The sequence below is a fragment of the Benincasa hispida genome, chromosome 9 (genome assembly GCF_027475165.1).
Source record: "Benincasa hispida cultivar pf3 chromosome 9, pf3_genome.v1.1, whole genome shotgun sequence".
Classification (NCBI taxonomy): Eukaryota; Viridiplantae; Streptophyta; class Magnoliopsida; order Cucurbitales; family Cucurbitaceae; genus Benincasa; species Benincasa hispida.
The window spans coordinates 30,098,839-30,170,927 of NC_143486.1; the positions used below are offsets into that span (position 1 = coordinate 30,098,839).

Genomic DNA, 72,089 nt, shown 5'->3' on the forward strand with positions numbered 1-72,089 from the left:
TGATTTAACCATAATTAGTAAGTCGACCATTCACAGGTCGTTTGTAATAACGGCTGGGTCAAATGTTGTTTTACCCTCGAAATTACGTCTTGCTCCTTAAGTTCCACCGATCCTATAATGAACAATCAGTTTGTGATCAATTACTAAACTAGATCCCTCTCGGGCCAATGAAAGGGTGGGGCCCCTTGTTCAAGACCTGGATTCAACACTTAAGAGAACAACCTTCCTCCTATCCCTAAATCGGGTAGGCGTGAATTCCATCCTACACCCTATATCCCCAGCTATCTACCCAATCTTACCCCTGAAATGGGAGGCTTATTGAGCTGACGCTGTTGAGCTAACCCTCACCTATGCAAATCTAAGGACAATCCCTAATAAACAAGAGTTCATAGTTAGCTCAGGATTAAGATCGAGCTACCTAGGTCATCTAAGTAAAATAATCAATCTTAAACAGTAAACAACGTTATAAAGTAAGAGTGACTTATTTCTTGGTCCGATCTTATGCAAACTAATTGCATAGGACGCCTCTTCTCCTCACGTCAATACATGAACGAATTAGGATCACTTCATTTGTAGCACCTTACAACAAATTATAACAACTACAGAGGGCCGCATCCTATAGTGTTACCAGAATAAGGCACCCAACCTTATTCGTATACTATAGATCATTTTGACTATTTACTCGAATCTGATGTACTTTTATGTCGCCACATAAAGATCAAGTATTCATATAACAACCATAGATCTTAATTTATTGGATTTAGTCTTTACAAGTGCAATTTAATAATTCAATAATAACTTTATTGAGGAAATGTTGAATAACATCTTTATTGATAATAGAAAATGTTTAACTCTACAAACTGCAAGTTTTAGGACATACAATGTCCAACAGTTATATAATGAGACTAATCATTTCGTGGTCCGATCTTATATAAACTCTTTGTATAGGATACCCCCGCTCACATGTCTCTACATGAATGATCAGAATCAGATTATTTGTAGCACTTTACAACACTTGTAACATCTATAAAACGGGTCGTATCTTTAGCATCACCAGGATAAGGTACCCAACTTTATCCATCTACTACAGACAGTTTAGGTTATCATTTAAACATGATTCACCCATATGTCTCTATTTATATGTTTAAATTACATAAAATAACATAGGATCTTAGTTTATTGAATTAGGTGTATGCTCATAAAATAACAATTATTTTATTAATAACAATCTATTTATATAATGTTTACAAACTACGGGAAAACAATAGAGATTTAGGACACCAATTTTAACAATTACTACAAACAAAATTTCTACAAAAAATAAAAGAGAAAAAAATTAGGGAGTGAGCTAAAAAAAATTAAAAAAGAAAAAGGAAAAGAAGAAGAAAATCGTGAGGAGTTATCGCATTAAAAGAGGTTTAATTTAGCTATTTATAGAAAAATTTATATTTCAAATCTTATTTTCATTAAAAAAATGTATTTACAAATTATAAAATTATTGGAAATGATATTTTTAGATAAAATGATATCAATTTGTTTTTCTTTAGCTTTTGTTTAGATAAATGAGATTTTCATCCATGATTTTTTTTTTTTTTAGATACATAAGATTATATATAATAGATAAAGTCTAATTCTAGATTTTGTAAAAAAGAAAAAAAAAACTTTTTTCACGTAAATTATTCTTAGATAAAATAAAAAATTTTTAATAAAAAATCTATTATCGCTCCAACTTTCTCACTTCAATATGAATGCCAAAAAAAGAGAACATTTTTAATTGATAATTTAATGTGTAATTACTAATACATACATATATTTATATATATGTGGATTTTCATAGCCCATTTTGGATTTTTAGATTTGATTTAGATAGTGAATAGATTTTTTTAAGCGTGACTTAAGTGATTTTTTTCCTTTAACGTGATGATATCATAGGATGTTTTCATGGTTGACATGTGGCAATTGTAGAAAATGATGATCCATGAGATAGAGAATTATGTAAATGATGAATATGTTGGGGAAGAAGGAAGTTAAGTTTAATATGGGATATGTGGAAAATGATGAAATTAAGTTTTGGGAAATCTAAATATAATAGAGAAACATTGATTTTCTTAAAAAAAAAAAAAAAAAAAAAATTAGATGTTGAAAATATAAAAATCACTATGGAACTTCCTTGAATTTTGTAATTAGGAGTTGGAATAATAAGGTAGTATGTGGAGAAATGAAGAACTTTTATTAAATTTTTTGACAAAATACAAATTCTCTTTTCTTTCTCAAGGCAAGACCTTCAAAAGACTAGAAAAAGACTTCTACCTCTCGATCCATACTAAGCTTCTTTTATATACAAATGGGAAGCTATTTGTGCATTACATTAATAGGACACATTATAATTTATAATGATACGTTATTCCTAACATTGTGTGTTGTAGGACACATTTTTACAAAGATGACACTTAAAAGTTTTAAAATTACAACTGTACAATACTTTGTAAGATGACACTTAAAGTTTTAAAATTACAACTGTACAATACTTTGACTCGATAAAATCTAAATTGACACACATACAACACTTTGTCTTCATTTGCAATTCGAGACTTTTGTCTTCTATTGATTTGGATCGATGGATTGTGTTTTGGTGTAAATGTGATGCATAAAATTTGTAAATTAATCCAATTAAACTAATTAATACATTTTTGTTAGATCGATATGGCAACCCTAGAGCGGGTGAATAGGGTTTAATTAAACTTTTTTTTTTCTAAATTAATCCAATTAAACTAATTAATACATTTTTTTTATAAATAATAAGAAAAATTCAATTTATGCAACAAATAAGATCACAAAAATGTGATAATTTAATTCTATCAAATTTTAGCAAATAAATAAGAACAAACTAAAACATACATTAAATTGCTTAAATTAATTGCAAAAATAAAAAGGAAAGAGTTAGAGAAGAAGACACCGTAATTTTTATAGTGGTTCAGTCAAACTTGACCTACTTCACTCCGAAGCACCTCTTGGGAATCTAAATAAAATCTTTCCGACTCTTTCTACGGATTAAAGCCCAACCATTACACCACTAGTTCAAGAGCAAACTCGATCCTTTCCACGGTTTAGGATCAAACCGTTACAAATGTTGGAATTTTTGAAGAACACAATACAACTCTCACTAGGGTGGATTTACAAGTTTAAGCACTCAACAAGTTTATCCTCACAATACAATAACACTCTCTCAAGAATAAGATGAGAAGAAAAAAAAATTGGGAACTTAGAGAAAGCAACAATGAAACTTTTGAGTTTTGGAGGATTATGAAATGTAAAATTTGTTAGCTTAAAATTTGGAGAGGAAGATGGTTTATATAGAGATGAAATTTTTTTTAGAAACCACAATTAATTTGGACCATTGGATTTTGGAAAAGAAAAATCAATGGTAGAGATTTTAAACTAAACTAGTCGTTAGATACAAACAAAATATAATATTAAATTCCTTTTCTTTTGAAATTAAATAAAAAACATACCATGTGTCAAAAACTAGACGTTAGACACAAACATAAAATAATATTAAATTCATTTTCCTTTTAATTCATTTTCTTTTTAAATTCATTCCCTTTAAAGTCAATCCAAAAATAAAAAAAAAACATATCATCTGTAAAAGACTAGCCGTTAGATACAAACATAAAATAATATTAAATTTATTTTCCTTTTAAATTTCTTTTTATTTTCAATTTTCTTTTTATTTTAAATCAATCCAAAAATCAAAAGTCATCTCTTAATGATCCACCGTTCAACCAATATGCTGCCACATATCTACATGCAAATGGTCTGGTTATGCCACGTCATCCACTACGGTATTTTCTCTATAAACTTGTTTTGGTCATATCGTCTTCGTTTTAGCTCCGATTTGAGTGATTCAAGAGGTGTTGGAATCGTTGTTCCGAGCTCTACGCTATGGACATATTAAAACACTAAGATTTTTAGTAATTAAAAATTGAGTTTGTTATCATCAAAACATTGATTAATTAATTAATTAAAATTAATTAATTTGAGATTAAGGGTAAAAAAGCCAACAGTTTTCATCCCCTTCTTCTTGAATATTGGGTGTGTTTTCTTCTTAGCTATAGTGGATTGAGATGAAATTTGTTGAAGGATAACATTGAGTTCTTCTTCATTTGATGCTTGTGCCATTGCAACCATCAGTCTTGATTTTTTAGTCAAGAGTTGTTGATTTTTTTTGTAGGTTCGGCTTAATGTTGTGGGGATAGATGGAAAACCATTTTTTTTTACCACATTTCTTGAAGCAACAATGGTGTTGAATTTGTCCCACCACTTGATTCTATATGTTCAAAAAAGACGGGAGATTCTATGTGATTCTGTGATTGAGTAATTCTAGCAAAAGAACCATGCCAAATGAAAATAATTTGAAAAACATAGGGTTAAGTCAAAAGAATTTGAGAAAATATTATTTGAAATGTATTACAAACTTTCAACAATTTGGTATGGTCGGATAGCCTCATTGAGGCCAAATATATCCCACCAATCATTAAACCATAATGGAAAATTTTAAATCTATGTTTTGTCAAAAATTATGAACCAGGAATGATTAAAATTGTTTACCAAAACATATTGTACCAAACATTTTGATAATCGATATATGAATAAGTTTATGGAAGAAATTGATGAGAAAATATTTTTTCGATATAAATACTTTGATTACATTTGGTAGGAGTTAGAACATGAAGAATCCTAACTTTTGAAAAGACAATTCTGTTGGGGCCGTCTTTGTTTTTGTTATGAGTGATTTCAATTGAGTCGATATCAACAAGGATAAATTCATAGAATAAAAGATTTTTTTGTGGTGATTTGAAATAAAATGAAAATTTGACGGAAATGTTTTTTGGAATGTTTCAGGAATAGAGTTACCTAAGTGTTTAGGTTCAAGAGTTGTAATATGTGAAGTTTGAGTTTTATTATGGTAAGAGGTAGATGAAGATGGTCGATAATTAAATGTTTTATTTGAAGGTATTGCTTCTGTATTTTGAGAGTTTGAGTTTGTAATGGCTTGGACATAAGTGGTTGGAGGAGTGGATGACTCCTAAGTTTTGATAGGAGAAGAGTTGATTGTTAAGGCAGAAGGCCTTGAAGGGATTGATGATCCCAAAATTTGAAATTTAGTTGATAACGATATTGTTTGAGGATTTTTCCCTTTTGGATCCTCCATTGCTCGAGAATCTATTGCTTGTGATGATTCTCCTTTGAGAAGTTGAAACTATCATATCAACTTCATTTCTAATTGATTGAGAATTATGTAATGAGGTTGTATTAGAGCCTAGCATTACTATTAGAGCGTATCAGTTCAATTAAATTAGCAATAAAGATTTATTAGCCTTTGTCTTAATATTATTCTAAGTATCCTTTTTTATAATAATCAAGTTTTGCTACTTAATTCTATTGAATAATACTTTTGTAAATCTTATGTTCTCGGTTGTAGAATCGTAAGCCCGCTTGTAAGTTTGGTGTTCCAGTGTTGTAGAATTTTAGCATCATATTATTCGTCAAAATAGATAATTAGAATCTTAATAAAGATTTAAATTTTTAATGTCTAAGTTAATTGAAAAAAAAAACTCTCTAAAGCCCATATTACAAAAGACTCAAATATAATAGAAGATTATACAAATGAGTCTCAACTCTCCATAGTCAATCGTCAAGAGCTTCAGATAACAAAAATAGAAAAAAAAAATATCCATAATTGAAATATACCAAAAGTAGATATTAAAACTATTTATCAAATAACTAAATTTGATTTTATTCAAGATTATAGAATAAAGACCACAGAACAATTAGTCTCAGTTAATAAACTTTCAATTGTTTATTCTCAAGACTATTAATTCTTCAACACCAAGAAAAATATAAATTTCTTCATATATGATTAGTTCAAATTGCTATAAAATCTCTTTATAGGATAGGATTAGATACTCCAGTTCTATTACTATTACGTGATAAAAGATATAGAAACTTTTCAAATTCAGTACTATGTATAGTTGAACCAAATTTAGAGAGAGGGCCAGTTTACTTCAATTGTTATCCAAACTTTTCAGTTTCATTAAGTGATCTAAATATACTTCAATCTTTCATGCTTGATATTAAAATTCTAAATATGGATTGAAAACCACAAACTGAATCCATTGTAAGAATATTTCGAATACATTACAAATTGATGTATACAAATTTATCCCCTAAAGCTCTGAGGACTTCTCCTAAAGATCAAACCCTTTTAATGGAAGCTAATACTAAATACTCAAAGCTCTAAGGAATTTAGAAGACGGCTTTAAACCACTAATTGAAAATCCATAATTAACCAAAATTATTGAAAATGAAGATAGAAGTGTAGAAATACAGTTTCAATCTTCATAAATGGAACTTATTAGATTTTCTAATACATATGAACCCCCTCAACCAAGTACTTACATAAATCTTCAAGGAGTCCGGTTTGACAATACAATACCACAACATTTTTATACAAAAGATAAAGATCCAACTTTATCTCAAACCCATTATGATATACAAAATATTAATCAATTAACTGTTATTTCCAAATCCTTTATAATTAACAAAATAGAACTAGATAAAGAATTTTGGTCTGATAAAAATAAACTCTTAAGAGATATTTTTGAATCCTTAAATAAAAATGAACAAAGTGAGATTCGTGATGAATATTATAATACAATGGAAAAACTAAAAATAAATATATATTAATACAATGGAAAAACTAAAAATAAATATATATTTCTTCCGTTGGATGAAATTTAGGACATATTATCAAAGCATTACATCTACTTCATATCAAACTATTAACACAAATACCTCTTCTCCCACATGGGAGACTACAAATCCTAAAAAGTATATAACTTCTACATATCCTCCTCTAGAAGAAATTAAATTTTTTAAAAAAAATGATAAAAAAAAGTAATAGCTTTTCCTTTCAAAATGATTGAGTATCTGAAAGCAAAACAAAAGGATAGAATCTAAACTCGAACCCCAACATTATTCTATAAAATCACAACCTCAACCAATTGATAAGACGAAACCTTTATTTAGACCTTTTGAAATTTTGGATAAAGATTTAAAATTAATTAATTTTTCAAGTAAAGAATCCAATAATATTTTAGACAAAGTTAACCTTCAATTACAAAACTTAAACCTAAATTCATAAAAAACATTAAATACATCAAGATCAAAAGTTAATATCATAAATTAAATACACTAAGAAATTATTTTTGAAGCCATTAGTCGATCTAGAAATAAAAAAGGAATATTTTGAAAAACATAAAGAACTTGTTATACAAGAACCTAAACAACAAAGTTTCCAACATTACAATCTTAAAGATATATTTTTTCGCTTTGAACCTAAAACAAAAATGATACTGTATTATTAACCTTTTCATAAATAAGGATACCATTTAGCTTCTAATGTTTTAACCGACTCAGAAGCTGATCAAAACTGTATACGAGAAGGTTTAATACCTACCAAATACTTTTTAAAAAACCTCAGAAAAATTACATGGTGCCAATGGTCAAAGATTAAAAATTCGCCGCGAACTCTCAAATGCACATATTGCAATCAAGGATATTGTTTAAAAAATACTCTTATATTAGTTAAGGACTTAGATGAAGAAATAATATTAGGAACTCTATTCCTATCCCAAATTTATCAATTCTCGGTAAATGAGAAAGGAATAATTTTTAAAAAAAATTAGATCAAAATACTACCTTTAAATTTGTAAATCTCATATCTACTAAACAATACATTCTATTCAACATTCCTCTATATTTAAAACTGTTAATTTTATTAAACAAAAGACACAATAAATACAATTTCTAAAAAGAGAAACAAATCATAAAATAATTGAAAAACAATTAGATGATCCTTATATTAAAAAAATAAATAATTAATCAATTCAAGGAATTAATTAAAAAAGAATTATGTGCTTCTATTCCTAATGCCTTATGGAAAAGAAAGCAGCATTTTTAGTCTACCATATATTAAAAGTTTTCATGAATAAAAAATTCCTACCAAAGCAAAACCTATATAGATGAATCTTGAAGTATTAAAACACTGTCATAAAGAAATTTAAAAACTTTTAGAAAAAAGACTCATGCAACCTAGTAAATCACCTTGGAGTTGTGTAGCTTTTTATGTCAATAATCAAACAGAAATTGAACGAGGAATGTCTTGTCTTGTAATCAATTACAAACCTTTAAATTCTGTTTTAGAATGGATACGTTATCCTATACCAAACAAAAATGACAATCAATCGAATATAAAATGTCTTAGTCTTCTCAAAATTCGATATGAAATCTAGATTTTGAAAAATTCAATTTGCTGAAAAAGATAAGTATAAAACAACATTCAGTGTTCCATTTGGACAATACAAATAGAATGTAATGTCATTCAGACTAAAAAAATGCCCTTTTGAATTTCAAAATATTATGAATGACATTTTTAACCCATATCAAGAATTCACAATTGTTTATATCCATCATGTTTTAATTTCTCAATCCAACATTTTAAACAATTAAACGAAATGGTTTAGTCGTTTCTCTACTTAAAATAAAATTATTTCAACAAAAAATAAGGTTATTAGGATACGATATTTTTCAAGGAAAAATAAAACCAATCCAAAGATCAATAGAGTTAGCTAACAAATTTCCAGATGAAATCACTAATAAAAATCAATTACAAAGATTTTTAGGTTGTTTAAATTATAATCGGACTTTATTCCAAATTTGATACAAACATGTGAACCTTTATATCAAAGACTTGGGAAAACTCCCCCTCCATGAACTCATCAACCTAGTGCATCATTAAAACCATCAAAGAACTAGTCAAGAGTCTTCCATGTTTATCCATCATATTAAACTTAACTTCCTCCTTTCCCAACATATTCATCATTTACATAATTCTCTATCCCATGCATCCATGGCTCATTATTTTCTACACTTGCCATGTGTCAAGCATGCAAATATCCTACGATGCCACTTCATGCTACATGCATCCACCTTGCACTGTCCACACGTCCACGTCAAAGATGGTATCAGAGCCTAGCATTACTAGTAGAGTGTATTAGTTAAATTAAATTAACATTAAAGATTTATTAGCCTTTGTCTTAATATTATTCTACTACAAGAATTTGGGTTTATCCCGACGCTAGGGATCGTCGACAGAAGCTAAGAACACCGTCGGGATAACCTTTCTCGATGGTTTAAACGTCATCGGTCGAACTGTTGAGGAAGCTTCGTCGGGAAAACCTTTCCTGACGGTTTGGAAGCCCTGATGTAGGGGAAAAGAATTATCTCGACAGAGAAGGATGGGACCTTTCCCCCGACCCTAAAGAAAGTCATTGGGAAAAAGACATAATCCCCGACGGTATACTGTCGGGATTGTACTATTAGCCCAACGTCCTGACGGTCTTTGAACTGTCGAGATGAGGTAATTTATCTCGACGGTAAGGGTGTCGTCGGGTATTTTAATTTCGCCTAACGGTGATATGGACCGCCGGGATATGTCTATCGCCCAACGGTTGAGAATCGTTGGGCTATATCCTTAACCCCGACAGTCTCTAGCCACGTCGGGATATCTTTAAAGCTCGATGGTGTCTAGTCACCATCAGGAGTTCTTTGCCTGACCCCTCTACCGTCGGGAGACCGTCGGGATTTCTTTAAATAAATAAATAAGTTTAAATATCTATTTAAATTTGTTTATTTATTTTCTCTTTTTATATCTGTGTTTTTTTTCCAAATATCATACCTGTTTGAATATTACATATATCAATCAAACCAAAATAAGATTGTCAAAATGAAGTAAATGTCCATAATAGATTAATAATATATAGAAAACACGTTTGAATCTACAATCTTAATCTAAGAGTTTCTATAACATCCACTTCTTAATCGAAAAAAAACATTACATGATAACAAAGTACATATTGGGAGATGCATAATTCCTAAATCCAAAATAACATTAACAAAAATCTACAACCTAAATCCGCTTGCCGAGATACGCTTGCCGAGAGATGCATCTTCAACAAAAATCTCCAGATACCTACAAAACACAAATTTAAATAAGTTTAATGCTTAATATACTATATACCAATCTCAACTAAACAAACCAACTTACCTCAATCATAAACAAACCAAAAAACCAAGAAACCAACCAAGAACATTAATGAATTGAACTCAATCATAAACAAACCAACTTACCTCAATCATAAACAAACCAAGAAACCAACTTACCTCAATCATAAACAAACCTAAAAACCAATTTACCTAAATCATAAAGAAACCAACTTACCTCAATCATAAATCCAACAAACCAACTCAATCATACTTACACAATCAAACTAACTAACTTACACAATCAACTGAAACACCCCCTCCCCCACACCCAAAAATTATTCTCAATCTTAATAAACAAACTAACTTAAATAATCAACTGAAACAAACTAACTTACACACTCAACTGAAACATCCCCTCTCCCCACCTCCAAAATTATTCTCAATCGTAATATACAAACTAACTGAAACACGTATCTATATGTTTATGTTGTTACCATAACTGCAGGATAATAATATATACAATCATTTAATTTAGCATAAAATGAAATTCAAACTCAACTTTAGAACATTAACTATACTTTACATAACTATACATTTATGTTGTTATATCCTCCATCTCAGATTGTCTTCTGGCATCCTGTTCATCCAATCTAGCCAATCTAGTCTTTAAGGATTCTATCTCTTATTATTGCTCCTGTGCCCAACACCTGCTCGCATATTTCTTCCTCCGATATTCGTTCAAACCCTTCTTGGGTAGAGGATTCTCTCAACTCAACCATTTGAATCTACATCAATAATTAAGACTAATTATTGTATGACAATTGTATATGAATAAAGTTACATTGAGGAATAAAAACTTACATATGCATTATTCGCAGCCTGATTAACAAATGTGTTATCACTCCTACAATGTGTTTGTTTAAATAAGTCCACTAGGTCCATTGTTTGACCGTCGAGTCCTTTCTGTAAAATAATTCTGAGTATCCTTTGTGATAATAATCAAATTTTGCTATTTAATTCTACTTGCAGATAGTAAATGTTATTAATGTGAGTTAGAGTTTGCTTTTATTTATTTTCTTAACATGATTTCTGCTATGTTTTTGTTTTTTTTTTTCTCTTAAACTCGATTTAAAATTTTTCTTAAATTTTATTCTTTTTCTTTCAATGTGATTTAGAGTTTGTTGTATTTTAATTTTTTTTTCAAATCCCCTTTTAAATTTTACATTTAGATAGTATATAGATTTTTGTCTTATTTTTGAAAATTTCTTTGAGGTCAATAATTATTATTATTTTTAGATGAAATGAATTTTCAAACATTATCTTTTTTAGATAACATGAAATTATATATATAATATAAATCTAGAGTTTTATAAAAAAAAAATTATTTTTTTTTATGTGAATGTTCATAGTATATAGATAGATATTTTATTCATAGCTCTTTTTAGATTATAGAAGATTAGATTTAGATAATAAATAGATTTTCTTAACGTGATTTATTTATTTTTTTTCCCTTTAAACGTGATTTAAATTTTGTTGTGTTTTGTTAATTTTTGTTCATATCTTCTTTTAGATTTTAGATTTAGATAATATATAGATTTAATTTTTTATGTTTATTTTCTTAAAATGATTTTTGTGATGTTTTTATTTTTTTCTTTTTAACTGGATTTAAAGTTTTTCTTAAGTTTTATTTTTTCCATTTTAACATGATTTAGAGTTTTATTGTGTGTTTTTTTTTAATTTTTTTCATATCCCCATTTTATTTTGATATAGTATGTAAATTTTTTTTTTGAAAATTTCTTTAATGTCAATTGTTATTATTTTTATATAGAATGATATTTTCATTCATATAATTTTTTAGATGATATATATATATATATATATTTATATGTTAATGTGATTTTTCATATAGATTTTTTTTCACAGCCCTTTTTAGATTTTAGAAGATTAGATTTAGATAGTAAATAGATTTTTATTTTTTATTTTACTTTTTTAACGTGATTTATGTGATTTTTTTTTCTTTTGATGTGATTAGTGTTTTATTGTGTTTTTAAATTTTGTTTTCATATCCTTTTAGATTTTAAATTTAGATAGTAAATATACTTTTTATTTTTTATATTTATTTTTAACGTGACTTGTGTGATTTTTTGTCACATCCCCTCCTAGATTCCCTTTCTAATTTAGGAGAAGATGTGAAGACAGTAGTGTTGGGTTTTATGTTCTAAAACTCATGGTTTGTAAACATTAGAACTTATTTTGAGAATTTGATAAAGTTGTTGAATATATTGTTTTTTTAAAAATCCAATAAACTTAAGTCCTTGACTATTATATGAGTACTTGAATTTTATGTGGAGACATACAAATAGATCAGGTTCGAGTAAATAGTCAAAATGATTTATATATGAATAAGGTTGGGTACCTTATTCTAGTAACACTATTGGATGCAGTCTGTAGTTATTACAAAGAGTTGTAAAGTGCTACATACGAAGTGATCCTAATTCGTGCATGTTGAGACATGAGGAGTGGAGGTGTCCATTATGTGCAAACATGCAAAACAAATTTCCATTTTCTTTTTAAAATACAAAATGAATTTTAAATCATTTTATTTAAAAATTGATTTTCTTAAATTAATTTCATAAATTAATTTAATATCAAATATTAAATTAATTTTTGCATAATAATCATCTTTATATATTTAAATCATATTTAAATATTTATTCTCTTGTTCCATTTAATTTGAACGTTTCAAATTAATTTCTCAAGCTACCCTAAAGCGTACCCATTTACGAGCTAGTAGGGGACCTCAGGGACCTACAGATCATAGGCTCCAACGATCCGAGATTAATTGGCTAAACTCATTAGACCGATCTAACCCCACGAATGGGTGATTCCACTAAAGCCCATAACTGAACTCCCCTCATTGTAGATATATTATGTCCACTCGATATAATCATGATTAATAAGTTAACTCTTCACAGGTTGCTCGTAATAACGGCTGGGTCGAATCTCTGTTTTACCCCCGTAATTACCTCTTGTTCCTTAAGTTCCACTGATCTTCTAATGAACAATTGATTTGTGATCCAATCAACAAATCGAATCCCTCTCAGGCCAATGAAAGGGTGAGGCCTCTTATTCAAGACCCAGAATCAATACTTGAAGGGAACAACCTCTCTACTAACCCTAATCGGTTAAGAGTGAATTCCCTCTTGCACCCTATGTTCCCAGCTATTCATCAAGTCGTATCCCCAAAATGGTAAGCTTATTGAGTATAGGCAATTGGTCTACTCTCACTGTTTGCAGATAAAAGGATAATCCTGAACAAACAGGAGTTCATAGTTAGCTTAGGATTAAGGTTAAGTTACCTAGGTCATCGCTTCGAAATAGTCAGTCTTAAACAGTAAACAGCGTTATAAAGTAAGAGTGACAGGTTTCGTGGTTCGATCTTGCACAAAACTCATTTGTATAGGACACCCCCACTCCTCATGTCTCAACATGCACGAATTAGGATCACTTCATATGTAGCACTTTACAACTCTTTGTAATAACTACAGAGTAGGCCGCATCCAATAGTATTACCAGACTAAGGTACCCAACCTTATTCATATACTATAGATCATTTTGACTATTTACTCGAACCTGATCCACTTGTATGTCTCCACATAAAGTTCAAGTACTCATATAATAGTCAAAGGAATTAGGTTTATTAGATTTCTAAAAAAACAATATATTCAACAACAACTTTATCAAATTCTCAGAATAAGTTCTAATGTTTACAAACCACGAGTCTTAGGACATAAAACCCAACAAACTCCCACTTGACTAAAACTCCAGTGGTAACTTATATATCTGATATAAGACTGAGTTTCTAAGTTTTATAGAGAAATACAATAAACTAGGGCATCCCATACCCATGATTTTTGCCATTTGGTATCTTATACCTGATATTTACGTTTCAAATTAAATGGAACAAGAGAATAAATGTTTAAATATGATTTAAATATATAAAGATGATTATTGTGCAAAAATTAATTTAATATTTGATATTAAATTAATTGTGTTTTTAAAATTAATTTATGAAATTAATTTAAGAAAAATAATTTTTAAATAAAATGATTTAAAAGTCATTTTGTATTTTAAAAAGAAAATGAAAATTCGTTTTGCATGTTTGCACATAATGGAAAAAGTTTTTTTCCATTATCATCATCTTTATGCTCACACACAAACCATGATCTTCTCTACTTTGATTCTCCAAGCATGAGTTACAAGTCATGCACTCCATCTCTTTGCATGTTCATCTTAATATATAAAAAAGATTGGAGTTGTTGGAGAAGAAGAAAGGAGAAAGAAGAATACAAAATTTTGAGAGAAGGTGAAGAAGAGACTGTCTTCTTCAACTTGTTGCTACTGTGAGCTTTTCTTATTTCTCTACATCTTCAAACTATTCTTGAATCCCACAACTCTGCCTAAAGCTCCAAGAGTATAGTAGGGAAGGCTTTGAGGTGGTTCACGTTGATATCAAGTGAAGACAGCAGCTGAACAGACGATTTTCTTGAAGAGTTCTTCAAAGGTATGTTCTGAAAATCCATTTTTATGAATAGCATGCTTTAGTTTTTGCCAAAATTAGTGAATTAGAATGCTTATGGATCTTTGATACTTCTGCTGCATGTTGTTTAACTATAACAAGTAGATGCCAACCCTCTTATGACATCTACTGTGTCACACCCCCTCCTATAAGTTGGTATCAAAGCATAAGGTTTTGAGAATTAGAATCATGCATTAGAGTATAAGCATGCAAATGATGTAATGTCTGTAATATTTGTATACTATTGTAGGAAGGATGCCTAGAAGAAGTGGTAGACTGAATAAACAAACGGCAAACAGGGATCGTGACCCTACCAAACATCCCATAGCACGAGGGGATCGAGATCCTATTAGAGTCCCTGTTAGAGAGCTTGAAGAAGGTAGAGACTGTAACCCAAACAGGGATCCAATAGTACATGAGACTACATCAGAGGGAGAGTCTAGTACCCATCGAGATAGATTTGATCCTCATATGGAGGATAGATCTTTTGACAGGATAACATAGAGATTAACAGCAAGTGTGGGATTTGTACAGGTGGATCCAGAGAAGAAATATGGAATAGAGAAGCTGAAGGCACTAAGTGCCACAAAGTTTGAGGATACGACAGACCCAGCAAATGCTAGGGTTTGGCTTGATCTGATAGAGAAATGTTTCAATGTGATAAGATGTCCTGGTGACCGGAAGGTCGGATTAGCTGTATTTCTACTCTAGAAGATAGCCGAGAAATGGTGGAAAGTCATAGATTCCAGGCGAAGCAGAACTGAGGCAATGATCCGGGAAGAGGTCAGGAAGGGTTTTGAGGATAAGTATTATCCTAGTTCATTCAGAGAGGTGAATAGGGATGAGTTTCTGAAGCTAGTTCAAGGCTCGATGATTGGCTGAGTATGAACAAAAATATACTGAGCTATCTTAGTATGCCACCACTATTATCGTTGAGGAGAAAGATAGGTACCAGAGATTTGAGAACGACCTAAGGAAAGAGATTCGTACACCATAGACCTCCATAGCTAACTTGTTGGATTTTTCCTAGTTAGTTGAGAGTAAAGAATTATAATATTAATAGAATAGCCATTAACCAATTTTCCCTCTTTTGCAATCAGTTTCGCTACAGCACCAGCTGCTTACTATTTTTTTATCATGTGGGAGTTAGAAATAATTCCTGTTTATCTACTTCTCCTGTTTATCTACTTCTATTGATGTGGAGTGGAAAGAAACGGTTGTGTCGTTTCTTCTTGAAACTGATTAGAAATTTTCAAGTGATATATCTCCTAAGGAGTCTATCAATAGGTGTCATATTATCAACGTCAACGCTCTTGGACAGAAAATCTTGGAAGCAAGTCTAGACATTCTTGATATTTTTGATGTTTGCAAAGCATGTCTACCATGGTGCAAGTGCAAGCATCTGGCGACACATCCTTCTGAATCATCCTATGGAGAAGTTGAATCACCTCATCTAATTTATTACTCTCGCATAAACCACGTAGAAGGGTATTATTAAGTAATTATGTTGGGAGTACAACCATTTCTTCCATCTTTTAAAACAAAATATTTGTCTTATCTACTTGCCCCTTTTTAGAAAACCCATAGATTATAATGGAATAAGTAACAACATTTGGTTGAAGCCCTTCTTCGGACAGTTTTTCCAAAAAGTTCGAAGCAGTTTCAAGTTTTCCTGATTTCACAATTTTTACGGAAAAATCAAACTCAATCTTTGTAAAAACTTTTAATTTCTTTTACAATAACTTAAGTATTCTTATCTCAATTATTTGTTGAAATTCAAAGTACCCATCAAGTGAACGAAAAGAAAACGTTTTTTGCCCACTGCGACCACTTTATACTGAATTTTCAAGAAATGTTAAAAAAAAAAAAAAAAATAGGGATTTTATGAGACAACATTACACACTTGAGAATAAAGTGTAGTAAGAAAATAAATTATTGCCAAGAGGTGCATTTTTAAGTGTTTAATTTAAACAGAAAAATAAAATAAAAGTCATTTTGAAAGAAATTTGAGTGTTTAACAACCACTCAAAATAGCTTAAGTATATTTAATCCGTTTTTATCATAAGTGTTTAAATAAAAATGAGTTTTTTGAAAAACATTTTCTTCCTAAGTCAATTCAAGAACTCCATTGTCCACGATGAACACTCTTGTAGTATCACTTTCATACAAATTAATATGCTAGTTTACTTTACAAGCACCCAAACAGTCGAGAAATTATGGAAGAAGTTAAGCAGTGATATTTGATTTCAGGATCTTTTAGAAGAAATTGACAAGGTTTTTTTTTAAGACCGGAGATAGGATTAAAACAAAACAACAAACAACAGTCAAAAAGAGAATAGTGCTAGCATATTGTATGTGTTAGTTCTATCTCCTATGTTCAATTCTTCATTCTCTATTATTTTGCTTTTTGAAAATGGCGAACCAATTCAAATTTCTCGATTTTTTTTTCTTTAATCCCTCTACAAAATACATGAATCTTGGACGTAGTTGGTAATTTTTTTGATCTAATGTAGATGCTTGGTAGTTGACATTCTTTTTATCATTAAGTTACGAAAACTTGTGCATTAATAAAACCCAAATCGTAATGCTGAAAGTTTTTCCTCTAAATTTTTTTTAGATAGTATAGATATAAATATATACATATATATGTATCATTTTAATTTTAAACTCTTAATGTATGTAGAACAATATTGTATGAATAATTTCTTGATATCTTTAAACCATGGATAATTAAATTTTATTTTATTTTAATTCATTTAGGAAGTAAAAGAATTTTTCACGAGGAATTAATCATTTAAAAGAGGATTCATAAGAAATTAATCATATAAATGAAAATATTCATAGTGAAAATTTTATTATTTAGTCGATTTTTTTAATTATTTAAATGATCTAAAAAATAAAAGGGAAATAATTCCTCCATAAAACTGATCCCCACAAAATTAAATGTAGAAATTTGGAGGATATGGAATGAAATTAGAGGTGAAAATGGAGACGAGGTTCCTATTCTCGTCCTACGTCTGAACATCTTATTCATAATCTTTTTTTTCACCAATAGATCAATAATAATGGGGGGAATAAGACTTCCAATTAAATATATATATATATATATATTAATTTTGGATGAAAATTGTTAATATTTTCTTTTCGAAAATACTCCTGAACTTTCAAAAATTTTAAAAATATCCTTAAACTTAAAATAAAATTAAAAAAAAAAACTTTGAAACTTAAGGGAAAAAAGAAACTTAAAAAATGTCCTAACTATTAGTATATGAACGCAACCCATTAATACTTGTTTAAAAAGTAAAGTTCAATAATACTTTTAGCCTTACAAAATAAAAGTTTAAAAGTGCCTACTGTTAGTTACTATAGTGATCAATTTATTTGAAGCTTTCTTGAGTTCGAAAATTACCAATTTTAAAACAGATTATATATAGATATCATCTTACATTTCATATAGAGCTCTCATTTTTCTCTTATTTGTCCAATTTCACCAATTTTCTCACAAAAAAAATATAAACCAAAACTTCAAGTTGAAGCATAAAATCAAACAAAATTTCAAAATCAAAATCTCCCTTTAAAACTTACCAAAACGATAAATAGCCAAACATAAAAAGAACTTATTTTTTATATTTAATACCTATATGGCTTTTCAAACACAAGAAAGCTTCAAACAAACTGATCATTACACTAATGGTATGAGCATTTCTAAACTTTTTTTGGTAAGGCTACGAGTATAATGTTGTTAGATGCAGATGTCGAAAAGTTACTGCATCGTGGAATAGTCAATGCCATGAAAGCAATTTCAGCGTGACCTCGATATCAATCGCTACTGTCGGTTGCTCCCTAAGGTTAATACAGCTTTCAATTTTAGGCATACATGGTACACTCGCTGAAAAATGGATTGGAATCAAGAAAAATAATACTCATAACAAATAAAGTGAAGATTGGAAATCAGAATATAGATGAATAGATTACAGATCGATACTTTTAGACCTGTTGCACGGCTAGAGTTGAACCAAAAGAAAAATGGGCATAAAACGAGAACGTTTAATTTTTTTTAATAAAATCGGTTTAAAAAATTAAAAGTATAAGAAATAAAAAAAAAAATTGTTTCTTTTTCGCACAGTTATCCGAACCAGTTCGTCCGACTAGATAGACGGCGGCGACGACGTGCATATATGGTGAAAAAAGAGTTATACTTCTACCACCACCACACTTTTGAATCACCTCTAACATGCTATGATATTTATACCTTTTAGGCATTGTTTAATTCTCTAATATGGAACATCATTCTCCTAACTTTTGCTATGGATCTAAACCCAAAAGTCATTTCCAACAATCCCCTCAAAAATCATTGCTTACTTCCTTTTGGAAGATCTACCAAGTCCCAAGTTTGGTTCATGGTTAGAAAATTCAGTCCACTCTTATACTACAAGAAATGAGGCTTTTCGCGAGGCACAATTTCGTCCAAAAAAAAAGTCTAAAATGCGTCGAGAGAGGTTTTCCCAATGCCGAAATGAGCATCGGAACTTATGTTGGGAGAGGCTCTACCGATGCTAAACTAAAAATGCGTCAGCAAATGCCCTCTTTTCCTGACGCTCAAAATTAGGGCATGAGGTTGCCTCTTTTTCCCGACGCTATCTATATAGCGTCGGTAGAAGTAAGGATTAGTGAACAATTTAAATGAAAAAAATGGTTTGATAACCCACAATAAATTCTCATTTTGAACCTATGGATCCGAAACCTTTTTAATAGAGTCCATTGTATTTGAGATCCATCCAAAATTTACATAATTGCATTTTCAACCTTGGAGGGAGGTAAGATGTCCAAAAAGTACAAAACTATCACATATTTACATCTCTTAACTGAAAATTTCAATCATAAAAAACAAAATGTTATAAAACTATTTCCGCTAGATAGGTGTAATGTTCCTCTCGTCCAAGATTGCACCAACCATCAATGGAAATAAACAAACACATCGTATCAAGTTTAGCACCCTTCGTTTCCTAGCATCTCATCCAGCTGCAGTTAGGAAAATGAGTGAGCACCAAAAAATTCAAGAAGCACTTGCATGCAAATACTATGAAGGGACAAAAATATGTAAAGCATGTTATACCAAACTATAAATTCATTTCAACTTTGTATTTGTATTTATGCCCATCAATATTTACAATAGACATCTTAATGTTGTCTTACTTTATAGAAATGGTGATTAAAAATAATCAATTATAGTTTAATTAATCCACAATCAAAGTCTGATTAATTAATTATAACAATTCCATCAATTTTCATAAAGTTTCCAAAAATTTCCATTAACAGCAATACTTTCATATAATCGGGAGTTTTCGATATTTCAAACCTTAGGTCTACCAAACTGACCTTTCAAATCATATCCCAGTTGGTGTACTTGTCAAAGGATGGTAATCCTAGGTGGTGATTGGAAAATTGTCATAAATAGCCTTCTCAAATTTTCATCTTTCAAAACTAGCAACTTTTTTTAAAACCCGTAACAATAGTTTTTCTCAATCCATTGTGCCTGAGATCGACCACTGAGATTTATATAAGATTTTAACTTTTTCTAACTTATTGATTGTTTTGAGCTTTCTCAGTGAAATCCCGAGCATTTAACACCAAGATTCTATCAATTTTTCTAAATATTATATAATCTTTCCAAATTTTATATCAAAATTTACCTAATTTTTGAAATTTTTCAGCCCAAAGATCAAATTTTGCCAAAAATGAACTAAGATTTGGGAGATATAAAGAATCTCGGTGTATCTCGGACAAAATTTACACCGAGTTTCTATATATTTGGGTTTTCTCCGTGAAATCTCGGGCAGATTAACACTGAGATTCTTTATATTTTCCCAAATCTTAATTTTTATTTGCAAAATTTGATTTTTTACAAAATTTAAAAATCATAGTGTACTTGATATTTGTTGAATGAGGTGGACCAACCACAAATTGCAACATCATTTACTAAATTAATGACGAAATTCCAAATAATTGAATTTGAGACTAATTAGAACTTGACATGTGTCCCCAATTGAAGTTGAAGACATAAGTTGACGAATTCCGATGATGCCACATGTTTCCTTCATGACCGTTAGATTGAATAAAATTTATTTGGTCCAATTTCATGTTATTATTTAGACTAAAAGTCCAATTGAGCCCAAAAATAGGATTAATTTGACCCAAAAGTCAAATAAGACCCAAATTCAATTAGTTGGGTCCAAGGATCAGGTCCATGGACCAACCAAGCCCAAACCCACAAAGCACAGAACTCTATAAATAGAGGAGTTCTCGAGCCTAGAGAGAATTCTCTACAATTAGAAGACTCCTTGACTCCTAAAGTTGACCACACTTGAATGAAGTCCTTTGAAGATACAAGCATTCTTCCAAGACTCCAACTTCAAGAACATCCACATACTCCGCTTCCATATATCAAGCGTACGCATTCAACCGATAGAGAATAAGAGGATCAAGTACTAGAGAACAAATTACATCCGCATCAAATCTACATTAACACAAGTTTAACTCCACGAAACACATTTCTCAGGAAGCCTCATGCGAACATTGATCATCCAAGAAGATCATCAAGCCCAAAGATCGATCATCTAAGAAGATCAACAAGCCCAAAGGCCGATCATGCAAGAAGATCATCAAGCCCAAAGCTCGATCATCTAAGAAGGTCAACAAGCCCAAAGACCAATCATCAGAGAAAATCAACCAGTTCAAATATTAAAGTTTATTTTGAACGCATTATAAAATTATGGATTAGAGATTGTACTTGTTATACTGAATTTAATACAAATATAAAGTTCAAACACCACGAAACAAGTTTCTTCGGAAACCTCGTGTGAACAAATTGGCATACCCGGTGAGACCTCTCTACCTCTTATCTCTTTCTCATCATCTAAATCAATAAATCAACAAATGGCACCAAAGAAAGTCACATCCAAAGCTACCATCACAAGTGACGCTTACACAAGACCTGTCACTCGAAGACACTCAAAGGGGATCTTGCATAAGCAAGAATAAGACTCTAACATCACAAAGAAAATCTGGAAACATCTGCCGGAATCTTCTAAAGGCGGGATCTTCATTAGAGAAAATCCCTTGTTCAACAATTATACTTCTATTTTCGATCAATCAAAGAAAGAATCACACTTTTATCTAGTGTTTGTCATGATAGCTGACATAAGGACTGAGTCGGTCATGGAAGAAATGGAGAGGAAGATAAATCTCTTAATGAAAGCTGTTGAGGAGCGAAACCATAAAATCGCTGCCTTAAGAGATCAAATACAGGCTCGAGAAACTGTAGAAACAAGTCAAACTCCAACTACCAAAGCCAATGACAAAGGAAAGACTATTTTATAGGAAAGTCAATCGCAACAATCCACCTCGGTTGTCTCTCTATCAGTTCAACAGTTGTAGAATATGATTATAAACTCCATAAAGACTCAATATGGAAGACCGTCACGGTCTTCTTTTATGTACTCAAAGTCGTACACCAAGTGAATCAATAACTTAAGAATGTCAACTAGGCATTAACCTCTAATAAACTTAAGAATGTCAGAAGGGTTAACTTACTGATTATATCGAGTGGACACAATTATATCTACAGTGAGGGGAGTGCAACAAATAGGCTTTAGTGAAGTGACTCGATAGTTAACAAATGTTTATTAGTTTGGTTTAAAGAGTTTAGCCGATTAATTCGGATTAGAGCCCATGATTTGTAGGTCCATTAGGTCCCCTACTAGCTCACTAATAAACCTTAGAATAAAGTGATGAGTTTAATTTGAAACGTTCAAATTCGAATTAACAAAATTGGTAATTATATGCAATAAAATTATGTTGGGGTTGATGCCTTAAATCTCGTAGGGTCCTATAATTTGTAAACATTGTATGAACAAACTCTTATGTGATTAATAATATATGATATTTTATTCACTTTGTCCATAAAATATGTGATATTTTAGGTGCATTAACCACAAACCAATAAACTAACATCTAAGTTTATCATTGTAACTTAAACATGTATGTACATATGGGTGGATCATGTTTAAGTGATAACCTAAATGGTCTATAGTATATGGATAAGGTTGGGTACCTTATCTTGGTGACACTATGAGTATGGTCTGCTTTGTAGTTATTACAAATGTTGTAAAGTGCTACAAATGATCTGATCCTGATCATTCATGTATTAGACATACGAGCGGGGATATTCTATACAAAGGAGTTTGTATAAGACCAGACCACGAAATGTTTAGTCTCATTATATAGCACCGTTCATAATAGAGACTTACATTTCACTAGGATGACCATAGGTAACATGACCTGAATCCTGAGTGAGTTGTGAACTCCTGCCTATGAAGGCAGTCTTCTAATTTGTATGGGTGAGAGTGACCAGATCGCCGACTTAACAAGTCTACCATTTTGGGGATTCGTCTGATTGGGGAGCTGAGAACACAACTACACATGATGGAATTCTCTCATTCCCCGAAGCAGGGGTAAGTAGATAAATTGCTCCCTTAAGGGCTGATTCCGGGTCTTGAACAATGTGGCGCCACACCCTTTTCCTGGCTTGAGAGGGATTTAGTCATAGTGGGACTATAATCTATTGTTCATTAGAGGGATCAATGGTATTTAAGGAGTTAGATGTAACTAGAGGGGCAAAACGGTAATTTGGCCTAGCTGTACTTACAAGCAATTTGTGAAGGATCATCGTACTGTTGATTGGTTATATCCAATGGATATAAAAATATATTTGTAATGCGAAAAGTACAGCTATCAGTCTTTAATAGAGTGCCTGACAGTTAGCGGATGGTGAATAATGTAATTAAAGAGTTTAATTAATTCTTCATGTACCATTGGAGCTACAAGCTACAGGTTCTTAAGGTCCCTTTGGTAGCTCAAAAGGATTTAGTTGAGAATCAGTTTTTGGGTTAATTTGAATTGTTCAAATTAATAAGAGGGATTTAATTATATACGATATAATTAAATAATTTCAATTATATATGATATAATTGTCATAATGTATTTGATACATTATAGTATATTGGGAGGAAATAAATATTTGAATGAGATTCAAATATATTTTCTATATATGTGATTCATAGTTGTTAAATTTAATATAAATGAGATTTATATTAAATACCATAAAATAGAGAAAAGAAACTATAGTTTATATTGTATGTGATACAATATTAAAACTATAGGTTATATATTATATTTGATATAACATATAATTTAATATAAATATAATACGATAAGTTAGTTATCATATTTATTTATATTATTTTATCATTATTTGAATAATAACTTCTCCATCTTTTCTTTCCAACTAGTTGGTGGTTATTAATTTTATGGCCAGAGGAATAAAAGAAAAATGGTTTTCTCTTCTTCCTCTACAATTTGCTATTGTTGTTGAACGATTAAGAAAACTTACAAAATTGGTCTGTGTTCTTGTATTCTAAAGAACTTTCTCAATCTTCTTCTTCCTCCACCAAATCTTATCCCTCCTAACCAAGATAGTCAGAGCCCACCATTCCTGGGTTCTCACCCCGATAATACAAAGAACTCTTTATGATTATGTCCAATTTTTTGTTCGAGAGAATATTGAAGAAGGTCTTCAAGAAGTTGTTGGTTTGTGACTATTCGATGATGGTTTCGTGAAGAAAAAGGTCTTCAAAGGTAATGTATCTTGAACCCTTTTTCTTGTAAAAGCATGTTGTAATTTATTTTGAATGCATATCTATTGTATATTTACTATAAACTTTATATTCGATAATTAATGGAATTGGACAATCTGCTTCCACTCAATGTTCTCCTCACAAGAGTTCCTTCAAATTACACATTTAATTATTGAATTAAACGAGATTGGAGAATCGGATAATATTTAAATATGATTTAAATATTAATTACATGAATGGAGATTCATGGTTATGATTGGTGTTTAATTAATTTAATATTTGATATTAAATTAATAGAATTAATGAAATTCATTAATTAATTAATTTTATTAATTTTATTTAAAAATTGAATGAATTTTATGAAAATTCAAATTTAGAAAATCAATCTTTTTGTTTTAGTTTAATTTTTGGAAAATTAAATTAAAATTTATTTTTAATGGAAAATTCAATTAACTGATTTTAAATCAATTTAAAAAATTTGGTTTTAAATTTGAAAATTAGTTTTCTCAAATAAGTGGGTTTATCCGACTTTCGACACCTAATTCCATTTCAAATTCTAAGTAGGTGTTATCACCTTTTGATGCAATTAGATTGCATGAGAATGGTGATTAAAACCAAAGCTAATTGCTGAGGCAATGCAGCCATGCATTCTGAAATCTTGGGAGAAAACCAGAAAAAATCTCTCTAAATTCCCTCAATTCAGCTCATTTTGATTCCCATAAATCAATCTAAGGTCCAAGAGAATTGTAGGAAAGATCAATTGGTGGTCCACTACGAATTGCTGAGGAGAATCAAGCTGGAATTTGAAGAATTTTTGAAGTCTTCAAAGGTAATTTCTGAAACCCTCTTTTTCTTATATGAACATGCTTACTTTGATGCTAAAATTGATGAATTAGAGTACTTAATGATTGATTTATTCCACTAATTATATGTTAATTCCATCAAATATCTGCTTTTGATTGTCTCAAAATGACAAGCGAACGACATGAAAGAAAGATGAAAATCTCGAAGACAATTATTTCATGAAGAAACCAACGACGAGAAGATTCACAGTCGTGTCCTTTCATGCATGGAGATGAAGTTGTTTGTTGATATAAATATAGAAGGTTCATTGATTGTGAAGCCAAAACTCATCATATTGGCGAATCCTACAAATGAAGAGGATGATGAAAGCCATGATGAAATAGGGGCTTCTGAAATTTAAATGTAGAAACTCTTCATCGCAAGAGCTTAACTGCATGTTATTCCTTGTCCGCATGAGCTTAAAAGGTGAACAGCCCCAAAAACAAAACAAAAAATGCGAATTACGTTATGACTTAATCCCTATTCATTATAAAGGGTACGTAGGCAGCTTGAAGGAAACTTTAAGTTCAGTCCAAAAAAAAAAAAAACATTTGAACTACATTATAACTTGATCTCTTTCTTCAAGGATACGTAGGCAACTTCAATAAACTTAAGTTCAGTCTATCAAACACTTTCACAAAAGAAGGAGTGACACAATCACTCTGTGTGGTACTACAAAATTGATGTTGTTCATCTCTACTGGAAGCAGTACAACAAATTGAAGGTGTTCATCCCTACTAGAGAAACACGACAAATTGAAGACGTTCATCCTTAGTAAAAATGTGATACAACAAATTGAAGAGGCGTGTATTTTGCCTGATACTACATAGATTTGATGTGTACAATAAGGTGGTAAGCTCGATGTTTACTGCTGCTCGTAAACCCTTGCTACACAATTAATATTTATAAATCACTGAACAAACTACTTATACTGACTAGTAATACAAGCGACAAACCAAGGGTTCAACCTCAGGGAAGCGCGGAAGATTAGTTCATCGAAGTGCATTCTCAGTTAGAGTGATAAATGGAGGGGGGATTGGTGTGGATTGATAATTGAAAGTGCATGAAAATAAAATGCGAGAAAATAAAATATAGAAATTTAATTAAAGGAAACGACCTACTTTAAAGGAATTGGAATTGGCCAACGCAATTTTTGTTCATCAAGTTATTAAAATGCAATTTTAGCTTGACTATGCCTAGCCCAAGTGATTGGAATCCCAATCAATAGTCCTAATTACCTAATTGATCAGCATGCATAGAAAACGAATCTGCTCCATACAAATTAACAAATCGCATTAAGTTCAAGGGATAACGCTAGGATGAGTGTTCGACTTTCAAAGTCTAATCAAACATTCAATACGATTAGGAGCCAATTGGGGGTTGATCCCCCTGTCCTAAATCGAAGACAAATATTTATACTGTAGTGTCACAGTATCGCAACATTGCTCTACCTCACGCGCACATCCGTCATCATGTATGTAATGTTGAAATGCTGCCCTATTTTGCACAAAATAGGCAGCTTCTACCTTGTAATGTTGTGCAACGCTCGTTTGGACGTTGCAATGCTCCGACCAGGGGCATTTTTATCCGTTCACGTCCTTTTAAAACCTGATTGCTCAAATTAGCTTCTAATTGCTCCAAATTAACCCCGAATAGCTCATAATGACAGGTTCTACCTTCCAGATGCTCGATACCTATAAAATCACTAAATAAACACATTAAACATAATAACGACCAAGAATTAAGAAGAGCAAGATAACACATTTTTGGTGCTATCATAAGGTCTTTGCTAGAAAATTCAATCTTCTTTCCGCTCACTTAAATAAAGAAGCAGTGTTGGACGTTGCTTGCTTCAAGTTTGAGGCATCATTCGTCTAAAGTTCAACTCTTCATCTTCAATTATAAATGTTCTTCAAAATCAAGTTAAGAGGTTTTGTCATGCTTCTTAAAATTAAGGATCGGAAGCTTCGTTGATGCTTCACCAAATTCAAGATTTGTCTATGCTTCATCAAATTTAAGCTCATAGGCTTTATTGTTGCTCTTTCATCTTCAAATTTAGGGCATCACTTTATATTCAATATTGGGGCTTCGCTCATATGAAGTGGCATTCCAATCTCAACATTTGATTTAGGTCATTTCACTTCACTTTCTAAAGATCAAAGGCTTCGACAATGCAATTTTAAAATCAAGTGTGAAAGATTCATCGATTTTCATTCAAATTCAACTACGGAAGATTCACTAGTGCTTCAGTTTTTATGTGTTTCCACACCCCTTCGAGACCCCGAAAAATGTCGAGCTTAAGTTTGGATGATTCGTCAATGCTTCATCTTCATGCTCAAGTTTAGAGGCTTTGCGATGTCATCATCATGCTTAAGTCGCAAAGTCAAGCTTAATGCGAAAGACAAAAAGTCAGGTCCGATGCGGAGGGTGGAAAATCAAGTCCAATACAGCTGGTGAAAAGACAAATCTTTGCTTCATCAAGTCTAGTTTACATGGTTTTACCTCATACGCGAGATCAAGTCCCGTCCGCCTGGCTTCACCTCATCTCCAAGGTTGATTCTGGTTTGTCTGCCTCCGTCTCATATGCGAGATCAAGTTTGGTCTGTCTGGCTCCGCCTCATACGCGAGATCAACTTCGATCTGCTTCGCTTCACCTCATACGCGAGATCAACTTTGATTCGTCTGGCTCCGCCTTATATGCGAGATCAAGTTCGGTTTTCCTGGCTCTGCCTCATACGGTCTGCCTAGCTCCACCTCATATGCGAAATTGCATCAAGTCTGCTTGGCTCTGACTCATATGCAGGATCAAGTCCGGTCCACCTGGCTCCACCTCATATGCAAGTCAATTTCGGTCCTCCTACCTTCACCTCATATGCGAGATCAAGTTCGGCCCTCCTGGCTCTGTCTCATATGTGAGATCAAGTTTGGTCCTCCTAGTTCTCCCCCATCAGTGAGATTGAGTATTTTCTGCCTGACTCTACCTCAATTGCATAATCAGGTCTGATATGCCTTGCTTTGCTTCATCTGCGCGATCAAGTTAAATCTACTAGGCCTCGCGCTTAGTCTGCCATGCTTTTCCTTATAAGCTAGATCATGTCTAATTTGCTTTGTTTCATCACATTTACAAGATTAGAGTTAATGAACACTAAGATCGAAGCAACCAGATCACCAAAATTAGGGCCAACAAAACAATAAGATCAAAGTCGATAAAGCATTAAGCTTGAAACCGTTGGAATGCTCAAGTCAAGGACTCAAGCTAACTCCAATGGAATCCTCAGGTCGCACACTAAAATCGAAGCCAACGGAACACAAACATCAAAGTTGGTAGAATACTGAGCTTGAAACTGGCACTTGAAACTGGCAAAACGCTCAAGTCAAGGACTCAAGCCAACTCCAACGGAATGCTCAAGTCGCACACTAAGATCAAAGCCAATGGAACATTGAGATCAAAGTCGATAAAGCACTGAGTTTGAAACTGACAAAAAGCTCAAGTCAAAGACTCAAGCCAAAACCGACAAAATCCTCATATTGTGGACTAAGATCATGCTTACAAGAGGAATGCTAAAATCGAAGCCCAGAACTACTGCCCCTTCTATTCTTTTTTGCAAAAAAGGAAAAAAAAAAAAAAAAAAAAAAAAAAAAGGTCACTTGCCATGTTAAAAAAAAAAAAGAAGGAAAGTAATAAATTGCTTAAGTGAATAAATATATAATAAACGTGGTAGAGCTGGCGACCACACCTGCAGGCTACACAGCCACCCACATAGTGGTTGTGTCTAGCAGGATTTAGATCGTTGTTGGTAGAGCTGGCAACCACCCCTGCAAGCAACATAATCACCCACATAGGAGTTGTGTCTAATAGGAGTCAGATTGTTGTTGGTGGAGCTGGCGACCACCCCTACAGGCTACACAGTCACCCACATAAAGGGTTGTGTCTAACAGGAATCAAATCGTTGTTGGCAAAATTGGCCACATAATCACCTACATAAGGGATATGTCTAGAGTCAAATTGATTGTGAGCAACTTTGGTGACGATCTCTTTGCAAGGGGAGGCAAACATGTCAAACATTCAAGGATATATCCACCAAGGGTATACAAAAAGTATGGTTATAAAAAAGTAATAATAAATAAATAAAATATGAGATGAAAGAAGAAAGAAAAGAGGAAAAGGGGAAAAGAAAGGAAAAGAAAAAGGGAAAATGTAGAAAAAAGGAAAAGAAAAAGAGGAGAGAAAAAATGTTTAAAAAAACAAAAAAGATGAAAACTTGGAAAGAGAAAAAAAATAATGGGTTTTTTTTTTTTTTTTTTTTTTGCCCAACATATAAAAATTAAAGAAAATTCGTCTTTTTCCTCCACATATCACTGCGGCTTGAAATATTTGAAAAAAAAAAACAGATTTCTTTTTCCACTCGGCAGCATTTTCTCCTGCTTCCTTCATGTTGCAAGATGTCTACATCACATCTTCGTCGACCCAAGATTTGACGGTGTGGACAAGAAACGTCGACGGCCCGACCTGACGTCAACACATGGTGGCGAGCTCCCGCTGTGATTCTGTGACAGCATGCCTAAATTTCAATTAGAAGACTTTTTCAGCGACAAAGCTTCTGATGGTTGAATCGACTATCCAACCAACCGCAACTCACCGACAAAAGAACAGAAGCAAAAAAAAAAACACTATTTGGAGTATCTTGCTCTCGGCATAGACTCACGCGGATGTTTTCTCAAGACATTTCAACTTTATATTTTTCGAGTTCATTCTTCCATAGGTCATATATATGCATAAATTTCGAAAGAGACATCTTTTAAATGAAAAATTTTGGACCAATCACAAATTGCAACGAAATTACAAATAATTGAATTTGATACTAATTAGAAGTTGACATGTGTCTCAAATTGAAGTTGAAGATATAAATTGGCAAATTCTGATGATGCCACATGTTTCCTTCGTGACCGTTATTGAATAAAATTAGTTCGGTCCAATTGATATTAATATTTGGATTAAAAGTCCAATTGAGCCCAAAAATAGATTTAATTTGACCCAAATGTGAAATGAGACCCAAATCCAATTAGTTGGGCCCCAAGGGCCAGGTCCATGAACCAACCAAGTCCAAGCGCACGAACCCCTGAGAACTTTATAAATAGAGGAGTTATCTTCGTTTATGGGGTCAATAATTCTACCCTCTAGAGGGCCTAGTGGAAATTCTCTACAATTAGAAGACTCCTTGACTCCTGAAGCTTACCACACTTGAAGATTGAAGTCAAGTATTCTTCCAAGACTCCAACTTCAAGAACATCCACACGTTCAGCTTCAATACATCAAGCGTACGCATTCAACCAAGAGAGAATCAGAGAATCGAGTACTAGAGATCGAACCACATTCGCATAAAATCTACATCAATACAAGTTCAACTCCCTGAAACACATTTCTCCGGAAGCCTCGTGCGAACACTAATTATCCAAGACTATCCAAGAAGATTAACATGAAGGAAATTTTCGAAAAAGATCATTTGAGCAGAAGCAAAGATCGATCTAAATTCCATTTTTCATTGAATATAAGTTTTATAGTAAAACAATAACAAGATATGCATTCACATGATTATAGCATGCTTTAAGTAAATGAAAATACTTAGGGTTTCAGAAACTCTAATCTTTGAAGAACCCTTTCTTCAAGAACTCCCTCGAACAGATCACGAACTAATCACCTTCTCCACGCGGAACACCACCACATGAGAAACCTCTGTATTCTCTTGGGATAAAGGATTCAAGCAAAGTTATGGACTTTGCTTGAATTCTTGGAAGAGGGAAGGAGATGGAGAGGAGGAGAGGGAAGAGAATAACTTTTCTTTTCTGTAAACTTTTCTTACAGAGAACTCTTCTCTCCAAGCAAATTGAGGAAGAAGATCAAATATTCAACCATCTTAATATCAACCCACCTTAAACATTAAGAGAATAAGGGGAGTTGTAACTTCTTTCCTTTAATTAATTTCAATTAAATTAATATTAATAATATATATATATATATATATAATAACCACTTTATTATATATACACACTATATGTTATAACAAATATAATATATAACCTATAGTTTTATATTGAATCAAATACAATATAACCTATAAATTTTATTTTTCCTCAACAATACATGGCATTTAATATAAATCGTATTTATATTAAATTCACTTATATGAATCTCATCCATATAAATGATATTTGGATTATATCCAAATATTTAATTCCTCTTAATATAAATCATATTTATATTTAAATTACATGAATCTCATTCATATAATTAGTATTTGAATCATATTCAAATTAATCCAAGATTAATTCTCAATTAAATCTCTGTTGAGCTACAGAGGGGATCTTATAGACCTATAGATTGAAACTCCAACGATACTTGGATAATTAATTAAACTCTTTAATTAAATTACCCAACATTCATTAACTGTTAGTCACTCCACTAAAGATCAACAGTTGCACTCTTCGCACTACAGATAAATTCTTTATCCATTGGATATAACCAATCAACAGTGCGATGACCCTTCACAAATTGCTCGTAAGTACAGCTGGGCCAAAATTGTCATTTTGACCATGTAGTTACATCTAACTCCTTAAGTATCATTAATTCATCTAATGAACAATAAGTCATAGTCCAACTATGACCAAGTCTTTCTCGGGCCAGGAGAGGGTGTGGCCACTATGTTCAAAACCCGGAATCAACCCTTAAGGGAGCAATTTATTTAGTTGTCTCTGCATCAGGGAATGAGTGAATTTCGTCTTGTGTAGCTGTGTTCCCAACTCTCCAGTCAAATGAATCCCCAAAATGGTAGGCTTGTTGAGTTGGCAATCTGGCCACTCTCACCCATACAAATCAAAGGACCGCCTTCATGAGCGGGAGTTCACAACTCATTTAGGATTCAGGTCATGTCACCAATGGTCATCCTAGTGAAATGTAAGTCTCTATTATTAACGGCTTATATAAAGAGACTAACAATTTTGTGGTCCGGTCTTATACAAACTCTTTGTATAGGATACCCCTGCTCACATGTCCCCATATGAATGATCAGGATCAAATCATTTGTAGTACTTTACAACATTATTAGCTCTAAAAAATAGCTATTATTCTTAGCTTAATTTAAGCTCGTTAATGAATTTTATGTGTTTATTTTCCTTATTTTGTAGGTATCATGCGCTGAGGAGGTAGAACCAAGAAATTGGAGGCAAACGAGACTGAATTGAAGCAATTTGGAGGTGATGTGAGATGTCAGGCTTCAAAACAGTATAAATTACGAAACTGCCACTGTCACATAAGAGCATTGCAACGCTGCCCACAACATCGCAACGCTCCGAATGATCAACAATGCTACCGTCACAATGCTCGATCCTGACGTTGGAGGATAGAAGCCTCAACGTTGTAACGCTCCTTTAGAGTGTTGCGACACTGCGAACTTTGACGGACGAACACGGGTAGTGCGTGCGCAAGTGAGCATTGCAACATTGTTTTTAGTGTCGTGATGCTGCCTCGAATTGTATAAATAACCTCTTCGGCCCTAGGTCAAAATATGCCAAATTTAGGAGGCTAAATTGATGGAGGTCGAAGTAAAACTCGTTCCTTCGTCCATTGCCTTCAATTTTCGATATCTTTAGGTTAGTTTTTCTTTTTATTTTGGGTTGTAATCGAATGGATGGATGTGTATTTCAGATTTGTCAATGAATTGAGAGGTAAATTCTATCTAGTTTCTTTGAGCAAGAGCCCTATGTTTAATTTCTTGAAGGTTTCTTAATTAATTTAACTGCAATCTTGTGAATTCTTTGGTTGGATTTGTTTTAATCTTGATGGAGTTTTGATAAATTCTTCTGACAAATTAATTTGTTGAAATTCTTGTTTGCAAAATCATTCTAGCCTATGCATCATTGATTGATTTAGTTTCAAGTATTAGGATCGCATGTTTAGGGTCTAGATTTTTTCTGGCCAAACTCATGTATGCCCTAGTATAATATTTCCAAATAAATCATGCTACAAGATATGGCTTTCCGGCTTGTAGTATGTCTCAACAATTGAACCATTTCTTAATGCTTTTCAGTTTTAACTTGTATGTTGCTAAGAAGAGAAAGTTTTGAATTGAATTAGTGTTGGTTTGGATTTTTAATCAAAATTGGCTAATTGGGCTATTAGAATTTCTAATAGGTTGAGGGATTGATAGATTCAGCGTAATTAATTAGTGCCTAATGAAACAAATTGCATAGGAACTCTTTCTTGCTCTAGAAATTAGATAGACTCTTATTCTAGATTACAATTACCCATTTTATTTTAATTTCACACATTTATCTCTTCCACATCAAAACCCTCCATTTATCACTCTGGTTAGAAAATTAATTGAATGAAACCAATCGCGCTTCCCTACGGATCGACTTGGACTTACCACTGTTGCTACGTTTTAGTAGTGATAGGAATAGTTCGGTATTTACAAATTTCTTTTTATCAAACTCAAAGCTTATTAACGACGTGAGTTTAGGCCTGTCAAACACTTGTAACACCTACAAAGCGGGCCGTATCCATAGTGTCACCAGGATAAGGTACCCAACCTTATCCATTTACTACTGTTTAGGTTATTATTTAAACAAGATCCACTTGTATGTTTCTACATACTTGTTTAAATTACATAAAATAACCTCGGATATATGTTCCTACAGAGTTTACAAACTACAAGATTACAAAGAGATTCAGGACACCATTCCCAAGTCCAAAGGCCGACCATACAAGATCAACAAGCTCATCCAACAAAATTAACAAGCCCAAAGGTCGATCATCTAAGAAGATCAATAAACCCAAACGTCAATCATCCAAGACAATCAACAAGCCCAAAGGTCGAGAAGATTAACCATTTTAAATATTAAAGTTTATTTTGAATGCGTCAAAGAATTATATATTAGACATTGTAAAATTAATACAAATACAAAGTTCAAACTCCACGAAACAAGTTTCCCTGGAAACCTCGTACGAACAATATTCATATGAAAAATCATAATTGGTAAATTCATTGGGAATTTTGGGAATTTTGGGAATTTATATAATTGTGGAAACAAAAACTAGGGTAAAGATTTGAAAAATTATGTAAAATTTTGATATAAGATTTGGTAAAAGTAATTGAATTTAAAAAAAAAATTAAATATAAGATTTGGTATAAGATTTGGAAAGATTATATAATCTTTGAAAAAATTGGTAGTACAACTATTACTAAAAACATTGGGAGAAGATCTTGAAAACAAATTCTATGAATCTGAGTTCGGTAATTGCCATGGCTATCTAAGGATAAACAGCTATACTCTTCAAGACTTGAACGACGAAGAAGAAGTCGTAGGATTCAAGAAGCACACCGACCTTAGCTACGTGACGATCCTGTTCCAAGACGACGTTGGGGGGCTACAAATGAGATCGAAAGGAGGCGAGTGGTTCGATGTAAAGCCGAGCAAGGACGGGAATCTTTTGGTGAACATTGGGGATTTTATGGAGGCTTGGAGCAATGGGAAGGTGAGATCAGCTGAGCATAGAGTTGTTTTGAGGAAAAAAATTAATGTGAAGAAGAGATTTTCTGTGGCTTTCTTTTTGACATATGAAGATGGTGATAGGGAAATATATGCTCCAACTGAGGTTGTTGGAGAAGGCAAATCAAGGCTTTATCTCCCATTTTCAACCCAAGAATATAGGCTCTTTAGGGAAAAAAATTATGAGAAAATTGATGCCACACTCAAAGATTTTGCTGGAATATAATGGCTCTTGAATCATCCATCTTTCAGATTGTAATACCTATCTTATAATAATCTACGGATAATATCTATGTAATAAAAGAAACATATCAATTCCCACATAAATTGTTGAATTAATTAAATTAATGTCTTTGATTAATTAAATTTCTATCTTTTTTTTTCTATTTTGTAAACTAGGGAAGGTTTTCTTTTTTTAGATATTGATTTTTATCCTATGTTGCCTTCTAGTTAGAATTTAAACGTATATTTTAGATCAATATTTTGCACTTATCTTTGTGTATCACACTTTAATCACATGAAAAGAAAATAAAAAATATTTTTAAAAAGAAACAAGAAGAGCTTGTCACGTGGCAAATTATAATTGGACAATTAGATGAGATGCACAAAAATAGGTATAGTTTATGATAAATCTATGAAACTATTTTCTAAATATTGAGAACTAAATAGTCCATTTTGAAACCTCTGGAATCAAATACGTACTTTACCCCAAATTTTAATATATTTTATTAAAAATAATAAGATTAAACTATCTAAATAAAACCAATATGTGGTTTGATGTTAAGTAATTTATTCTTGTAATGTACTGCCCATGTACTAATCAATGGTTTTTCTTTTCTTTTTTCTTCCTTTAGTTTACTGAAGTACCAATTTCATTATTTATAAGTGTTGCACTTTTAAATTTAACATTGATTATGCAAAATACCCAAAGGTAGAGAAAATTTTCAATTATATTCCAAAATTTTGAAAAGTTTTATTTTTAGTTCGACTTTTTAAAATTCTTTAAAGAAAATCCTTTTTTTCAAGAAACAAAAGAGATGAAGTCATTAGTAAATGAACAATTCTATATTTTATTATATCCATTTAGAAATTTAAGTAGACTAAAAATATATTAATATATAAGACATTAAAAATAAGATTAGAGAATTGAGCAATTCATATGCTAATTTAAAAAAAAAACAAAACAAAAAACAAAAATAAAAATCTTCGTAAACTTATTAATTTCAATGATATAAAGTTTAACACAAGTTTGACTAATGCACAAATTAACCATTAATTACTTTACCAAAATTCTTAAATTTCAACCAAATAAAAAATATAAAAATATAAAAAAAATATAAAAAAAAAACTCATGTTTTGTTACCCTAGAACTTTATCGATTTCATATCTCGTCTTTTTTTTTTTTTTTTTTCCCTTGAATATATAGGATAAAACTTTTTAGCAATATATGGAGTGATAGCTTATTAAGGGATTGAAATTGCAACATTTTAATGTTTAAAGTTAAGGTTGTAAAACTTATCTAAGTTTGGGGTGCAATTTTAAAAAATTAAAAATTTATGATTAAATTTGATTGTCCTCTCAATGGCTTTTTCCATATTGTTTCATCTTGCTTGTTTGCCTAATATTAAGGTGGTTGATGTTTGGATTGCATATTTATAAGTTTGGGATTTATATCTTTATCGAAATCTTAATGATCTTGAGATTTTAGAGTAGACTTCTTTACCCCAACTCTTAGTAGGATTTTGTGTTACACCTGATTCTTGGAGTTGGACTATTGACCTTTATCAAAATTTGATGAATATTGTGGATCTACCTATGGAGGATTTATAATCTATCATCTGAATGAATCATTGCCAAGTGGGAGCTTAGCTTGGGTATTGCCAATATTATTGATCGTCTTCAACAACATATGCCTTTTATGTCTATCTTTTCCAAGAAAGAGAACATCATAACAATATAGCAATATTTGTAAACAATCAATCCACCATTGTTAATCTTTTCCCCCTCCTATACAGCCTTCTAAGGTTCAAGATTTCATCGAATAAACAAATTCCTAGATAACATTTTCAGTCATTTTACACGTTTCAATTTCACTTGGGCAATCTCCAACTACTCTCTAAGTTCTAACTGAATAACTTACATTACATTCTCCTGAAGCCAATACTAACAAATAATAATGGGTGCTTTAGCCATTTACCTACGAAACTTTGGTCTAATGCTGATCGTCGCAGACCTTAACTGTTTGAAACGGTACCTGCAAATTATTAACTGGTAGAATTTATAAACATCTTTACCCTCCTTTTTGGTTAAAATCAAAATGAGGAAAAAAGGGCTTCAATGACACCATCACAAAAAAAAAAATTTAAGTCTCACCCATTTTCACTAAGAAAACTTGTCACAGCCTTTGGTAGAGCAGCTTCGGAATGAACAAAACATCATGCGTCTCAGTGCACATATGCGGATACGAGAAATTAATACAGTACGACATAGACATGACAACACATCGTTTTTTTAAAATCTAAGACAGTCACAACAATGACACGTTCATTAAGATACTAGGAGAAAATTCATAATTAATGGATTGATGCATTTATATATTTGGAAAATTACTTTCATCCTCAATTTATTATTATTATAATATATGTGTCATTTAGTCTACGCAACAAGTGTTAATGTTCTACGCAACAAGTGTTAGTGTTCTACACATGTGTAATAAATTTGTTGCCCTAACATATGTTTGATATATGTCAAACAAGTGTCCAAGTGTCCAAGTGTTCGATACGGGCACACTAGGCAAACTAAAATGTCGATGCTTCATAGGATGTCAGTAACATTTAAAGCTTCCCTTCAGCCAAATCAACCTATTGTCATATCTAATCTAATATATACACCCTCCCATCGCAGCTAAACAGATTTCTATTTTGTCCATGATTACAAAATGGGACCCACAATCACGACACATGTACTCTCCTGGCCACTCCCCAACTGAATAACTGGTTATCACCAGGGTTCTAGTGTTCCTATCAGCATGTGATTGGTGGAAAAAACTGTTCCAATAGGCAAAGCTCATTTTGCAGACTGGTTCGAGCAACTGGAAACTTATCTTGGGTTCTGCAGGGTAGACCTAAGTCCTCTTCTTTCTGGGACTCCCTTCACAAAAGGTTCTTTGAGCGAGTTGAGTAATGAATTACTTTCACTTCTGATTTTTGTTTATATTTGTCTTTTCCAGCCTTTGCCTTGCTATCTATTTTCTCTCAGTTTAAGTCCTAATAAGGAGGTTAGAAAGGTAGAAGAGTTACTGGGAGATTTTTTTTGTGGTAGAAGGGCCTTGTTTTTGGAGGGTGGGGCTGAGAAAGACCAGAAAAGTATCCCTCTTCCCAAGAAGGTTTACAAAAAAGCTTTCCATTTGAAAATTAGAAAATTGAGACTATACTAACAAAATAGCTTTAAGAAAACACAAAAATACATAGACAACCTAACTTAGGGACCACAAATGTTGAAACTTGAAAGTTAAACAGCAACGGCTACGAATTTACCTATTATGACTTCCAATGATGTCAGCCTATGTCTAGATGATGGTAATTCTCTGTCCAACTTTGAGTCCATACAACTAAGATACTCAAGGGATGAAGCACGTTGGAATCCTTTCCTTTCAGCTTTCTTTCGCGACAACTACCGATTGGAGGCATTCCGAGTTTCAATTTTCCGTGAGTGTTCTTGCAAGGCCTGAACAGCCTTTGCTGCCTGAAGCCCATGTAAGTCCAACTTCCAGAGCCCTTTTTTACTATTCCTTGTTTGTAAAATCTCATTAGCTGCCTTATCATTTAACATTTTTGCAGCTAGCCATTGTTCTTGAGCTCTCGATGAATGATTCTTGGCAGAAGCATGATCTTTCCTAAGATAGGCATTAGTGGCTGCCCTTGAATGTTGAGATGCAGACCTATTGATTAAAGAAAATAACAAATAACAACTGTTTATATTTTAAGCAAGAAATCAACTCCCATAACATTGATAACTTGAACCATCTCCCAAGAACCATATATTTCAAGTCATATAGCTCCTAATGAGTCTATCAATAGGTGATTATCAATGTCGACGCTCTTGGACAGGAAATCTTGGAAGCAAGTCTAGAAATTCTTGATATTTTTCATCTTTGCAAAGCATGTCTACAACTATGGTGCAAGTGCAAGCATCTGGCGACACATCCTTCTGAACCATCCTATGGAGAAGTTGAACCACCTCCTCTGATTTATTACTCTTGCAAAAACCACGTAAAAGGGTATTATAAGTAATTGTGTTGGGAGTACAACCATTTGCTTCCATCTTTTGAAACAAAATACTTGCCTTATCTACTTGTCTCTTTTTACAGAACCCATGGATCATAATGTTATAAGTCACAACATCTGGTTGAAGCCCTTCCTGGGATAGTTTTTCGAAAAGCTCCGAAGCAGCTTCAAGTTTCCCTGCTTTACATAGGCCATCAATTAGACAATTAAAGATTTCAATGTCCAATTTCAAGTTGTATGATTTGAGCTCATTAAAAAGTTCTATCGCTTCAAACAAACAACCATTCTTACAAAACCCATCTAAGAAAGTACTATATATATGTGTATTTACAGCAATACCATAAGCTTTAAAGTCACCAAATAGTTTTTTTGCATCATCAATCCTGCCTGCCCCTAAAAGCCCACTTGAAGCATTTCATTATAAAGCTTCATTGCTTCTTCCACCTTCCAAGTTTTACAATACCCATTGATTAGTATAGTGTAGCTAATCACTTCAGGTTCACATCCCTTACTTGGCATACTAACGAACAGTTCCCTGGCACTATTCAGGTCACCAACCAAACAAAACCCCTCAATTAGTGAATTATAAGTACACAAATCAGGAACAATACCTCTCTGAATCATCATCTCTAGCAACTCCTTAGCCTTGATAACCTTTCCAGCCTTGCAAAACATATCAATCAACACACTAAATGTGACCAAATTTGGTCGAACACCTTGATCCACCATCTCATTGAACAAAAATTTAGCCTCCTCCCACTTTCCACTACGGCAAAATCCATGAATCAAAGAGTTATAAGAAATAACATCGGGAACCATACCCTGAGCTTTCATTTCCTCGAAAAGTTCTCTTGCCTTGTCTTCCTGTCTATCCTTACAAAGCCCATCTATAATGATACTATAGGAAATAACGTCAGGCTTACAATTAATCCCATATCGACCAGTTTCATGAAGCATTTCTTCATGCAACTTAAATGCAATGCTAATATTCCCTGTTTGAGAAAGTCCCTTGATTAAAGTCCCATAAGTAACCACGTCAGGCCTACAACCTAACTTTTGCATTCTCATAAATAACAGTGTGGATTTACTAATTCTATGCTCCATGCACAAGCCCTTAATCAAGGTCGTATATGTCACTAAATTCGGAGTATAACCACTCCTTAAAATCCTTGCCATGGCCGCAAGGCCTTCGCTTACCCGATTCACATTACAAAGGCAATTAATCAAAATATTCAACGTGAAGAAATCAGGAAAAAGTCCAGCTAGGCGCATTTTATTATAGAGAGAAAATACTTGAGAGTAATGCTTAATCTTAGTAAGCCCACCAAGTAATTGATTGAATGAAGATATGGCGGGCGTAGGATTTGAACGCATCATTAGGTGAAAGAAATGTAATGCTTCAGTTGCGGTAATCTTACCTGTTTTGCAATTATGTAGGAAGGTGTGAAGCCGGTGTTTAAACGAAAAGCCTCTATTGAAGTTTTCCGGCGGAATTTCCGGTGATGCAAGGGGTTGGGGTGGGCATTTAGGATGATTTGATGATGGAATTGTTGGTGAGTAGTGAGTAAATAGAGAGGAGAGTTTAGGTTTGGAAGAAGCGGAAGCCATGGTTGAGGAGAGAGTATTGATTTCAATTATGAAGAGTTATATTTAATAGATTTTGGGGTTTTGTTTTTAGAGGACACCTTAATTACCTTTACAACAAATTGCCACAATCTTTCTAATTCTAACCACCTTAATTTTCCTACCATTAATCTTTTTAATCTCGTTTACCTAAGTAAATTGGCAAAAAAAAAAAATCATTCGAAAAGAAATTAGAGTTTTAGCGACCATTCAAAATAGTTTTTTCAATGTATTTTAATCCGTTTTTATCATAAATATTTAAATAAAAATGAGTTTACGAAAAATATTTTTCTCTCAAGTCAGTTCAAGAATTCTGTAGTATCACTTTCGTGCAAATTAACCTGATACTTTATTTTACAAGCATCCAAGCAGTCGAGAAACTATGGAAGAAGTTAAGCAGTGATATTTGATTTCGGGATCTTTTGGAGGAAATTGGAAGAGTTTTTTTCAAGGCTAGAGATAAGATTAAAACAAAATGACAAACAACAGTCAAAAGGAGAATAGGGCTAGCATAATGTATGTGTTAGTTCTATCTCCTATGTTCAATTCTCCATTCTCTATTATTTTGCTTTGTGAAAATGACGAACCAATTCAAATTTCTTGATTTATTTTTGTTTAATCCCTCTGCAAAATACATGAATCTTGGACATAGTCGATAATTTTTTGATCTAATGTAGTTGCTTGGTAGTTGGCAATTTTTTTATCTTATTAAATTACGAAAATTTGTGCATCAATAAAGCCCAAATCGTAGTACTAAAAGTTTCTCCCCTAACTCTTTTTAGATAGTGTAGATATCGATATATTCATTTTAATTTTAAACTCTTAATGTAAGTATATGATATTGTATGAATCATTTTTTGATATCTTTAAACCATTTTGCATGGATAATTAAATAACTTGATATTATATTATATTTTATTGTAGTTCATTTATGAAGTGCAAAAGAGGATTCATAAGAAATTAACCATATAAATGAAAATATTCATAGTGAAATTTTTATTATTTAATTGATTTTTTAAAAAAATTATTTAAACGATTTAAAAAATAGAGAAATAATTCCCCGTATGAAATTGTTCCCCATAAAACTAAATGTAGAAATTTGGGAGATATGGAATGAAATGGGAGGTGAAGATGGAGACGAGGTTCTTATGTATTCCCATCATGCTTTTGAAAATCTCTATTCATAATCTTTTTGTTCACTAATAAATCAACAATAATGGAGGGAATAAGACTTTCAATCTCAAAAAAGCTAAAATTGGTGTCACATATCTTCTCATTTATACTCTAATTTGGTTTCATGTAAATAATTTGATGGCTAAATCATACAAAAAAAAAGGAAAATAAAAACCCTAAATTTTATACTTTGTATAACTTGAATTTTTAAAATTTTCAAAAATACCCTTAAACTTTAAAAAAAGTTCAAAAATACTTTTACCGTTAATTTTAAATGGAAACTATTAGTATTTTCTTTCAAAAATACCTCTGAACTTTCAAAAGTTTCAAAAATACCTTTAAACTTTTTTTAAAAAAAAAATCTTCAAAAAACCATGAAACTCAAGAGAAAAAAGAAACTTAAAAAATGTCATTACTATTAGTATATGAACACAAACCGTTAATACTTGTTTAAAAAATATTATTGAACTTTCAAAAGTTGCAAAAATACTTTTAGCCTTGCAAAATAAAAGTTAAAAAATGCTTCTACCGTTAGTTACTATTGTGATCAATTTGTTTGAAGCTTTCTTGATTTTGAAAATTACCGATTTTAAAACAAATTATATATAGATATCATCTTATATTTCATATAGAGTTTTCATTTTTCTCCCATTTGTCCAATTCTTTCATCAATTTGCTCGTAACAAAATATAAACAAAACTTCAAGTTGGAGCATAAAATCAAACAAAATTTCAAATTCAAAATCTCCCTTTAAAACTACAAAACGATAAATAGGAAAATATAAAAAGAACTTATTTGACATTTAATACGTATATGACTCAAGAAAGCTTCAAACAAATTGATCATTACACTAATGGTATGAGCATTCCTAAACCTTTTTTGTTTTTAAGGCTAAGAGTATTAATGTTGTTAGATGTAGATGTCGAGAAGTTGTTGCATCATGGAATAGCCACTACCCTAAAAGAAATTTCGACACGACCTTGGTGTCAATCGCTACTATCGGTTGCTCCCCAAGGTTAACACAACTTCCAATTTCAGGTGTACACTCGCCGGAAAATAGATTGGAATCAAGAAAAATAATACTCGAAACAGATAAAGTGAAGATTGGAAATCAAAATACAAATGGATAGATTACAGATCGATACGTTTAGATCTGCTGCATGGCTAGGGTTGAACGGAAGAAAAATGGCATAAATTAATAAAATCGGTTTAAAAAATAAAAGGATAAGTAATAAAAAGTTATTTTTTTTCGCATAGTTACTCGAACCAACCATCTGGCCAGACGAACGGCGGCGGTGGCACGCATATATGGTGGGAAAGGGTTATACTTCTACCACCACCACACTTTGGAATCACATCTAATATGCTTTGGTATTTATATCTTTTAGGCATTGCTTAATTCTCTAATATGGAACAACATTCTCCCCTTTCCTTTTAACTTTTACTATGGGTCTAAGCCCAAAAGTCATTTCCAACAATCCCCCACAAATGATTGTTATGACAAAATTAAAATAAAAAAAATTATTGAAGATACTATTCTGAGCAAAGATGGGAGATTAAACTTAAACACCAATATCTAACTTTTTGAATTGATGCATAGTGAAGCAAGGCAACAACTTCATTAGAGAAAATGAGTTATCTATTGAACTTTCAATAACGTTGGTTGAGATCCCCACAACATGTTTTACTCCTAGAATTTTTCTTGATTCCACAATATAAAGTTTGCTAATTAAGGTCATGCACATAAACCTCGAATCACCGTGAAAGCTTTAGAAAAAGCCCTTTACTATCACGTCAAATGCTTCATCATTATCCATCAAGTCCATATCAGGACCACCCAAAGAAAGGGTTATGGATCATTAAAAGGTTTTAGTTTTATCCATCAAGTCCGTACTAAGACCACCCAAATAAAGGACTATGGACCATCAAGTCTATCACAATAGACCACCCAAATAAAGGGCTATGGAACATCAAGTCTATCGCAATAGACCACCCAGATAAAAGGCTATGGACTACTATTAGGGTTCAAGCCCCATGTTCACTAAGGATTCTAAAATTATTTTCCTTGTTAGGTCTTTGGTTAGAAGATCAGTCAAATTCCTTTCAGACCTCACATACTCCAAGGAAATAACTCCTCCTTTTAACAACTATTTCACAACTCTGTATCTGAGACGTATATGCCTTCTTTTTTCCATTATATACATTATTCTTGGGAATTTCTATGGCAGCTTATGAATCACAATGCACAAAGACTAGTATTGATGTCCTCCACAATGGTACATCTCCTAGTAGGATTCTAAGCCACTCAGTAATGAATTTAGATTCCATGGTGGATCTAGTCATGCATGTCTTTGCAGACTTCTATGATATGGCTCATCTTCCGAGTAAGAATATATATCCACTAATAGAACTGACCTCGTCATTATCAGTTACCCAATTTGCATCACAATAACCTTCTAATACAGCAAGGAATTTATTGAAATGCAAACAATAGTCTATTGTACCCTTAAGATATCTCAACAGACGACGAAAAGTATCCCAATGATCATTATCAAGATTATGTATGTTTCTACTCAATCTACTTACAACATATGCAATATCCAGTCTAGTATAGTTCAATAGAAACCTAATACTATCTATGATCTTTGCATATTCAGATTGAGATATATTATCTTCTTTATTTTTCTTAAGACTTATACTAGCATCATAAGTATTTTAATACCAAGTATTATGTCACCTTCCCCTAAATTTTTCATTTCAAAATGCGATGATAATAACAACTTTGTATTATTGATTACTTGTATGTTTGTTCCAAAGATGAGCATATCATCAACATACAAGCATATAATCATACACTCGGCTCCAAACAATTTTGAATAAACACACGTATCAGAGGAATTCACCTTAAATCCATTGTTTATAAAGTATTATTGAATTTTTCATACCATTATTAGGGAGCTTGCTTAAGACCACAAAGAGATTTTTTAAGTTTACATACTTTATTTTTCAGACCGACAACTGCAAATCCTTCAGGATATCATATAAATTTTTTCTTCAATATCACCATTAAGAAATGTTATTTTTACATCCATTTGGTGAATTAGAAGTCCATGGATGGCAGCTAATGCAATCAAGACTCGAATTGTAGCTATTTTAGTTACAAGAGAATACGTGTCAAAGTAGTCAATTTCTTGTTTTTGTGTATACTCTACTACTACTAACCTAACCTTGTATTTTTCAATATAACCATTAAGTCTTGCTTTCTTCTTGAAAATCAATTTGCACTGATGGGTTTACTTCCTTTCGGGAGATCTACCAAGTCCTAAGTTTGGTTCATGGTTATATAATCTAGTCCACTCTTAATGGCTTCCTTCCATAAGCTAGAGTCTATAGAACTTAAGGCCTCTTGGTAAGTTTTAGAGTCCTCAACTATTAGATATATACATGCAATTATAGAACTTAAGGCCTCTTGGTAAGTTTTAGGGTCCTTATCTATTATATATATACATGCAAATTGACAATCAATATCATTTGACCTTTCAACTAAAAAAAGAGTCAAGAAAGCATGACCAAAATTTTTCTCAGTTTTCTGACTTTCTTCTTCTAGGTTTAATTCCAGAAGTTCTAATATCTTTAGTTTCAAGTATACTGCTAGAATCTTTATTATTGTCAGTTTCATACATACTACTAATCGAAGAAGCATAGAAACAGATACATTTTCATAATTATATATTCCAACTAATTCACTTTTTGCCTTTATCAGTGGAAATATATGCTCAAAAAATTCGGCATCATTATATTCACATATGGATTTATCATTCAAGCACATAAATCTATATGCAGTATTATTTTGAGCATAACCAGTGAATATACAATTAAAAGTTTTAGATCCTATCATAGGTTTCTTGAAAGCAAGATATGCTACCCTAGCCAGACATCCCCACATCCTCAGGTAATTAAGGTTAGGTGCATAACCTTTTCACAGTTCGTAATGCATTTTATCCAGTTTTTTATGAGGTACCCTATCAAGAATCCAATCAAACTTTTTTTCCACCAGGTTGGCTTCTACAATAGCAATTATTATGTCATCGTTCGACAAGATTGGCTTGTAGGGTGGATTGCTGATCTAGCTTTCCTTTCCTTTGATTGCATCGGTAGGATTTATGCCCTTGTTTTCCACAGACATAGCAAATTAATTTCTTCTTTTCAATCTTTCTACCAGCAGCTTTGTGATGTCCTTTTTTTTTTAGAGGAATTTTTCTTACCAAGCTGCTTGTGGTGTCTTTTGAACCTATCTTTGTTAATAGTAGAAGATTCAACCTAGTTAGCATTAACTGAATTTAAATTTCTAGAAATCAATTTATCTTTTAGTTTGTTCGCTTTTTCCATGTACATGTGATTGATCAACTCTTTGAGTGTCAAATCCTTCTTTTTGCGTTTTAGATGGTTTCTATCGTCACTCCAGGATGGGGAAAATTTCTCAAGCAATATATTTGCTTAGAATCTCACACATCTTCATGCCTTCAGGCAAAACGTTGGCCAACAAAAAATTTAATATTCATGAATCTACCCTATTACTGGTTTCTCGTCCATCATCTGAAAATGTAACAATTTTCCAACAACATACTTCTTACAACTTGCATTATGTCCTCCATATGAGACTTCAGTGTATTCCAAATTACCTTTACTGACTTTTGGACCACGAACAGATCAAACATCAAATATGTCATATGATTGAGCAAATGTCCACAGACAATCTTGTTGTCTTTCTCGTAATTGTCGGGATCCACCTCGAATGACTGTTTTGGTTAGTTAGAAATAGTGGCAGCTTCACTGGAGGATTCTATGTCATTGACAATAGGCAACTTCATAGTAGATTCAAGACCTTTTGTGGTAAGGATGTTATCGGCCTCCAGCTGCTCAAAGAAAATCAGCAACTTTTGGGACCAATGGCGGTAATTTACTCCGTTGAGTGGTTCGAGCTTGGACAGATCGAGAAGGACTTTATCATTCTTGATCGACATCTCAAATAATTAATATCAAATTGCTTTCAGACTGCTAAATGCAGATGTCGAAATGTTGCTTTCAAGACTGTGGCTATTCCACGGTGCAACAACTTTTCGACATCATGCATCTAACAAATGCAGCTTTTGAAAGTTTCAAAGATATTTTCAAAACGAGTATTAACCGTTTGTGTTCTTTCTAGCAATAAGAATATCTTTTAAGCTTAAGTGTATTTTTTAAACTTTTGAAAATTCAACTATATTTGGAAAAAAATACTAAAGGTTTCCATCCAAAACTAATTAACGGTAAGGTTTTGTTTTCTTAACTTTTCCTTAAAGTTTAAGAGTATTTTTGAAACTTTTGAAAGTTCAAAAATATTTTTGACACAAAGTACAAAGTTTAGAGTTTCTTTTTTTTTTTTTTTTTTTACAAACAAAGTTTAGAGGTATTTTGTATAATTTAGACAATAAATTATTTATGAGACCAAAAATTAGAGTATAAATTAGTAGAATAACTTAATGCACTATAACAAATATCACATACGATAATATTAAAAAAATAGTATCGTGGATTTTTTTTAACCCCTCCACGAAATACATGAATCTAGGACGTAGTTGGTAATTCTTTACCTAATTAAGTTGCTTGATAGTTGATATTTCTTTTATCTAATGAAGTTACACATACTTTGCATCAACAAACCTAAAATTGTAGTAGTGAAAGTTTCTCCCTTAAGTCCTTTTTTAGATAGGGTAGATATAGATATATACATGATTATATGTGTCATTTTAAACTCTTAATGTATGTATAATGACATTATATGAATAATTTTTAATATCTTTAAACCATTTTAAACTCTAATGCATGGATAATTAAATAATTTGATGTTAAATTTTATTTTATTTTAGTTGATTTAGGAAGTGCAAGAATTTTTCACGAGGAATTAATCATTAAAACCATATAAATGAAACCATTCATAGTGAAAATTTTATTATTTAATTGATTTTTTTAAAAAAAGGATTTAATTGATTCAAAAAATAAAAGCAAAATAATTCATTAGTATAATAATCAATTTGTTTGAAGATTTCTTGAGTTTGAAAAGCCAAATATGTTTTAAATGCAAAATACGTTCTTTTTGTATTTGGCTATTTATCGTTTTGGTAAGTTTTAAAGGGAGATTTTGGTTTTGAAATTTTATTTGATTTTATGTTTTAACTTAACTTTTGGTTTATATGTTGTTATGAAACAATTGAAGTAAGAATTGGATAAATTGGAGAAAAATGAGAGATCTATATTAAAAAAAAAGATATATATATATATATATAATTTGTTTTAAAATTGATGATTTAACTTAAGAAAACTTCAAACAAATGGATCATTATATCAACGATAGAAACATTTTTTAACTAATTATTTACATGAAACCAAATTAGAGTATAAATGAGTATGCCAATTTTAAATTTTTTGAGATTGAAAGTCTCATACCCTGCATTATTATTGATTTATTAGTGAACAAAAAGTTATCAATAGAGATGTTCAGTGGCGGGGCGGGGATCGGGACCTCATCACCTCCCCATTTCATTTCTTATCCCCAAAATTCTACTTTTAATTTTGTGTGGATCAGTTTCATGTGAGGAATTATATATTTTCCTTTCATTTTTTTAAATCGATTAAATAATTTTCCAATTCAAGAATATTCACCAAAAAATTTATGTTATCCCCGCCCAAAATTTCGAGAAAATTTTGATTTTTTTTTTTTTTAGAATTAACTATTAGTTTAGTTTAAGTTTTTCAATTTTCTAGTTTTGATTAACACAAATCTATAGTTTCACTTTCACAAACAAATATCATTTTTGTCAAATAATGAAACTTTTTCAACGTGCTACTTTTTCTAATTTTCAATTTTTCTCAAGTTTCAACTTTATTTTCAATTTGAAACTTTCATTTCTAAAGAAAATGAATTTGAAAAAAACTACAAAACGAACCTATATTTATATTTAGCCTCATTCAAATTTTTTTCATTAAATTTTCACATCATTTCACCTCAAAATTGAATTGATGTAATTTTTTTTTCTTTTACCATCCAAAACTTTCTTAATTTTCAAATCATTTCATCTCAAAATATTCATAAGCTTTATATTATTTTGTAATTTTTTCCATTTTTTTAAAATTTATGGCTATCAATATTTATACGGACATTTACAATAGACATCTTAATGTTGTCTTACTCTATAAAAATTGTGATTAAAAATGGTCAATTATAGTCTAATTAATCCACAATCAAAGTTTGATTAATTAATTATAACAATTTCATCAATTTTCATAAAGTTTCCAGAAATTTCCATTGACAACGATATTTTCATATAATCGGGACTTCGATATTTCCATCGACATCGATATTTCGAACCTTGGGTCTACGAAACTGACCTTTCAAATCATATCCCAATTGGTGTGCTTGTCAAAGGATGGTAGTCCTAGGTGGTGATTGGAAAATTGTCAAAAATAGTCTCCTCAAATTTTTCATTTTTCAAAACTAACATCTTTTTTGAAAACTCGTAACAATAGTTCTTCTCAATCCATTGTGCCTGAGATCGACCACCGAGATTTATATAAAATTTTAATTTTTTCTAACTTATCGATTATTTTGAGCTTTCTCGGTGAAATCCTGGTCATTTCACACCGAGATTCTATCAACTTTTCTAAATATTATATAATCTTTCCAAACTTTATATCAAATTTTACCTATTTTTTTAAATCCTTCGGCCCAAAGATAAAATTTTGCCAAAAATTAACTAAGATTTGGGAGATATATAGAATCTCTATGTATCTCAGGTAAAATTTACATCGAGATTCTATATATTTGAGCTTTCTCAGTGAAATCTCAAGTAGATGAACACTAAGATTTTTTATATTTTCTGAAATCTTAATTTTTTTATTTACAAAATTTGACTTTTTACAAAATTTAAAAACCATAGTGTACTTGATATTTGTTAAATGAGAAATTTTGGATAATCAAAAATTATCATGCCATTTACCAAATTAGTGATGAAATTACAAATAGTTAAATTTGAGACTAATTATAAGTTGACATGTGTCCCAAGTTGAAGTTGAAGACATAAATTAGTGAATTCTGATAATGCCATATGTTTCCTTCATGACCGTTCGAACAAAATTAATTCAGTTCAATTTGATATTATTATTTGGACTAAAAGTCCAATTGAGTCCAAAAATAGGCTTAATTTGACCCAAATGTTAAATAAGACCCCAGTTCAATTAGCTGAGCCCAAGAGCTAAGTCCATGGACCAACCAAGTCAAGTCCACGAAGCCCACCTGAGAACTGTATAAATAGAAGAGGTATCTTCATTTATGGGTTAACAATTTTACCCTTCAGAGAGCCTAGAAAGAATTATCTACAATTAGAAGACTCTTTCACTCTTGAAGCTGATTGAAGTCCTCTTGAGATACAAACATTCTTATGATTCTTATGCTCCGCTTTTATACATCAAGCGTACGAGAACTAGAGGATCAAGTACTAGATATCGAATCACATCCACATCCACATCAAATCTACATCAACACAAGTTCAACTCCATGAAACACATTTCTCCAGAAAATCATCAAGCCTAAAGGTTAATCATCTAAGAAAAACAACAAGCCTAAATGTCAATCATACAAGAAGATCAATAAGGCCAAAGACCGATCAAATTAACAAGCCCAAAAGTCGATCATCGAAGAAGATCAACAAACCGTGTAAGCTACATAGTCACCCACATAAGGGTTGTGTCTAGCAGGAATTAGATTATTGTTGGTGAAACTAGTGGTCACCCATGCAAGCTACACAGTCACCCACAAAAGGATTGTTTATTGTTTCTAACCGGAGTCAGATCATTATTGACTGAACTAGCCACATAATCATCCACATAGGGGATGTATCTAGAGTCAAATCGATTGTGAGCAACTTTAGTGACGATCTCTTTGCAAAGGGACAAGCATGTCAAAAATTCGAGGATATATCTACCAAGGATATACAAAAAGTATGATTCTAAACAAACAATAATAAATAAATAAATAAATAAATATGAGGAAAAAAAAGGGGAAAAGAAAAGGTAAAAATGTGTTAAAAAAAAAAAAAAAAAGAGAAAGAAATAAGAAGAGAAAAAGAAGAGAAAAAATGTTTTAAAAAAAGGAGGAAAAAATAAAAGAAAAAAAGGTGGAAAGGTTAAATTGAAAAAGAGAGAGAGATGAAAACTTGGAAAGAGAAAATAATGGTCTTTTTTTTTTTTTTTTTGCCCAACACATGAAAATTCAAGAAATCACTGTCGCCTGAAATATTTGAAGGGAAAAAAAAAAGAAGAAGAAGATTTCTTTTTCCACTCGTTATCATCTTCTCCTGCTTCCTTCATATCGCAAGATGTCTACATCACATCTTCGTCGACACAAGATTTGACATTGTGGACAAGAAACGCCGACGGCCCGACTTGACGTCAACACATGGTGGCGAGCTCCTGCGGCGATTCTGTGACAGCACTTCCAAATTTCAATTAGAAGACTTTTCCGGCAACAAAGCTTTTGATGGCTGAATCGGCTATCCGACCAACAGCAACTCACCGGCAAAAGGACAGAAGCAAAAAAAAATATTTGGAGCAGTATCTTGCTCCTCGGCATAGACTGACGCCGATCTCTTCTCAAGACATTCCAACTTAATATTTTTCGAGATTCATCTATTCATATACGTGCGAATGAGCAATTTTGTAGCAAATTGCTACGTCATTTACTAAATCACTAAGAAATTTCAAATAATAATTGAATTTGAAACTAATTAGAAGTTGACATGTGTCTCAAATTGAGGGCTGAAGACATAAATTGGAGAATTCTGATATGCCACAAGTTTTCTTATTGGATTGGATAATGTAAAATTAATTTGGTCTAATTTGATATTATTATTTGGACTAAAAGCCCAATTGAACAAAAAAAAAATAAAAGCTTAATTTGACTCAAATTCAATTAGTTGAGCACAAGAATCAGCCAATCAAGCTAAGGTTCACGAAGCCCACATAAGAACTATATAAATAGAGGAGTTATTTCATTTATGGGGTAAACATTCTTCACTCTATAGAGCCCGAATTCGTTGAAATCCTTTGGAGATACAAAAGACTCCAACTTCAAAAACATCAAATGAACCATATCCACATCAACACAATTTCGCAAAACACATTTCTCCAAAAGCCTCGTGCGAACACTAATCATCCAAGAAGATCATCAAGCCCAAAGTTCGATCTTCCAAGAAGATCAACAAGTCCAAGAAAAATCCCAAAGGTCGATCATTAAGAAGATCAACCGATAATCTAATAAGATTAATAAGCTCAAAAACCGATAATTCAAGAAGATTAATAAGCTCAAAAACTGATAATTCAAAAAGATTAACAAGCCCAAAAATTGATCACAGATCAACAAGCCAAATGTCAATCATCTAATAATATCAACAAGTCCAAAGTTCGATCATCTAATTCAACAAACCCAAAGTCCAAAGGTCGATCATCTAATTCAACAAGCCCAAAGGTCGATCAAGAAGATCAACCAGTTTAAATATTAAAATTTATTTTGAATGCAGAATGCATCAAAAAATTATACATTAAATGAATGCATCAAAGAATTATACATTAAAGATTGTACTTGCTATACGAAAATTAATACAAAGTTCAAATTCCACGAAACAAGTTTCTCGAAAAAATTATGTAAAAAATTGATATAAGATTTGGTAAAAACCTCAGGCGAACAATATTCATCTAAAAATTCAATGATAAATTCATTTGGAATTTGAGGAATTTATATAATTATGGAAACAAAAATTAAGGTAAAAATTTGATATAAGATTTGGTAAAATAATCGAATTTGAAAAAAAAAAATAAAAGATTTGGAAAGATTATATAATATTTGGAAAATTGGTGGAATCTCAGTGTTAGTACCGTCGAATAAGTTAATTTTTATAACTAAATCTAAGTGGTCGATTTTGTCCGAGATAGACTAAGAAAAACTAGTTTAACGAATTTTTAAAAAGCGTGCTAATTTGAAAAGTGAAAACTTGATAATTTTTTTTTTTTTTTTTTTTTTTTGATAACATTTTCCGTTAGTATTCTATTGAATATTGACTACTAATTAATCTCAAATAAGCCCACGTGCAAATTAATTGGTAATTATGTACACAATTTTAAATAATTAACTAAATAAATTAACAATAATTAATAATTAATTGACAAATTAAAATATATACTTAATTCATTTTCATTAATAAAATATACTCAAATAATGCAATCAAGTATTATTAAAATTATTGATCATTTAATAATATATAACATTTAATTAATTATTTTAATACCTAAAAAATAATTTGTATTAATTATAACAAATTATTTTATTTCTTACTTAGAATTAATTAACTTATATTAATGGCTTGAAATTAAATTTGAAATATTCATTAATTTATAGGAAATTATTTTAAATGACAAAATTGCTGAAATTATTTACAAATAATAGCAAAATATCATAATCTATCTGTGATAGACACTATATATATCTATCGTCCCGGTCCATCGGATAGATTATGATACTTTATTATATTTATAAATATTGTTGTTCATTTTTTTTTATATTTTAAAACAACCCTTTACATAATAATACTTTTGATGCATTTATGGGGTAAACAATTCTTCACTCTAGAGAGCCCAAAGGGAATTCTCTACAATTAGAAAGAAGACTCGTTGAAATCCTTTGGAGATACAAAAGACTCCAACTTCAAGAACATCTACACACTTCATTTCCATAAAATAAATCATGCGTATGCATTCAATTGAGAGAAAATAAGAGAATCAAGTACTAGAGATCGAACCATATCCACATCAACACAATTTCGCAAAATACATTTCTCCAAAAGCCTTGTGCGAACACTGATCATCCAAGAAAATCATTAAGCCCAAAGTCCGATCATCCAAGAAGATCAACAAGTCCAAGAAAAATCCCAAAGGTCGATCATTAAAAAGATCAACCGATAATCTAATAAGATTAATAAGCTCAAAAACCGATAATTCAATAAGATTAACAAGCCCAAAAATCGATCACAGATCAACAAGCCAAAGGTCAATCATCTAATAATATCAACAAGTCCAAAGGTCGATCATCTAATTCAACAACCCCAAAGGTCGATCAAGAAGATCAACCAGTTTAAATATTAAAATTTATTTTGAATGCAGCAAAGAATTATACATTAAAGATTGTACTTGCTATACTAAAATTAATACAAATACAAAGTTCAAATTCCACGAAACAAGTTTCTCAAAAAAATTATGTAAAAAATTGATATAAGATTTGGTAAAAACCTCATGCGAACAATATTCATCTGAAAATTCAATGATAAATTCATTTGGAATTTGAGGAATTTAAATAATTATGGAAACAAAAATTAAGGTAAAAATTTGATATAAGATTTGGTAAAATAATCGAATTTGAAAAAAAAAATTAAAAAAATATAAGATTTGGAAAGATTATATAATATTTGGAAAATTGGTGGAATCTCAGTGTTAGTACTGTCGAATTTGACCGAAAAGACCCAAAATAATTGATAAGTTGGAAAAAGTTAATTTTTCTAACTAAATCTAAGTGGTCGATTTTGTTCGAGATAGACTAAGAAAAACTAGTTTAACGAATTTTTAAAAAGTGTGCTAATTTGAAAAGTGAAAACTTTGTAGTTTTTTTTTTTTTTTTTTTTTTTTTTTTTTTGGTAACATTTTCCGTTAGTATTCTATTGAATATTGACTACTAATTAATCTCAAATAAGCCCATGTGCAAATTAATTGGTAATTATGTACACAAATTTAAATAATGAACTAAATAAATTAACAATAATTAATAATTAATTGACAAATTAGAATATATACTTAATTCATTTTCATTAATAAAATATACTCAAATAATGCAATCAAGTATTATTAAAATTATTGATCATTTAATTAATTAGTTTTAATACCTAAAAAATAATTTGTATTAATTATAACAAATTATTTTATTTCTTACTTAGAATTAATTAACTTATATTAATGGCTTGAAATTAAATTTGAAATATTCATTAATTTATAGGAAATTATTTTAAATGATAAAATTGCTGAAATTATTTACAAATAATAGCAAAATATCATAATCTATCTGTGATAGACACTATATATATCTATTCATTAATTTATAGGGAATTATTTTAAATGATAAAATTGCTGAAATTATTTACAAATAATAGCAAAATATCATAATCTATATGTGATAGACAGTATATATATCTATCGTCCCGGTCCATCGCGGATAGATTATGATATTTTATTATATTTATAAATATTGTTGTTCATTTTTTTTATATTTTAAAACAACCCTTTACATAATAATACTTTTGATTAATTGATCCTAGGGTTGTTTTAGCCCTACTCTTGTTATTGCGCTATTTTCAGCCCTACTCTTGTTATTTTTTTAGTTGTACTATCCATTATTTCTGTTTCATGATGTCAATTATGTATTTTGGTCCAAAATTATCCATAAGAATGATAATAGTAACAATAAACTAAACATTGAACTTTGTTATACCATGCAATTTCCCTTCATTATATTCACTCATCTCTTTCCATTCAATCCAAATAAAAAATTCAAAAACTCTTAAAGTCGATATCATCGAATAGATAGAAATTAAGTACTCATAACTTCAACTAAGCTGACATATTTTTCGAACCAACTCACATTCTCCAAATTCTAACCTGTCGTACCCCTTTAGTTCATTTTTTTAGTTGGTCTATGTAAAACACATCACACGGGGTGTAAATCGCTAAGTTTGTCGGTCACCTCTTAACTCAAAAATCTCGTTGAGATCATGTTTGCGAATCACACAAATTACCCATTAAAAACATATTTTAATGACAATTGAAATTACATAGTAAAGAGGTTGGGGCAAAAAAATTGTTGGAATGTCTTGAATCCATTATCTAACACTCCGAATGACCAAGTATAGGGGTCTCGCTAAATGGTATTTGTGTTATATGTTATTTACGATTTTGGACCTAGAGTATAGGGAAGTGCAATATATACTCTCTAACCTTATTCGTGTCTTTACAATTTATATTATTTGATATTCATCTCTAATAATATACTACTTTTTTCCTTTTTCTGTGGACGTAACATACATTATTAGTGAATTATGTAAATATTTATGTTGATTTTTACTGTTTACACGTCTCTCGCTTTCTTTATTTGTTGATTTCATAACAAATATATAAAGGAACAACACAAGTGATCAAATTCCAAAAGCAGTCACATTATTTGTTTACAAAGAAAATGTCATCAAAAGAATGGATAGAAGAAATTCCAGTAATGGACATTTATTCTCATAGCTTCAGCAATTCAGATATATCTTCCCTAAGCAAAGCTTGCAAGGAATGGGGATTCTTCTTCATCCGAAACCATGGCATTCCAAAGGAGTTTTACGGAAAACTCATCTCCGATGCCGACCGACGACTATTTTCTTTTCCCGACGAGACGAAGCGGAAAATGAAAGTGGGAGTTTCTTCTTACACCCCTAGATTTGTGGTGTCACCATCCATGGAGAGCTTCAAGGTTTTAGGGCCCAACTTCTCTGCTTCTGCTGCTGCTCATGGTTTTACTGACTCCATATTTGGTCGCCAAGCTACTGAATTCAGGTCTACTTTTCTTTCCTTTCTCTTTTCTCGAGTTTCGAACCTACCACGTGTTTGAAGAAAAAATTTTCAATGAGACCGCTACAATGACGGTCAATTTTGAAGAAAACGATGGGATATAGATTTGAAATATGTATGTCTCCTGAAGAGTAATAACTACTAAATAAAGATTTGAAATAATATTTTTTTTTCAATTTCTAAAGATCTCGAGTTATATGTCTTCTCTTCTTTTTTTTTAGAGAGTAGTGCGACTAATTGAATTATTTTTCCATTTTTTAGGGTAGCATGTCTTATTAATTTTCGAACTTTTTCTAAAGAAAAAAAATTTTAAGTTGACATTGTAGATTTGAGAGTTACAGTTTAACAATGTCAATAATTTATTCGTTTGTCTACACTACAAAATCATGAAAAAAATAATTATGACAGTTTTTTTTAGGATGTTATTGATACTATATTCTTTCTTTGATGGTGTTCAAAGATTGAAAAAAATAGTCCTGAAATTTGGTTGTGACGATTTTAATTTCTTAAATATTACATGACATGCCAACTTTGTAAAAATTAAAGATATGTTAAGTAACAATTATATTAATCTTTTATTTTCTTGTCAAAGTGAGTATTAGCTCAATGGTGAGTAGCATGTACCCCTCTACTTCATTTATTGTACTAAAGAAAATATATGTTCACACACATATATATATATGTATGTATGTGTATATATATCTCAATAATAAGTAGCACGTACTATGTTAGAGGTTTGAATCCCCTCTACCCCATTTGTTGTACTAAAAAATATATGTATATATTATTTTAGCTCAACGGTAAGTCGTGGCATGTACTAGGGTTGGAGATTTGAATCTCATCTACTCCAGTTGTTGTACGAAATAAATATATATATCTAGAGACTAATGTTTGTTGTTTGAATTTATTTGTAGGAATCTTCTAGATGAATATGGAAGCAAAATGAAAGAAGTGTCAAAAAGAGTAGTACAACTATTACTAAAAACATTGGGAGAAGATCTTGAAAACAAATTCTATGAATCTGAGTTCGGTAATTGCCATGGCTATCTAAGGATAAACAGCTATACTCTTCAAGACTTGAACGACGAAGAAGAAGTCGTAGGATTCAAGAAGCACACCGACCTTAGCTACGTGACGATCCTGTTCCAAGACGACGTTGGGGGGCTACAAATGAGATCGAAAGGAGGCGAGTGGTTCGATGTAAAGCCGAGCAAGGACGGGAATCTTTTGGTGAACATTGGGGATTTTATGGAGGCTTGGAGCAATGGGAAGGTGAGATCAGCTGAGCATAGAGTTGTTTTGAGGAAAAAAATTAATGTGAAGAAGAGATTTTCTGTGGCTTTCTTTTTGACATATGAAGATGGTGATAGGGAAATATATGCTCCAACTGAGGTTGTTGGAGAAGGCAAATCAAGGCTTTATCTCCCATTTTCAACCCAAGAATATAGGCTCTTTAGGGAAAAAAATTATGAGAAAATTGATGCCACACTCAAAGATTTTGCTGGAATATAATGGCTCTTGAATCATCCATCTTTCAGATTGTAATACCTATCTTATAATAATCTACGGATAATATCTATGTAATAAAAGAAACATATCAATTCCCACATAAATTGTTGAATTAATTAAATTAATGTCTTTGATTAATTAAATTTCTATTCTTTTCTATTCCCTAAACTAGGGAAGGTTTTCTTTTTCTAGATATTGATTTTTATCCTAGGTAGAATTCAAACCAGTTATATTTTAGAGTAATATTTTGCACTCATCTTTATATACCACATAATCACATAAAATAATAATAATAATAATAAATATATATATTTTTAAAAAGAAGTAAAAAGAGTTTGTCACATGGCAAAGTATAATTGGACAATTAAATAGAATGCACAAAAATAAGTGTAGTCTAAGATGAGTCTACTAACTATTTAGAACTATTTTCTAAACCTCGAGAACTAAATAGTCCTTTTTGAAACCTATGGAATTAAATACGTATTTTGTCCCAAATTTTAATATATTTAATTAAAAAAAAAAAAAGATTAAACTATCTAAATAAAACCAGTATGTGGTTTGTTGTTAAGTAATTTATTCTTGTAATGTACTGCCCATATACTAATCAATGGTTTTTCTTCTTTTTTTTTATCCCTTTAGTTTACTGAAGAACCAATTTCATTATTTATAAGTGTTGCACTTTTAAATTTAACATTGAATTATGTAAAATACCCAAAGGTAGAGAAAATTTTCAATTACATTCTAAAACTTGGAAAAGTTTCATTTTTAGTTCGAACTTTTTAAAATTCTTTAAAGAAAACCGGTTTTTTTTTTTTTTTTTTTTTTTAAGAAACAAAAGAGATGAAGTCATTAGTAAATCAACAATTCTATATTTTATTATATCCATTTAGAAATTTAAGTAAACTAAAAATATGTTAATATATAAGACATTGAAAATAAGATTAGAGAATTGAGCAGACTCAAATAGTACTATAGCTGTTAATATGGCCCTTGATTCCTTGAAGTTAAGGTAAATCATTCCCAAGATCCTAATCCAACTCTAAACTTAAATAATATTGCAATCTTTACCTTCTATTTAATTTCTACCAATTCACATGCTAATTTTAATTAAAAAACAAAAACAAAAACAAAAACAAAAATCTTCATAAACTTATTAATTTCAATTAAATAAAGTTTAACACAAGTTTGACCGGTGCACAAATTAACCTTTAATTACTTTACCAAAATTCTTAAATTTCAAGAAAAAAAATATGTTGTGTTTTGCTCAAATTTTATCGATTTCATATCTCACCTTTTTTTTTCCCTTGAATATATAAGATAAAACTTTTTAACAATTGATATTAACAGATGAAAATTGTAACACTTTTAACACTTAAAGTTAAGGTTGCAATTCTTATCTAAGTTTAAGGTGCAATTTGAAAAAATAAAAAATTTATAGTTAAATTTGATTGTCCTCTCAGTAATTTTTCCCATATTGTTTCGTCTTTCTCGTTTCCTCGATATTAAGATGGTTGATATTTGGATTGCATAATCGAAGGCTTGGGATTTACATCTTTGTCGGAATCTTAATGATGTTGAGACTTTTTCTTATCCCAACTCTTAGTAAGATTTCGTGTTACTTGGAGTTGGACTAGAGTTTTCGTGTTACTTGGAGTTGGACTATTGACCCTTCATCTTTTTCTATGAAATCTCTTACGGATGATTTGATAAATATTGCAGATCTATCTAAGAAGGATTTATACCGTCCAGCATATGCCTTTTATGTCTAAGAGCCATTATGAGTCCTTTACAAATCTCCATGCCTTTGCTTCTCAAATTTGAAATATCATTTCAGATGCTTTTGATTGATCATTAGCCTACACTAATAACATTTTTGGTAGAAAACACTTTGGTTGATCATATTGCGTGCTTTCTTCTGGTCATAATAGGGCAAACACAATATGCATCTATTTCAAGATTCCTTTTCTTATTTTTTATAGTTTCATGGATTTAATTCTATCTACCAAGTTGTATTGATGCAAAACTAGACATTCATTTACAAATTTTAATCTTTCTTATTTAGTTTCCAATCAGAAATCTATTTCATAATAACCTATGGGTGCTCGGGGTCTCCCGAAATGATTTCTCTCTAAAAAAAAAGTTGATAGAACTTTAACAAATTCGTGAGTCAAAATTCTAAAGTTATAACCTCTTTCTCAATTCTATCTTTTCAAAGAAAGAGAACATCATAACAATACAGCAATGTTTGTAAACAATCAATCAATCCATCATGCTTAATCCTTCCCCCTCCTGTACAGCCTTCTAAGGTTCAAGATTTCATCGAATAGACAAATTCCTAGATAATGTTTTCAGTCATTTTACACGTTTCAATTTCACTTGGGCAATCTTCAACTACTCTAATCTAAGTTCTAACTAAATAACTTACATTATATTCTCCTGAAGCCAATACTAACAAATAATAATGGGTGCTTGCTTGTGCTTTAGCCATTTACCTTCGAAACTTTGGTCTAATGCTGATCGTCCCAGGCCTTAACTGTTCGAAACGGTACCTGCAAATTATTAAGTGGTAGAATCTATAAACATCTTTACCCTCCTTTTTTGTTAAAATCAAAATGACGGGGAAAAAATGGCTTCAATGACACCATCACAAAAATTTGTTCAAGTCTCACCCATTTTCACTAAGAAAACTTGTCACAGCCTTTGGTAGAGTAGCTTCCCCCCTACTATGTTTACCTATACCTTCAGGAATGACCAAAACATCATGAGTCACACTCGCCATATTTTAATATCAAAAGTACATGCACGAGAGTCCATTATTTGCATGAAAAATATGTTGTTGCCAGCTAAGAAGTGCATATACGGATACGAGAAACAAATACAACACAACACAGACATGGCAACACGTCATTTTTTTTTTAAATCTAAAACATGGTCGCAACAAGGACATGTTCATTAAGATATACCTTTTTTAAAAAATATATCATTTTTATACTAAGAGAAAATTTATAATAAATGGGTTGATGCTTACTTTGATGTGTTTCACCTTCAATTTATTATTATTATTATATATGTATCGTTTTAGTCTACTCAATAAGTATTAGTGTTCTACACATGTCTAACACATTTGTTGTACTAATATATGTTGATACATGCCCAACAAGTATCGGAGTGTCCAAGTGTCTGATACGGACACGCTAAGCAAACTAAAGTGTCCATGCTTCTTAGGATGTCAGTAACATTTAAAGCTTCCCTTCAGCGAAATCAACCTAATGTCATATCTAATCTAATATATATACCCTCCCAGCCTCAGTTAAACAGATTTCTATTTTGTCCATGATTACAAAATGGGACCCATAATCACGACACATGTACTCTCCTGGCCACTCCCCAACTAACAAACTGCTTATTACTACCTAGGTAACTTCCTCCAAGTCCTCGCATGGGTAAGATGCACCAGGGTTCTAGTGTTCCTATCAGCATCTGATTGGTGGAAGAAACTGTTCCAATAGGCAAAGCCCATTTTGCAGATTAGTTCGGGTGTAAAATGAGCAACTGGGAAACTTAGCTTGGGTTCTGTCTGCAGGGTAGACCTAAGTCCTCTTCTTTCTAGGTATACACAAAAGGTTCTTTGAGCGAGTTGAGTAATGAAGTACTTTCACTTCAGATTTTTGTTAATAAGGAGGTTAGAAAGGAGGAGTTACTAGGAGATTTTTTTTGTGGTAGGAGGGCCTTGTTTTTGGAGGGTGGGGCTGAGAAAGACTAGAAAAGTATCTCTCTTCCCAAGAAGGGTTACAAAAAAGCTTTCCGTTTGAAAATTAGAATATTGAGACTGTTATAACAAAATAGCTTTAAGAAAAACACAAAAATACACGGACAACCTAACTTTAAGAGAACACAAATGTTAAAACTTGAATGTTAAACAGCAACGGATAAAAATTTACCTGTTATGACTTCCAGTGATGTGGGCCTATGTCTAGATGATGGTGATTCTTTGTCCACCTTTGAGTCCATACAACTAAGATACTCGAGGGATGAAGCACATTGGAATCCTTTCCTCTCAGATTTCTTTGGTGACAACGACCGATTGGAGGCATTCCGAGTTTCAATTTTCAGTAAGTGTTCTTGCAAGGCTTGAACAGCCTCTGCGGCGTGAAGCCCATGTAAATCCAACTTCCAGAGCCCATTTTTACTATTCCTTGTTTGTAAAATTTCATTAGCTGCCTTATCATTTAACATTTTTGCAGCTAGCCATTGTTCTTGAGCTCTTGATGAATGATACTTGGCAGAAGCATGATCTTTCCTAAGATAGGCATTAGTGGCTGCCCTTGAATGTTGAGATGCAGACCTATTGATTAAAGAAAACAACATATAACAACTGTTTACATTTTCAGCAAGACATCAACTCCCATAACATTGATAACTTGAACCATCTCCCAAGAACCATAATATTTTACACAACATCCAAAAATAGAACCAAAACCACAATACTAGTGCATCTAGGTCAAGAATAATTGTCCAACAATTATCTTTTAGCATTTTTTTGAGCATGATCACATGATCAATTTGAATAAAATTTTTAACAACGGACTAAAGGAGGACTAGGATTCAATATCTCCTTCTTAACATGTCACCTTTCCATTAATCTCCAAAGTTTGAGCTATCAAAATAAATTAGCTTATTATACACATAGTTTGTTGTCTCCTCATAACTCAAGGACACATAGGTACAGCCTACAGAAGAGATCCTCATATATTTATTCTTTAAAGCATTCTTCTCACACGAGGTAAAAATATATAACAAATACAAAGAACCCCACAAATCTAGTGAGCATCACAAGGACAAAAGCAGAAAGAAAAAAAAAGTTTTTTTAAAACTCAACACAGTTGTACAACCTAAAGATCATTAATATATATATATAGAAGTTTTAACAAAGATATTTAATAAGGGAAACAAATTAAATTGAAGTAGAAAAACAACTCAATTATAAAGTAGATAGAAGGCTTATTTACCTCATCATTGCTATAGCATCTTTCCGATGGCTCAGGTAAATATCATCTTCTTCCCACTCGGGCTCAATAGGAACAGACTTTGACAAACCAAGACCTATTTTTGGATATCCGGCATTATGAAAGAAATTTCTTTCAAAATAATTATTTTCAAACAATTTGGTATAATTTTCTTCACATGCATTATTATTTTGATGCACGCCTTGCACATCCTTTAGTGTGGAGCTAGGGATAGGAATATTAGCTGTTCTTTCTAATGATGTACTTACATCATTCTTCCCATTGCACAATAAATCATTAGCGGAATCCAATACTAAAGTGCTCATCTCATCATTGATATCAAAATTGTCACTCGAAACCATTGTTTTTAATAAAGTAGATGCCTCATTGAAGTTATTATTAACAGCTTCCATTATATCCACAATCAAGCTAAAATCAGCCCAAGAATGAAGCTCTTTAAGCTTCCAAAAGGCTAACCCATCAGCACTTTCTTCAACCACCTTCTTGCCACTTTGAATGCTAGAATCATCAGGTATTGTCTTCTTTGCACCATAATTTTCTGGAGAAGTTAGAGAATCGGCAGAAGCACGGGGTACAGATGAGAAAGATTTCCCTGAACACCCATAAACTCTATGCAAGCTTTCACAGGGTGGCAGAGAGGAATGGCCGGTTAACATTGGTGGGAGTGGTTCCAGGTCAGTTTCATCTTGAAGGCCTCTATTATGTTGCTTAAGGTTAAACTCTTCCCAGCCAGGATAATTACCCGTCACCCACGATAGATCGTTAGAGTAAGGCAGTCCTAAGGTGCTCATCTCATTATTGATCTCAAAATTGTCACTAGCGACCATTGTTTTTAATAAAGTAGATGCCTCATCGAAGTTATTATTTACAGCTTCCATTACATCCATAATCAAGCTAATATCGGCCCAGGAATGAAGCTCTTTAAGCTTCCAAAAGGATAAAACATCAGCGGTTTCTTCAACCACCTTCTTGCCATTTTGAAGGTTAGAAACATCAAGTATTGTCTTCTTTGCACCAATATTTTCTAGAGTTGTCTTTTTTGCATCAAATTTTTCTGGTGAAGTCAGAGAATTGGCAGAAGGATGGGGAGCAAATGAGAAAGATCTCCCTGAACGACCATTAACATGGTGCGAGTTTTCACAAGGTGGCAGAGAGGAAAGGGTGGTTGACACTGGTGGGAAGGGATCCCGGTCAACCTCATCTTGAAGGCCATTATTCTGCTGCTTAAGGTTAAAAGCTGCCCAACCAGGAGATTTACCCTTCACCCACGACATCTTCCAACGCAAAGAACTAAAAATAAAGCATATGGAGTTGAGCACCAGTAAACTATAATTTCACACTCCGGATCTAACTCAAACCCCTCCTACTATGAAAATACCCTTGAGTTCCTACCCGACAATCCAATGAAGCTGCAACTTGAAGAGGTAGCACAACTGGTTGAAACAGACCCGTTCATTACCTAGAATCCAGCAGCCAATAACTTAGAGACAAGTGAGAAATTGTTTCTTTTTTTTTTCTTCTTTTCTATTTCTCTTGGACAGATTCAAACAATTAAGATAAAGCCACTGTCGTTGGCAAACATCTGTATCATCAGTAGACTTCAACAAACAGAAACACACATCACAACAAGATTACAACGAATAGAGCCTATTTCAGCAAAGATAAAAAGGTTTATCATTCTGACGTTCAACCCCAATAATACCCACCAAAAAAAAAAGTCAACAACCAGAAGAAACAGAAGAAAAATACTTTTAATCAAGGCAGAAAAGCAACATAGATTAAACAAAGAAAGCACAAGAAGAAAAAAAATCTCATAAAATTCATACACAATATACCTTCCAGCTTCAACTACAAAATTAGGGTTCAAACTGAAAATGTTGAAAAGATCCGACTCCCAAATCCGCTAACCGAGTCTTCTCACTATATCAAATTCCCAACTCCGCCGTTTGTGCCTCTTCGGATACGGAAATGCAATTGGGAGATAGAAATTTTGCTGGAAAATTTGCGGCATAGATCGAATTCCAGAGAGGAAAAGGGAAGACAAAAATCGGAAAATCTTGCGAGGGTACAATTCAACTTCAACCCTACCCCACATACTCTGATCGTTGACTCCGATTACGAATTTCTTCTAAAAATCAAAGGGTTGTAGTCACGAATTCAATGAAGAAGATTGATTACTTTTCTACCAAAATTCTTACTTCCCCAAGTTTAATCTGCTGCTGGATTCTCTCTATTTTTGCAAGCGGTTGTTTTTCCCCTTCGTGTGTGTGTTTTTTCCCCCATTAGGTTAAATTTAAAATAACATTTTGGTCCGCAATTCCTATATTTTTAATTATTCAATTTTAGTTCCAATGTTCTTAATTATTTAATTTTAGACTCTACATTTTTAATAAATCTTACATCTTTGTTATTGATTATTATTGATTTTTTTTATAAAAAAATATTATTTATTAACATTTTTACTATAAATTTTGAAAACATATTTACACATTGTATTTCCTGATATGAAAATCATTATTAGGGTTGTTTTCAAATATGGTAAAATGAGTCAACTTATTTACAGATTTAGCAAAATGTCACTATTTAACCGTGATAGACAACCATAAACATTGATAAAGTTATAAAGAGTGACATTTTTCTATATTTAAACATATTTTCAGCAGTTTTGTCATTGAAATAATTTTTTATATTATTATTATTAGTTAATAATTTTGAAGGACTAAATTTAAGATTTATTAAAAGTAGAAAGACTAAAATTAGACATTTGAAAAATTATTTAAATAATTATAAATTATTAAAAAAAACAAATGTTAAAAGTAGTTTATTTTAGTTATAGTTATTATACATAAAACAAAATAATTTAGGTATTGTTTGGTAACCATTTGGTTTTTTGTTTTCTATTTCTGAAAATTGAATCTATATTAGCCACTATTACCACCTCCAAATTTCTTCTTTTGTATCTAATTTTTACCAATGGTTTAAAAAACCAACCTAAATTTTGAAAACTAAAAAAAAAAAAAAATAGTTTCTAAATTTTTTTTTTTAAATATGACTAAGAATTCAACCATTGTACTCAAGAAATATGCAAATCATTATAAGAAATAAAGGAGAAAATAGGGTTAATTTTTAAAAACCAAAAACAAAAAACGAAATGGTTATCAAACGAGACCTTAGTATTTGTCTCTCAAGCACTATAATCAACTATTTTGTTTAGGTCTAAAGATCTACAACTGAATTTTCTAAAATCCAAATTGATCATTATATCGGAGGTATGAAGATTTAACATTAATATATTTATATCTCACTTGAGTTATGCACGTTTCCACCAATAAAGAAAATTTTAAATTGATTTAATTATGAGAGTTTGAGGGTATGTATGGTTTTCTTTTTCCAATTTAAAATATACACACACTCCCATAGTTACATTTTATTAATTAACTTGGGTTTCCTAGAGAAATCATGATTAAAGTTAGGAAGGGCAACATGACAAATAAAATAACTCAAAAATAATTTGGAGTTCCAATTTAGGTTAGACTAGCTCTCAACCATAGAATGTTGGCCTTTTATTGCTCCTTCCACAAAAACTTCATACCTAATTAAGTTGGAATTTGATTGAGTGCAGGTATATTATTAGCAAATTTCAGTTCGTTTTGTGAACAAGAACGTAGTTCATATTCATACTATTCTCGTAGTCTGAGATTTGATTTTTCACCCCACACTTTAGTTACAATACTTAAAAAAAAAAAAATCAACTCTTCCATCATCTCCTTTTTCTTTTTATTTATTATTGTTTTCTTTTTTCTTAGTGCCTCATCTAGTTTTTATTACTAGCAAGATTTAAACAAGACTATTTCTTTTTATGATTTAATATAGTTATGTGATAACTTTTAAACAATAACCTCTTGATCACAAGAGTTTAATTTAAATCAACATACAAACATTTTAGAAAAATTATTTTAAATGACAAAATTGCTAAAAATATTTACAACTAATAACAAAATATCAAAGTTTATCTGTAATAGACAACAATAGACTACTATCTATGTCTATTTGTATTATGATAGAAACAGATAGTAGTCGATCGCTATTTATCACGATTTATCACAGATAGATTATGATATTTGCTATTAGTGGTAAATATTTTGGTTCATTTTTCTATATTCGAAAACAATATCATATTTTAATAAATTTATCGTTAATAACCTTTGTTACCCTCTTAAAGGTTTGATGGTGCACATATATATTAGTCAGCAAATTCACACATTGTCTTCATTCCTTTAATATTACTAGTAAGACAAATTTTTCTTTCTTTTATAATACAAAACGCTGATGGGACTATTTTTAAACAATTTTTTTTATTTAGAATATTTGAACTTAAATGAGCATAGAGATATTGTTAACAAGTTCACAATTAGTTGTTATTGATGGTCTATTATATAAAATATTGAATGAGGGCTTTTTTTTGGATTAATTTGATTCATTTTACTTCAAATAAGCTAAGGTAATATGAAGTTAATAGATTGACAGAGACATAATTATAAAGAAAAACCAACCAAATTTTAATGTGCAATTCTTTTGGAAAGAAGGGGAAAAAATTTTGAAACAAAGATAAATAATCAAGGTCCCACCAAAATTTTGAGAGAAATGTAATTCGTAGTGTTAAACTTAGATTTGTGTTAATTTGTACAAATTTAATACGATCTCTAAACTTTGATATTATTATTCTCTCTCTTAGAGGTGCACTTCATTCAAGAGATAAACTGCCTGAATATTTTTTATGTTGAAGTATAAGAAAAGATTTGTTATCTTTTAAGAGCTTTCGTCTCCAAGAGCGTTCGATATAAAACTTAAAGAGTCTTTTGATAGTTGATAAATTCTTCTCTAAATTCTCTCTAGAGTTTTAATTTATTAACCTAAAATGGAGAATAACTCATCTATTTATAAAGCTTATCCGAGTAGTGTGAGTTTGGACTTAGTTGGCTCTGAGGCTAATACATTCGACTTAAGTTTTATTTTATCATGGGTTTAATTCCTTTAGACTTGAACTATAGGCGAATTTATTGTTAAATGAGCTTTCTTTTCGGTTCGTCAAAATTTAGACTAAACTTTCATATAACAGAATTTAGCCAAACCAAGTACATATGACTACGATGAAGACACACGACATTATCGAGTTGTGCCAACTTTTTTGTCTTCAATTTTTAATTTAAGACACATATCTAATCAGATGCTTCTATGCAAATATTCAAATGTTAAACGACAACAACAATCCATTTAAGATAAGACTTAACAATAGATTTTGAAAAGATTCCTTGGACATAAAATTTCTAGTACTTCTCTAATGGTTAATTACCTGCCTATTCTTTGGTTTGTACATGGCATTGTGGTGGTAAAAATGGAGGTATGTTTTGCAAGTAATTTTTCACTGTTTGGCCAATGTCAATCTAACCATTCAACTTCAACCCTATGTAACAAAAAGGATAGTACAAATATTGTCAGCACATGAAATAAAATGTTATATGTTTCCTTCTTTTAGTAGACTTTTAGGAATAAAAGTTATGTTAATACCACCAAATCAAACTTATTTCAATTACATTTTTCCATTTAAGAAGATATTTTTTTTTAATTACAAAAATCTATAAATTTATGATGTTGTTGCTTTATGCAATACACTTTTCCACATTCAGTTGATCACGTTTATTATTAAAAAAAAAAACATATTTTAGATATTCTAAAATTAATGTCTTTCATTTATTTTATGAATACTCGTTTGTCTTTGCGATGTTTTAACTTAATTGATAAAATCATTTAGACAACCACTTCTATAATCCTTTCTTTTGTAGGTTTCTAATAAAATTTTAAACACCTAGAGCCTATTTTGGCCCAGTAATGGAGTGGGGTGCACCACTTTATATTTGGGGCTCCAACTATTTTAGTTGGAGCTCTAATTTTATCTTTAAATTATAACTATAGGGAACATTGTTCCCAATCCCACGATCAACGCCATTCACTATTTGCAACATCTCCTATCTTCTCCCTCGTCAGTTCTGTCTCCATTCTTGTCTGATCGAACATTGTGCTCAAATTTAGTTTTGTTCTTCCTTCTCTCTTTATTTCTCTGGCTTCAAATCTGGTTTCAGTACCATCTTCAGATCTGGTTTCACGTTTCTTCATCTCCGCCAGTTTCATCGTCGTAGAAATCAGACCTGTAGATGCTGGTTCTCTTCTTGCATGTTTTTCTCTAGACCCTTCACATATATATAGATCGTATCTCTTCCCCTTGCCGCTCCAAACGATCTCTCCCTTGTCGCTCCAAACCTTTGATTCCCTTTTCTACTTTATTCAATCTTCTCACTTTGTCGAAATATCCCCTAATTTATTTGGTTGAGGGACGATTGTACTTGGTGGGGGTGGAGGTTATCGTTTGGAGAGTGGTAGGGTGTGAAGTACGAGGTCTGGAGCTTGGTAGGGGGGAGGTCGAAGGTAAGCATATTTTTTCCTTTTCCAGCTGATGATGAGGTCTTTTTTTTTTTTTTCAATTTTAGCTCAAAATTTTGTAAATCATGCTCTATGTTTGTCCATTGTTGTTTATAATTTTGTTTCATGTTCATTGTTTTGCTCCGAATTATTTTGCTTTGAAATTCTGCTCTGAATTTCGTCTCTGATTGTTTATTTTATAGGGTATTTGATAGATTTTGATAATTTTGATTAGGTTATTTGATGAATTTGATGAAATTTGGTAATTTCGATTATGTTATTTTCACTATGTTGTCTATATGTTATGTTCTTCATTATACTGATGAAAGAATGGATTTTGATTAGAGTATTTTCACTGTGTTGTCTATAGTGTTATGTTAATTCTTGATTTAATTATTTGTCCATTTGCTAAATTAGGGTCCATTGTTTGTCCATTTTGGTCATTGTTTGTCTTTTGGCCTCTGTTTGTCCATTGATTGGCCATTTCCGTAAATTTTGGTAACTGTTTGTCTATCATTTGTTCATTTTAGTATCTATTTATCCGTCCATTTTATAACTTTTGGCCTCTGTTTAACCATTGTTTATTGTATATTGATTGACAATGGTTATTAGGTACTGTTTACTGTATTCATCATTAGCATATCCCTTGTTTTTATGATGATTTATTGTATATTGATTGACAGTGGTTGTTAGGTACTGTTTATTGTATTCATCATTGTCATATCTTTTTTTTTTTTCAAATGGTTTAGTGTATACTTATTGATAGTTGTTATTAGTTGTTGTTTACTGGGTAGGTTTTTGTCAAAATCATTCTTTTATTTATATATACATCTCACATAAAAAAAAATTTATAGGCTAATAGTTCACACAACTATATATATGTGTCTCACTTCACTTTAACTTAGACCAAACCCATTCCATCTACTTGTTTAATGCAATTGGTATCTCATTTCTCTTGTCTCCAACATTTTCTTATTCTGTGTTTCCATGAACTTTGCACCTTTTTGGTTTCTATTGTCTCTATTGTTCTTCTCTAATTTTCAATTCTTCTTCCTTGAATGAAATAATTTACCATTGTTTATCTATGATTTAAAATCTATTGTTGGTCGTATTATCTACATTGTTGGTTTCTCATTTATCATTATTCATGATATTATCTGAAATTCAAGTTTCAATGAATGAATTTCATAGCTCTAGTGTTGGACCCTATTCCACTTTTTTTTTTTTTCATTTTATAATTATGCTCTCACTTGTCTTCAAGTATAAGGACAAACACATTCCATCTACTTCATAAATGCAAATGGTATGTCTTCTTCCTCTTTATCCAACATTTTTTTATCACAGGTATTGACGAGTGCCTCCCTGGTATAACTTCTCAAGTATAGTACTAATATTCTTTATTGTAACTTGTTTTAGGGTTGGTCTTATTATGAATCAGTCGGATCAAACAGTGTTTACCAACTTTCTCTAGCTAAGGTGATAACTATTTGTCTTTATTATGGTTTATGTAATTCTTTTTAGGGTTTAGGTTACACATTTTTTTAATCTTACTTATATTTGTTGCTAATCATTATTTTCTGTGTGCTCGTGTCAGGGTGGACTATTATCATACTTGAGCATTGCGTGAGATTCATTAACATGAATCCATAGTAATTTGGACGAATATTCATATATTCTTAATTATAATTGTTTGTATGGTGGAAATGGTAATATATGATTGTTTGGATGGATATATAGTTGGATGAATGTTTTATAAATCTTGTTTTTGTTTGGATGAATAACATTACTCTATACTTGTTGCTATGTTTGGATGATTGACTATAATAATATTTTTCTAAAAAAAGATAATATAAAAAATCAGTGTAAAAAAAAAAGTTTCACTTTCACTTCCAAATTTCTTTATCTATTATCTACCTTTCACTGATGCCTTAAAAAACCAAGACAAAATTTGAGAATTAAAAAAAGTAGCTTTCAAAAAATGGTTTTTATTTTTGGAATTTGACTAAGAATTCAACCATTGTACTAAAGTTTGAAAATTTGGATTAATTAAAAAAGTTGTACCTAACAAAATTTGGATTAATTAAAATAGTTGTTTGAAATCTTAGAATTGTGGATTAATTAAAATAAGTCTTAAATTCAAATCAAAACCACAAAATCCATAAATCAATGGATAATTGGACAACAAGAAATCATAACTTCTGTATAATTTAAAATCTATAATGATTTAAAAAATCAAAGCAAAATTTGAGAATTAAAAAAAGTAACTTTCAAAAAATGGTTTTTATTTTGGGAATTTGACTAAAAATTCAACCATTATACTAAAGTTATTTCGAATTTTGGATTAATTAAAATAGTTTGTACCTAACATAGGACCCAACAGATTAAAATAGTTGTACCTAAAATAGTTCTAGAATAATATGAAACAAAGAAGATTTTTTTTTTTTAAAAAAAGTAGTTTTTTAAGAGTCCTAATCAATAGTGT

At 31.4% G+C, this 72,089-nt stretch overlaps 3 protein-coding genes and 1 pseudogene across 6 annotated transcripts; 2 read left to right on the top strand and 2 right to left on the bottom strand.

Moving 5' to 3' along the window:
- The first annotated feature begins 27,716 nt into the window (after nucleotides 1-27,716).
- Nucleotides 27,717-35,136, top strand: LOC120086985 (gibberellin 20-oxidase-like protein; annotated as a pseudogene). The gene is made up of 3 exons (XR_016531699.1): nucleotides 27,717-27,933; nucleotides 28,028-28,136; nucleotides 34,402-35,136. The product of XR_016531699.1 is annotated as a gibberellin 20-oxidase-like protein (transcript).
- A 3,581-nt stretch (nucleotides 35,137-38,717) lies between these two features.
- Nucleotides 38,718-40,721, bottom strand: LOC120087076 (uncharacterized). Of its 3 annotated transcripts, XM_039043929.2 has the most exons (4): nucleotides 40,475-40,721; nucleotides 39,668-40,048; nucleotides 39,115-39,233; nucleotides 38,718-39,027 (listed from the first exon to the last, which is right to left on the bottom strand). In XM_039043929.2, exons 1-4 carry the CDS (start codon nucleotides 40,662-40,664, stop codon nucleotides 38,857-38,859), a joined length of 861 nt encoding a protein of 286 aa, XP_038899857.2. In that variant the 5' UTR covers nucleotides 40,665-40,721; the 3' UTR covers nucleotides 38,718-38,856. The 3 variants fall into 3 exon arrangements, with proteins under 3 accessions (XP_038899857.2, XP_090174349.1, XP_090174350.1); XM_090318223.1 differs by having other exon boundaries at nucleotides 38,718-39,233; nucleotides 40,475-40,719; XM_090318224.1 differs by having other exon boundaries at nucleotides 38,718-39,233; nucleotides 39,668-39,943; nucleotides 40,475-40,718.
- Nucleotides 40,722-56,170: 15,449 nt separating this feature from the next.
- On the top strand, nucleotides 56,171-58,246 carry LOC120086717 (gibberellin 20-oxidase-like protein). The gene is made up of 2 exons (XM_039043491.2): nucleotides 56,171-56,579; nucleotides 57,509-58,246. The coding sequence occupies exons 1-2, from the start codon at nucleotides 56,218-56,220 to the stop codon at nucleotides 58,104-58,106; spliced, it is 960 nt and encodes a 319-aa protein (XP_038899419.2). The 5' UTR covers nucleotides 56,171-56,217; the 3' UTR covers nucleotides 58,107-58,246.
- A 2,033-nt stretch (nucleotides 58,247-60,279) lies between these two features.
- On the bottom strand, nucleotides 60,280-65,489 carry LOC120086100 (smr (Small MutS Related) domain-containing protein). The gene is made up of 5 exons (XM_039042545.2): nucleotides 64,966-65,489; nucleotides 63,113-64,589; nucleotides 62,045-62,448; nucleotides 60,773-60,842; nucleotides 60,280-60,652 (listed from the first exon to the last, which is right to left on the bottom strand). The coding sequence occupies exons 2-5, from the start codon at nucleotides 64,402-64,404 to the stop codon at nucleotides 60,592-60,594; spliced, it is 1,827 nt and encodes a 608-aa protein (XP_038898473.1). The 5' UTR covers nucleotides 64,405-64,589; nucleotides 64,966-65,489; the 3' UTR covers nucleotides 60,280-60,591.
- Between the last annotated feature and the right edge of the window lie 6,600 nt (nucleotides 65,490-72,089).

Coding starts and splice junctions, on each gene's coding strand:
- LOC120087076 (XM_090318223.1), bottom strand. CDS start 40,664: ATGGCTTCCGCTTCTTCCAAACCTAAACTCTCCTCTCTATTTACTCAC. Junction 40,049..40,474: donor CCTACATAATTGCAAAACAG/GTAAGATTACCG, acceptor TTTCTCAAACAG/GGAATATTAGCATTGCATTT. Junction 39,234..39,667: donor AGAGATGATGATTCAGAGAG/GTATTGTTCCTG, acceptor TATGTAAAGCAG/GGAAACTTGAAGCTGCTTCG.
- LOC120086717 (XM_039043491.2), top strand. CDS start 56,218: ATGTCATCAAAAGAATGGATAGAAGAAATTCCAGTAATGGACATTTAT. Junction 56,580..57,508: donor CGCCAAGCTACTGAATTCAG/GTCTACTTTTCT, acceptor ATTTATTTGTAG/GAATCTTCTAGATGAATATG.
- LOC120086100 (XM_039042545.2), bottom strand. CDS start 64,404: ATGTCGTGGGTGAAGGGTAAATCTCCTGGTTGGGCAGCTTTTAACCTT. Junction 62,449..63,112: donor GATGCTATAGCAATGATGAG/GTAAATAAGCCT, acceptor TTTAATCAATAG/GTCTGCATCTCAACATTCAA. Junction 60,653..60,772: donor AGTTTTCTTAGTGAAAATGG/GTGAGACTTGAA, acceptor AATAATTTGCAG/GTACCGTTTCGAACAGTTAA.